Below are 72,089 nucleotides of genomic sequence, written 5' to 3' on the forward strand. Positions count from 1 at the left end.
TCCAGTTCCTTGAATGGAAAGTCCTTCATTAGTATCAGGACCTCCTGAAGGCTGGCAGTTCTTACAAATGCTAGTACCTATTTTTCAACTATGAAATTCACAAAAGTAAAAATAGTCAGATTTTGGGGGAGAAAATGGTAAGCTTATAGGAGTCTTATGGTGGAATGTGACATGATCAGAATCAAGGCACCCCTTCGTCTTGTTTTTTTTATTTGTGCACTTAAGGAGAAGAGATCTGGAAATATTAGCCACATTCAGGTGCTGGATGACCACTATGAGTTTAGAGCTTACCCAGGAAAATATGTAATATGTACAGTGAAATGATTATCACAAATGAGTGATAATGAATAAGCAGCAAAGCCATGGGACTGATTAATACATAGCTCAAGGCCTTTCTATTTCAGACTGTCACCAGGACCTGACACATGGAAGGAATCAGAAATAGATAATTGAGCTCTTGCTCTGTTTGAAGTGAACGTGCGGAGTAAATACATTATTGCTACCAAAATTATCCATTCCGATTCCCTTCGAAGTGCCAGCTCTTTATGACTGACTATTGAGACTGGAAAGACCTAGAGCTGTGATTAATCCTACCCATGGCTTTGTTGCTAATGAAATACAGCATAATATTTAACCATATCAAGGAATAAGGGTTTGGAAAATGCAAGTTAATGTTCTATATAAAATATCTGGTTTCTGAGCGAATCTGCTCCTTTCCTAATAGTAATGGCTTCATTGTGCTCGTGTTGAGAATGTCAAAAGTTTTTCAATTGTAATGTTCCTAATAAACAATTATAATTAGTTTTAATTTTTACTACCGCACTTGTTTTAGTAATAGAGAGAGATGTAGTTAAATACCAAATGACTGCTGACAACCTCAAGGAAATGGACACAAGTGCAGTCACTTAGGATATGTTTATTGAAAACATTTCAGTCCTTGGACTGTGATCTCTTCAAATACATGAGAAGTATGAAAGAAGACAGACTATATTTCTACACATATGCGGGAGAGAGGAGTAGTGGTATCATTAATGGTAACTGATAGTAGTTGGTGAGATGCTAGAAATAGAGAAGTTTCTCATAATGGTTGTCATGTGGAAGTATTGTAACTTCCAGCTTTCTGAGCAATGGTGCTGGAGGTGGCAATGAGTGAAGATTCAGGGCATCTTCATTGCCTTAAATATGGTTCCCAATAGATTAGTTTAGCATTTTGCCAATCCATGAAATGTACCTCAGTACGTCTGTGTACTGTATGACTGATGTTGCTAATGTTGTACCTGCTGTGGGCATTTTTATATGGTGACTTTGGACATTTCTTTTGGCAAGAGCTTGTAAGGTGTGTGTAGCTACATCACAACAAGGTAACACTAGAAATATTTTATTACCTCTGGTGGATTGTGTAGAATGGTTTGAGTTCTGCATCTCCAAAACATGGATAAAATGAGAGGGAAGTGAGACAAGAAAATGGCTGTAAAATGCGCCTACACTTAACAGATATTTACTTGTCTTCATTTACTCTCATTTAACCCTTTCAGAGTCCAGAGGCCAAATTTCAAAGTGCATACCAGTGTCCAAGAATTTTCAAAAAAAAATTTTTATTTTTTCTTATGAAATGGTAGAGAAAATTTTTGTGAAGGTAATAAAACAAGAAGTACAAAATTTGATGGAAAATTGACGAAATTATGCTCTCGCAAATTTTGATGTGTCAGTGATATTTACGAATTGGCGATTTTGCTAACTTTGACTCCCATTTTAGGCCAATTACATTATTCCAGTCGACCAAATTCTTAGCTATTTCACTAGTATTACTTCTATTCTATCGATTGAGCACAAGAAATCGCCAAGTCAACTGTTTCAACTAAAAAATAGTGATCGGAAATTGGTAATTTGGCCAATTTAACACAAAGTTCAAAATATTCCAATTTCAAAATAGGGTCCAGAATAAACAATGTAGGTATTCCTGGCACTAAACTAACATTTTCTCTGTTCATTAGTTACGTTTTGAGGCTTTACAAATGAATTCCATTTTGATTTTTTATTCACACCAAAAAATAGAAGATTTAATGTTATGCAATATTGTAATAATTGTATAAATATCATCACCACATTTGTGAATGTATATTAGACCCACCAGCTGGTGTGTATTAGAAGTGTGAGGTAGTTTGTTTACTCTTGAACATTAGCAAAAATTTAACATTTCTGCTACTTTGTGCTCAGTTTCAAGCCATTTCCAGTGCTAAAACCAATCAAAATCATCTCTATTTCTGTAATATGTCTTCCATTCTATCAAATGAGACCAAGAAATCGCAAATACAACTATAAAAAACATACGAAAAAACACTGCAAATTCGCTGTTTTAATCGAAAATCACGGTCTCCGTTTTTTTTCTCACTGTGTGCTGCAGGATGTTTTATATGGTGCACACATACCACACAGATGTATTCTCTCATATCTAGGCCCAAATTTACCACTCACAGCTTAGATCTACGGTTTGAACCCTGAACGTAAAGCCGTAGATCTACGGCACGGACCCTGAAAGGGTTAATCCAGGAGTTGCAGATGCAGAACTTAAATCATTCTACACAATCTACTGACCCCCAGAAATAATAAATGATTAGCATTACCTTGCCACATTCATTTACTGCCAGTTGCTATTAATATCATCACCAGTACTACTACTACTAGCCTGTCTCTTCTAAATACTCCTCATGTAATTGAAATGATAAAGGTGCAAGGACCGAAATGTTTTCTAAAAAGGTGTACTAAATGAATGCATTCAGGAATTCATGCATAAGTAAAAGTTACTCTTAATAATAATGATATATTCCACAAGAGTCAGTTTCTAAAGTAAATTTGCAGAGATGTACTTTATCAAAGCACCCCAGTACGTATATAGTTAGAGATACATCTCTGGAAAAAATCTTGCATGCTTTTTCTATTCAAACTACATTAGGATAAAAGAGCCACATATACACAAACTTCAGGTAGGCTGCATTACAATCGAGCAGCTTAATTTAAACCCAACCCCATCTAATTTCTCTTTAACCTAGCCTTGATGAACCTAACCCTTCATGACAGGACCTAAAACTACCCCCCCCCCCTCTAAACCTAACTTACTCCTCCTAACGTAACCTACTGTAAACCTACAGGATTATCCATAACCTCATCCACATCCCCCTCCAATAAGAAAATACAGCCTCTCCTCGCTTAATGACGGAGTTCCATTCCTATGAACACATCTGTAAACGAATGTCACTAAGTAAGGAGCATACTATAATGGTAGTGGGTTTGGGTCGTCAACCATCTTTTTGTTTTAATGTCACCTTTGCACCAATTATAATATTTTTGGTATATTTTTAAATGTTTATACAGTAGTGTACTGTATATTATAATAAGTAGAATAAAGGAAATCAGCTCTAATATACATTATTTAGGTATGCATACTGGTCAGAAAGCCCATCGTAAGTCCGAGTCATCAGCAAAACGAGTACATTGCTAAGTGAGAAGAGGATGTATTCTATCAAGTCCTCAGAGCTTTTTTATCCTCCAGTCACCCTGCCTCTGTGGGAAATGGCAAATGTGCTGTTAAAAAAAAGTGGTGATACAGCACACCCTCTATATAACAAATTAATAGGGAGGGGGTGTCCGAGAATACAGAATATTAAAAATAGCAAACACAAAACACTCCAGTACAGTACTCTACACATAATTTACAGATTTACTGTAATAAATATTGGAAATAAAGGAATTAAAAATACAATTTACCCAGCAGATTTTGCCCATTATTTGAAAAGTATTACACCAGAGTTTTTTTTGTATCTTGTCACCGATTTTTCTTTTACTTTCCCTTTAGTACTTCTCACCACCCTTACTGATTCTACCTCTGGTATACTCGTTACCTTCACTAGTCTCTGTCCTAGGACAGTTTATCTTTAGTACATCCCACCCTGCAGTTATGCATGACACTGGTGGGTTTAGCACCTAGTTCTGATTGAAATAATAATATCTCATATCTTGTACTCCCCAAAAATACTTTGTTTCAAGACCTGTTTTGCGATACATGTGACCAAGTTAGTTGATCAGGCACTGTTTGCACTGGGAATGCTTCACGGTCCTAAAAATTTTCCACCTGCTCTGATTCTTCATCCTTTCCTATAAACTCAGGCAACACTGTATGACTCTAGTGGGTTTAGTGCTTGATTTTGATTATAATAATAATGTACACTCAATGACTGATATAATCTGATGTTCATCCTTCCATCTATAGATCATTAGTGGTGTTCCTTTTCCTCCAGACTGCATCGTCTGTTGTCACCAATTCCAGTGTTGTCTACACTGTTGTCACCAGTTCCATTAGTGTCTGCATTGCCTGTTGTCACCAAATTCCATTGTAGTCTCCATTGCCTGTTGTCACCAGTTCCATTGCTGTCTGCATTGTCTGTTGTCAACAGTTCTATTGCTGTCTGCATTGTCTGTTGTTACCAGTTTCATTGCAGCTTATTACCACCTGTTTTTCTCAGAATATCTCTGCTAATGAATTTTCTCTCATTTCTTCCCGATTCCTCTGTTCCTACCTAATTACAGCTCCTTTTACCCTCCTTCTCATTTTACTCTCTAGAGCCTCCATTTATTTCATATTCTCTTCCCATCTTTGAGCTTTCTTTGTCATAACTGTCCTTTTCTCCTGACACCATTACTGCCATGGAAGGAGTCAGTGTAATTGTAAGCATGAATGAAGAAAAGTGTGAGAGTAAATGGGAAAGGATAGAAGACTCCTTGTCTTGTGCTCCTGTGGAATTATAAATAAACACCCAAGTATCTTTTACAGCATTATTATTATCCACCAGCTGAATTTGTTAGAAAGTCCTCTTAAAAAATCTAACAAATTAAAATATATGCAGCAGATACAATCACAGCCATTCATAATATTTAACTACATATGTTAGTGCCCAAGTTGATACTGAAGAACCTCACTTAAAAAATTCAGTAGGATACTACAGAATAAGATCTATGATGGAAATAATTTACAAGTTTAAAAGCCATGAAACTCAGTGCACTAAACAAATTTTCATACTTCAAAAAAATAAGTAAAGAGCCTTATACTGTACATTAAGATTTAAAATAAACTGTAAATATGTATGTTTTACTAGTAAGTTAAGTCCATCTTAATTTACTCTTAGTGATCCTTCCCTTCTACATGCATCTGTGCTGTATAGTCCTTGTGGCTTAGCGCTTCTTTTTGATTATAATAATAATAATACATGCATCTGAACAGCGCTGTATAGCCCTTGTGGCTTAGCGCTTCTTTTTGATTATAATAATAATAATACATGCATCTGGGACCATTATTCATATAGGTATTTTTTTCCTACAAATTTATTCATGAACAACACAGTACCATCTTGCTCTGCACCTCACTTCTTAAAAGTCCAAATACATTTCTGAAAAGAAAAAGTTACTGTTAGGTACTGGATGTAGTTTGTAGCAGCAGTAGGTGTGATATTTACAGAGTACCTAGACCCAGTGCTTATACAAATAAAAAAAAATAACAACATGCAACACACAGTTAAAAGAAAGATAAAATTAAACAATAAGCCACAAACATGAACAGCATTGTATGACCCTTTCAGGTTTAGTGCTTAATAATAATAATAATAATAATTATAATCATTATAAGCAAAATCCTACATGATTATGATAATAAATATTACAAAACATGAATAAAACACAGCACACACAAATACCAAGGTAAAATAACCAACACCTCAAACTTTACAGAAAATATTACTACAGTAGATACATGACTGAATTTGAAAAGCAATTATCCTTTTTACCATGCTGATGTGGTAGCAATAAATATTAAACAGCAAACTGCATTACATGAAAGTACATAATATTTTTAGTTCTTTTATTACTTTTAAAAAAAAAAAATTACCCTTGTCACCTATTAGGAGTTGACCCCTCAAGGAAGGTTCCTTGATGTTGGTGAGGGGCTCTTGATTTAGGGAATTGGATCTGTGCTCCAGTTCCCCGAATTAAGCCTGAATGCCTTCCACATATCCCCCCCCCAGGCGCTGTATAATCCTCCGGGTTTAGCGCTTCCCCCTTGATTATAATAATAATAATAATATTAGGAGTTGAGGAACTGAAAGATATACATGGATTTTCTTTTTTGGCTGCAGAGAGGATTATGATTATTATTGTAAGTAAACTTATGATTTAATGGATTTTGGAAATACATGGCAAAATCTGCTAGACTAATTGATTCCAGGACAGAGGACAAAATCCATTAGTTACAAAATTGTTTGTTATAGTTATGATCACAGAAAAAATCTCATTTTTCATCTATCAAACTTGCCATTACAAGCCATCTGTTCCTCTCTATCAGTCCATTAAATCAAGGGTTTACCAGGTATTTAAAAATGAGCACTAAACCCTACAAATCATATGGTGCTACAGACCAATTATATGCCTTTCCCCATTTAAAAGTAATATCTACAGAAAGAGTACTCGTGCCCCTTAAAGCAATTAAAGGAATACATTTTTATTTTTTTTTTGGGGGGGGGGATGGCAGGGAGGGAGAAGAGGCCAAAGAGAATACCATTTGGGAAAAAGAGAAACACACATATCATTAGGGCAAAGAAAAATACCATGGAATAACTATTATCCAAACTCTGTCCCTTGAAGCACACAAACATAACATAAATGATACAATCTAAGCTTACAGATATAACTCACGAAATCGTAATAACGTGATTGCAAATAGACCAGGGTACGGGTGGGGTCAGTGGCAAGTGAATCGTAAAACTCCAAGCCAGTGTGTAAGCCACTGGGCCACCTGGCCAGGTGGCTTACACCAAATTTTTTATTGCTAATACTACACAATAAATACCACACATCTATAATTTCTTATGATCACATTCTACATGTAATAACTTACCACTACGCTGTCTCCGAACAGAATTTTCCTTTGCTATGGCAGCCAAGAAGGACTCAAATAAAAGTACAGATTCTTTCATGGACGTTTTTTTGTACTCTGCGATAGCTCCTCGCTCTTCATCTGTCTTACCAGCGTCAAAACTGTTGATTTCTTCTACCAACTGACTGAAAATGCAATAAGAAACTGTTAGATCATCACTAGTGACTGCCTTGAAGAAACAAAAATGACCACAGAGGAAGCTCTTACTGGGGAAATGTCTTGCTCTAAGTGAAGTTTCATAAATAAAGCTTTACACAGTGAAGCATTACAATAAAAGCTTGTGTCTTTTCTTCATTATTGGCAGCAGTACGACATTTGGATTCAGTAACTGTCATCTTTAATAAGCATGGGGACGTCTAAGCGAGTACAAATAGAAAGTGTATCTGTCTCTCACTCAACTGATACAATCCACATGGGTTTAGCTCTTAACACAAATAATTAAATTATTTAATGGGCACGATTCAGACATGCAGTATACATCTTCCACCTACCTTAAATTTGGTACTGCCAGAGGATTAAATTGCTCTACTTTCTGTGGGTCAAAACAAACACACACACATCCAGTCTTTGGGTGGATGCAGAAGGGTGATTTCAGCAAGTGGTTTAGGCCCTTTGTGACATGGATATCCAGCCTTGGATACACCAGCTGAAGAATGATCTCCGTCAAAAGGTGTGGTCTCAAACCCTTTTTGTGATCAGCCTACAGAAAAATATACAAATACAAAAATACAATAATTTTTTTTTTTTTGCAGAATACAGATAATGTAGTTTACATGTAATAAAATATATTGTTGAGCACAAAAGAAAGCCACTAGCATGCGGTACATTTCAGTCAAAGTAATTCTAATGCTTAAAGACCTACTTAATAACCTATGTCGAGTTCTGAAGTACAGTTTTTAAATGTACAAAAACCGAGCAATAGCTAAATGAACAACAGTACAATTTTAAGTATGCATTAAAAACAGAAATAATGAGGCAGATACATATTACACTCATAAAAGAGATTATAGTAATAAATATGTTTTAAGATTTGGTAAGACGATTTTTACTGCAGTAAAATACATTTTTATTAGAAGTAGAATAAATCTACTAGGAGTAGAGGGTGGGACTTATGCTAGAAAAATGATGACTTGGAAAAGAATTCTGCTAGAAAGCAATAACTGCAGAGGAATTCTGCCATAAAAACTTTGAATACAAAGAACTGCATCAACACTTTCAACAAACAGCTTGCTTGAAATGCCCTGCATAACCATGGCATCCCATTTTTACTTTTAAATTATACTGAATTTTGTAAATAAAGTTTTGAAATGAAGTTTTTTTTTTAACACACCGGTCACATCCCACTGAGGCAGGTCAACCTAAAAAGAAAAAAGAAAGTTTTCTTTTTAAATTTAGTAATGTATACAGGAGAAAAGGTTACCAGCCCCTTGCTCCCAGCATTTTACTCACCTCTCACGACACATGGCTTACTGAGGAAGAATTTTGTTCCACTTCCCCATGGAGAAGGAAATAAAGTACAGGTAGTATTATTATTATTACTGTCACAATTATTATACCTTAAGTTAAATTACAGCCCTTTACTAAATACTTAAATCACTGTCACTTCACTGAAGGTGGCTAGTGTCACCATGCCTCAGAATTAAGAGTTTGACATTTATAATCTTTTACAAGATGCCAAGATTACCTTGTTGATAGCTTTCGTAATTTCTGTTTGGATAGTAGTCCATCGCTGTCTTGAGCTACTGCACTTTGGCATGGCTTTTCCCAAGGAGTCACGTAATGTTTGATCAGGGATTAGTGCAAGAATTTTATCCCAAAGCTCTGGAGTGCCTAACAGATCTTGGTCGTCTAAAATAAGGTCATGAAAATATTTCTTGGCAATTTCTTCAGCTCGTCTGCAAATTAAATATACCATTAAATTACTTGCTAATAGTACAAATTTACATGAGAATTTTTTTTCACCATAAAATTATTCATAGCAAATAAAAATTGTTAAAAATGGTAAACCCCATTAAGCACAAGAAGAGATGGAGGACCAATCCTCTGCCTCAAAGCACGAAGCAAAGAAAAAATAAAGCAACAAACATTATACAGATATATGGCACACTAGGCCTGGTCAAAGACTGGGCCGAGGGGGCACTGACCCTGGAATTCCCTCCAGGGAGACACTAGTCTTAAGAAGAGTATTCTTCAAGAACTTACTTGAGAGAAGGATGAATCTTTTGCGGAATGTTAACTTTCTTAGCTTGACTGTCACCTCCTCGAAGCAGTTGTAGATATTCAGCTAGAGCAGATCTTGCCGACTGTGACAACACACGGGCTTTTTCATCACACACCCAACAATGGATGCCACGACGACCAGAGTACACCCACAGAATGTGCTGATACCCAAAGTCCTCTAGTCACAAATTGAAGTGTGTTAATACATCAGGTAAATCTACCCAAATGATATAAGCCATCTAATGCTCATCTGAGGGTTTGCAAGTCTTCCCACATGTACAATTTTTTTTTCAACATGCTGGCCATATCCTACCAAGGCAGGGTGACCTTAAAAGAAAAAACAGACATTTTCCTTTTTAAATTTAGTAATTAATACAGGAAAAGGGGACACTAGCCCCTTGCTCCCGAGATTTTAGTAGCCTTCTATAACACGCATGGCTTACAGAGGAAGAATTCTTTTCCACTTCCCCATGGTGGCATGCAATATCCTTACTTAATTTTGATCATGATGTTGACACTTCCCTGAAATATATAAAGAAAAGGTGCAGACTAAGATTTTATTTTGACTTTCGTTCTGTGTAAAGCTTGATAGATTTCTATACATAGCAAAACTTTGCCACAATAAAAGAATCCTCTCTAGCTGTGTCTTCTCTTCAGTACCATCAGCAGTATGACCCAGTGCACAATACAAAAGATGGCCATGTTTCACAACACTGTACTGAGCTTGGCAGTTGTAAAACTGTAAGGCCCCATTCATACGGTTCTTAACCCTTTGACTGTTTCGGTCGTATATATACGTCTCATGAGCCACCGTGTTTGACGTATATATACTCAAAAATTCTAGCAGCTTCAAATCAAGCAGGAGAAAGCTGGTAGGCCCACATGTGAGAGAATGGGTCTGTGTGGTCAGTGTGCACCATATAAAAAAAAAAATCCTGCAGCACGCAGTGCACAATGAGAAAAAAAAACTCCGACCATGTTTTTGGATGAAAACACTGACTTTGTGGTGCATTTTCGTATAGTATTTATGGTTGCATTCTCATTTTCTTGGTCTCATTTGACAGAATGGAAAACATATTATAGAAATAGAGGTGATTTTGATTGGTTTTACTTTTACTATGAAAAGAACCTTGAAATGGAGCTCCAAGTAGGAGAAATGTTTGATTTTTCCCGATGTTCAAAAGTAAACAAATGATGTCATTGTCCAATAAATGTCCAACTAGCCATTCTAATATGCAGTCATGAATGGGTTGACATTATTTATACAATTGTTATAATATTGCAGTAGTCTGCATAACAGTGAATCTTCTATTTTTTGTTTGAATAAAAATCAGAATAGAAAGCAAGAGTAATATCAGAGGGGCCTGGAGATATGACTGATGAACAAAGATAATGTTATTTTAGAGCCAGGAATGTCTGCCTTGTTCATTCTGGACCCTATTTTGAAATTGGCATATTTTTTAATTTGCATGAAATTGGCCAAATTACAAATTTCTGACCGCATTACTGGGTAGTTGTAATCTGTAAATGGGCAGTTTTCTGTATTCAATCGATAGAACAAATGGAGTTCTAAAGAAATAGTTATGAGTTTGGTCGAATGGAACAATGGAATTAGCTAAAAATAGGGCTCAAAGTGGGCAAAATCGCCGATTCATAAATATCGCTGAGAGCATAATTCGCGAGAGCATAATTCCATAAGTTTTCCATCAAATTTTGTCCTTTTGGTGTCATTACCATCGGGAAAAGATTCTCTATCACTTCATAAGAACAAATAATTTTTTTTTTTTTTCAAAAATTTTTCGACACCAGGAGACACCTCAGGATTTGGGGTTGCAACAGTCAAGGGGTTAATAAGATGCCGGTGGTCCTTTTCTTATGTAACTGTTGTACAAAAATGGCAATAATGGTGGTGCAGCAGTATAAACACTGAACATGATGAATGATGGCTCAACTGAAAGCTAACAAAAAATGTGGAACACCGCAAATAAGTGCTGTATATGTGGGACCCTTCTGTAACTGGTTCCTCAGTGGCCAGTTTGTAAGTGTTGATGTGTGTAAGAACATCTGTAAGTTGCTGACCACCACCTCTCCCTATTTTCTCCCTAGCTCACTTTCAGCATCCTTCTCTATTTTGCCTTTACCTTCAATTCAATTCAATTCAATTCAAAGTTTATTCTCTATAAGGATTACAATGCTGAGTTTACAGAATTTGGTTATTGTGTGGTTTACATGTAGTAAAATAATAATTACAGAGTGTACCACTAGAACACCTAGCATGGCTAGGCATTTCGGGCAGACTTAAATCAAATCTTAAGTTTAAAATATTACAAAATTATGAGGCGAGTTGGTATTATGGCTAAGTGACTAAATACTAGTTTGTGAGTTTAGCAATGTGAATGCTTTTGTTTTGGCACTATACATAGTTTCAGTATTGGAGTATCACAGGCCAACTTATGACTAGTTAAGATACATTATTTTGAGCTTGAGATTGATATTTCTGTTTATGGTCAAATGGGTGAGTGAGTGTAAGTGTTAACCACCAGGTGGTATTCGTGTAATTAGTTGACAGGGTGTATCAGGGAGATAAGATGTTTTCTGATGGTAGTTTTGAAGGTGATGAATGTGTCTGCAGTTTTAGAATTTTCAGGTAGGGTGTTCCAGATTTTAGGGCCTTTGACATACACTGAATTTTTGTAAAGGTTTAGTCGGACACAGGGAATGTCATAGAGATGTTTGTGTCTGGTGTTGTGCCTGTGGGTTCTGTCACAACTATCAAGAAAGCATTTTAGGTCAAGGTTAATATTGGAATTTAAGGTCCTGTAGATGTAGATTGCACATAGATTACCCACATTCAACACAACCATTTCCTCAAATTCCACCATTCCATCAAATTCATAACCTTTACCATTTAGCTTGCCACATTATTAGCTAATTATAAATAAAATCTTATTTAACCCTAATTTTTGCCCACCTTAATGATTTTTTTATTAACACATCGGCCATTTCCCACCAAGGCAGGGTGACCCAAGAAAGAAGAAACATTTTCATCATCACTCACTCCATCACCTTAATGATACTGTGTACTATTAAAATCCTTAATGCTATTTTATAAAAAAAATTAAATCCTTAAAGCTATTCTATAAAAAAAATTAATCATAATTTGTTTCTGCACATTGAAAGGGATAATTTTAATATATCCTACATGGCAGCACTTCGAAAAGAAGCAACCAAATAAAATAAATACCAATAATAGCAGAAAACTATACAACAGCATTGACTATCTTACGTCTAAGAGCAGACTCCAAGATCTTGACAGCAATGGTCATGAATTTCCAGCACTTTCGACATATCGCGGCTCCAGAACAACAAGTTCGAACCTGCATAAGTCACAAATACAAAACGAATACAAATTATTGTGATATACATGAATAGAAAACAATGCAGAATCAAATTAAGCAAGATGATATACAGTGGACCCCCGGTTAACGATTTTAATCCGTGCAAGAGGGGTAATTGTTATGCGAAATAATCGTTATGCGAATGAATTTTCCCCATAAGAAATAATGGAAATAAAATTAATCCGTGCAAGACACCCAAAAGTATGAAAAAAAAAATTTTACCACATGAAATATACATTTTCCCACACACAAAGAGAAGGATACATGCACAATAGTAGAGTAGTACATGCACAGTATATATTGTGCATGTACTAGTCTACTAAATGAAGAATAAATGACACTTACCTTTATTGAAGATGCAGCAATGACTGATGAGACACTGTGTCCTGGGAGTGCCTTTTCCTCCTGAGTACTGTAGGTCCTGTTTGGCATTTTCTTCCCGAACAGGCCTTATCACACTGTGTATGCTACTACGATTCTTAAATCTCTCAAACCAACCTTTGCTGGCTTTAAATTCACCAATATGAGCACTAGTTCCAGGCATTTTTCCCTGTTCACCTGGGTGTTAGTCGACTTGTGTGGGTTGCATCCTGGGAGACAAGATTAAGGACCCCAATGGAAATAAGTTAGACAGTCTTCGATGACACTGACTTTTTTGGGTTATCCTGGGTGGCAAATCCTCTGGGGTTAATTGTTTCTTGGTATTCTCAATAAGCCACACCAACAACGGTGCTACAGCAGCAGCAGCAGCTGACAGTGCAGCAGCAGCAGCAGCTGACAGTGCAGCAGCAGCAGCAGCTGTACCACCAATAGTAGCGATGGTTGATTGGGGTTTATTATACAACCTGGCCAGCTCGGAGACATGCACTCCACTTTCATACTTATCAATGATCTTTTTCTTCATTATTATATTTTATTTTTTTATTATCACACTGGCCGATTCCCACCAAGGCAGGGTGGCCCGAAAAAGAAAAACTTTCACCATCATTCACTCCATCACTGTCTTGCCAGAAGGGTGCTTTACACTACAGTTTTTAAACTGCAACATTAACACCCCTCCTTCAGAGTGCAGGCACTGTACTTCCCATCTCCAGGACTCAAGTCCGGCCTGCCGGTTTCCCTGAATCCCTTCATAAATGTTACTTTGCTCACACTCCAACAGCACGTCAAGTATTAAAAACCATTTGTCTCCATTCACTCCTATCAAACACGCTCACGCATGCCTGCTGGAAGTCCAAGCCCCTCGCACACAAAACCTCCTTTACCCCCTCCCTCCAACCCTTCCTAGGCCGACCCCTACCCTGCCTTCCTTCCACTACAGACTGATACACTCTTGAAGTCATTCTGTTTCGCTCCATTCTCTCTACATGTCCGAACCACCTCAACAACCCTTCCTCAGCCCTCTGGACAACAGTTTTGGTAATCCCGCACCTCCTCCTAACTTCCAAACTACGAATTCTCTGCATTATATTCACACCACACATTGCCCTCAGACATGACATCTCCACTGCCTCCAGCCTTCTCCTCGCTGCAACATTCATCACCCACGCTTCACACCCATATAAGAGCGTTGGTAAAACTATACTCTCATACATTCCCCTCTTTGCCTCCAAGGACAAAGTTCTTTGTCTCCACAGACTCCTAAGTGCACCACTCACTCTTTTTCCCTCATCAATTCTATGATTCACCTCATCTTTCATAGACCCATCCGCTGACACGTCCACTCCCAAATATCTGAATACGTTCACCTCCTCCATACTCTCTCCCTCCAATCTGATATTCAATCTTTCATCACCTAATCTTTTTGTTATCCTCATAACCTTACTCTTTCCTGTATTCACCTTTAATTTTCTTCTTTTGCACACCCTACCAAATTCATCCACCAATCTCTGCAGCTTCTCTTCAGAATCTCCCAAAAGTACAGTGTCATCAGCAAAGAGCAGCTGTGACAACTCCCACTTTGTGTGTGATTCTTTATCTTTTAACTCCACACCTCTTGCCAAGACCCTCGCATTTACTTCTCTTACAACCCCATCTATAAATATATTAAACAACCATGGTGACATCACACATCCTTGTCTAAGGCCTACTTTTACTGGGAAAAAATTTCCCTCTTTCCTACATACTCTAACTTGAGCCTCACTATCCTCGTAAAAACTCTTCACTGCTTTCAGTAACCTACCTCCTACACCATACACTTGCAACATCTGCCACATTGCCCCCCTATCCACCCTGTCATACGCCTTTTCCAAATCCATAAATGCCACAAAGACCTCTTTAGCCTTATCCAAATACTGTTCACTTATATGTTTCACTGTAAACACCTGGTCCACACACCCCCTACCTTTCCTAAAGCCTCCTTGTTCATCTGCTATCCTATTCTCTGCCTTACTCTTAATTCTTTCAATTATAACTCTACCATACACTTTACCAGGTACACTCAACAGACTTATCCCCCTATAATTTTTGCACTCTCTTTTATCCCCTTTGCCTTTATACAAAGGAACTATGCATGCTCTCTGCCAATCACTAGGTACCTTACCCTCTTCCATACATTTATTAAATAATTGCACCAACCACTCCAAAACTATATCCCCACCTGCTTTTAACATTTCTATCTTTATCCCATCAATCCTGGCTGCCTTACCCCCTTTCATTTTACCTACTGCCTCACGAACTTCCCTCACACTCACAACTGGCTCTTCCTCACTCCTACAAGATGTTACTCCTCCTTGCCCTATACACGAAATCACAGCTTCCCTATCTTCATCAACATTTAACAATTCCTCAAAATATTCCCTCCATCTTCCCAATACCTCTATCTCTCCATTTAATAACTCTCCTCTCCTATTTTTAACTGACAAATCCATTTGTTCTCTAGGCTTTCTTAACTTGTTAATCTCACTCCAAAACTTTTTCTTATTTTCAACAAAATTTGTTGATAACATCTCACCCACTCTCTCATTTGCTCTCTTTTTACATTGCTTCACCACTCTCTTAACCTCTCTCTTTTTCTCCATATACTCTTCCCTCCTTGCATCACTTCTACTTTGTAAAAACTTCTCATATGCTAACTTTTTCTCCCTTACTACTCTCTTTACATCATCATTCCACCAATCGCTCCCCTTCCCTCCTGCACCCACTTTCCTGTAACCACAAACTTCTGCTGAACACTCTAACACTACATTTTTAAACCTACCCCATACCTCTTCGACCCCATTGCCTATGCTCTCGTTAGCCCATCTATCCTCCAATAGCTGTTTATATCTTACCCTAACTGCCTCCTCTTTTAGTTTATAAACCTTCACCTCTCTCTTCCCTGATGCTTCTATTCTCCTTGTATCCCATCTACCTTTTACTCTCAGTGTAGCTACAACTAGAAAGTGATCTGATATATCTGTGGCCCCTCTATAAACATGTACATCCTGAAGTCTACTCAACAGTCTTTTATCTACCAATACATAGTCCAACAAACTACTGTCATTTCGCCCTACATCATATCGTGTATACTTATTTATCCTCTTTTTCTTAAAATATGTATTACCTATAACTAAACCCCTTTCTATACAAAGTTCAATCAAAGGGCTCCCATTATCATTTACACCTGGCACCCCAAACTTACCTACCACACCCTCTCTAAAAGTTTCTCCTACTTTAGCATTCAGGTCCCCTACCACAATTACTCTCTCACTTGGTTCAAAGGCTCCTATACATTCACTTAACATCTCCCAAAATCTCTCTCTCTCCTCTGCATTCCTCTCTTCTCCAGGTGCATACACGCTTATTATGACCCACTTCTCGCATCCAACCTTTACTTTAATCCACATAATTCTTGAATTTACACATTCATATTCTCTTTTCTCCTTCCATAACTGATCATTTAACATTACTGCTACCCCTTCCTTTGCTCTAACTCTCTCAGATAATCCAGATTTAATCCCATTTATTTCCCCCCACTGAAACTTTCCTACCCCCTTCAGCTTTGTTTCGCTTAGAGCCAGGACATCCAACTTCTTTTCATTCATAACATCAGCAATCATCTGTTTCTTGTCATCCGCACTACATTCACGCACATTTAAGCATCCCAGTTTTATAAAGTTTTTCTTCTTCTCTTTTTTAGTAAATGTATACAGGAGAAGGGGTTACTAGCCCATTGCTCCCTTTTTCTTCATCTCTATTGTAATTCTCACCCTTATTGCTGTAGGGTTGGCACTAGAAGCTTTCTTGGGGCCCATGGTCACTTATTTTCCAGAAAAAGCACCGAAAACACTGTAATAATACGAAATATTTCGATTGTATGCTTGGATGTTACCGCGGAGGCTGGCTGGTAAACAATGCCACCGGCGGAACATGTGAGCGTGGCTCAGGCCGCACATTGGACGCGTCTCGGACGAAAATCGGTAAGCGGGTTTTTAAGCGGTATGTGAGGCAAAATTTTTGCAATTAAAGTAAGCGGTATGCGAAATAATCGCTATGTGATGCCATCGTTATGCGGGGGTCCACTGTACAGTGGACCCTCGACTAACGATATTAATTGGTACCCGAGAACGAATATTGTTAGTCGAGTTTTTTTTAGCATTAGTCGAGGTAAAATGTTAGCGTTAGTCAAGGCAAAATGTTAGCGTTAAAATGTATCGCTAGTCGGATTTAACGTTATACAATGCCATCGTTGGTCGAGGGTTCACTGTATATGGATATCATTTTAACGTGACCTACTCCCTTCAAGGAAGATGCTGTGAAATTACTTTTACCTTTGATATACCTTTCATGAGTTTCAAGTTTTACTACTCAGAGGTTGACGGGCTTTTAATCTGAATAACTACAACTACCCTCCCTAAGAGCAACAGCTAACCTTGTGATCCTTTATTGACAACGTTTCATCCACACATCGGGCTTTACCAAGTCACAAACAGATCTACCTGGGTGGAAGGTACGTGAGTATTTATAGGATGAGGTCAGGATGAGAATGCCGGGTCAGGTGGAAAATGCTGCATGTGACAATCTACTGAGTAGGGTTATAGAGTCTAATACCTTGGGTAGCTTGGAAGAGAAATTTGATTAGTATATGAGTAGACCTTCTGCAGTGTTCCTCCATTCTTATGTTCTTATGAGGGATAGCAACGAAGAACATAAGAATGGAGGAACACTGCAGAAGGTCTACTCATATACTTATCCTTCCAAGCTACCCAAGGTATTAGACTCTATAAACTTACTCAGTAGACTGTCACATGCAGCATTCTCGACCTGACCTCATCCTATATATACTCACGTACCTTCCACCCAGGTAGATCTGTTTGTGACTTGATAAAGCCCACTATGTGGGCGAAACATCGTCAATAAAGGATCACATTACACTGAATAAGTGTTCATATTTCCATTGTGTAAGTATTTTATACCATTTATTTCCAACAGTTAACCTCCTTCAAGAACTGTAGCTACCCTCCCTGAAAAACTACAACTACCCTCCTATTCTTCAAGTCAAACTTGACTAGCACAGTGTCCCATGGCTCAGCTGGCAACACTCTCGCCTCACATACTGAGTATCAGTGCTTCAATCTCCAGTATGGGTTGAAATGTTGGACATTTTCCTTACACCTGCCATCCCTGTTCACCTAGCAGTAAATAGGTACATACCTGGGTGTTAGTCGACTGGTGTGGGTTGCATCCTGTAGAGACAGACAGTCCTCAATAATGCACTGACTTTCTTGGGTTATCCTGGGTGGCTAACCCTCAAGGCTAAAAATTCAAATAAATCTGATCTTACTTCCCTATGAATATAATTATACAGTAATATTGTGACTTACCTCATCATAATCAGTCATATCAATATCAAACACAAGTTCTTTCTCTTGTGGTGTAAATATTGCGACTGCTCGATGATCCTTTGGCCTGAAATTGTAAAAAAATATGATAGAGATACATTAATAATATTGCAATAACCAATTTGTGGATTTGTGGCACACACACACACAAAGAAGGCTATGCCATGTATACTGGCCATGGGTTAGACAAATTTTTAAATGTCAAAAATAATCAAAATGACAAAATATGTACAATATTTTAAACTATGTGCATTTTAAATAATAATATTTGCTTATTAAATATGCAGGAAGTCATATACTTCCCAAAATGCAAATACAATGACTGTTCAATATCTGCTATCAAAGCAAAGACAGGCGCTATTTCACAGATTCTCTATTTTCAAAATAATACTGAATGAGTAACCGTTTCAGGGTCAAGACCCCTTGATCTGAGACTTCTTCTCTGGGTCACCAAAAAAAAAAAATCTTATGAAATGATAAAAGAATCTTTTTCTGAAAGCAATGACACCAAAAGTACCAAATTTGATGGAAAACTTATGGAATTACGCTTCACAAATTTTGCGGTCTCAGTAATATTTACACACCAGCAATTTCACCGATTTGAGTCCTATTTTAGACCAATTCCACTGTTCCAGTCGACCAAACAGTTACTTTGCTAGTATGCCTTCCATTCTATCAACTGAGCACAAGAAACTGCCCATTTAACTATTTCAACTACCAAATAAAGTGATCAGAAATTGGTAATTTGGCTAATTTCACACAAAATTAAAAAATGCCAATTTAAAAACAGGGTCCAGAATAAACAATATAAATATTTCTGGCACTAAACAATATTTCCCCTGTTCATTAGTTACATCCCCAGGCCTCTCTTATATTACATTTGCTGTCCATTTTGAATATTCACACAAAAAAAATTAGAAAATTTACTGTATTATTGTAATACTAGCACATTTGTGAATGCATATTAGACTGGCCAGTTGGACACTGCAAACTCACTAATTGAAACCATATACACAGCCAAAGTTTTGTTTTCCCATCATGCATTGCATGGGGCAGGATTTTTTTATATGATGCACACTCACTGCATAGACCCATTCTCTCATATCTAGGCCAAAATTTATCATTCACAGCTTTTCTGGATAAGCTGAGCTCAAAACTGTAGTACTAAATCACAGACCATGGGAGGGTTAAATATGTAGTTGTACATAAATGGTACAGCCTCTCCTCACTTAACAATGGAGTTCCATCCCTAAGACCATGTCGGTAAATGAATCTTTGCTAAGTGAGGAATATACTATAATGGTAGTGGGTTTGTGTCAACCATCTTTGATATTGTTTCAATGTCACCGTTGCACCATTTATAACATTTCTGGTATATTCTTAAATGTTTATGCAGCAGTGTACCATATATTGTAATAAATCTGTGTATCTTTATTTGTTGACATTTCACCAACCAGTGACTTTATCAATAAAACTGTATTGATAAAGCTACTGGTTGGTGAAACGTCTAGTAATAAAGATACCCAGATGTTGCACATGGGTAAAATATAAATGAAACATGCTAAGGAAACTGAGTTATTAGCAAACTAAACAATTAGATTTTAGAATCCAAGCATTCCAAAAATGTGCTGACATGGAATCCAAATAAACAATAGCAACAAGAATGTTGTGCAAAAGAAAGCAAAAGAAAGAGCAAAAGAAAACAAAACCTGAAGTTCAAAAATCCTCTTTTTAAAGACCGACAAAAATTTTGTCATTCGACTTTCAACACGATAAATAACAGCCTATATCAGTAATAATCATCACGGAATAAAAGGTCACGGGATAAAATGAATAAACAAGATAAGAAAGGATACTATAGTATAACAGAATAATTTTTTCCTACCACAGTGCAGTACCACAGTAGCCATTTCCTAACAATGAAGGGTGACCCAAAGAAGGGTACACATTCACTATTACTCTATTACTGTGACAATATTCATGTGAAAGCACTAAAGGAGAATAGAAGATATCCAGGTTTGATCCAAGAAAGCAAAAGACAGCTTCAATTCCTTGGATTAGGAGCTCCTCACAAGCATAAGGGCACCCTACTGAAGTGACACTAGTTCAAAAGCTGTCAATAATGCAATACACCCACATATAATTTTCATACCTAGATGAGTAGACAGCTCCAATATCAATTTTATATGGACAATGCTTCTTAATCTCCTTCTCCATATCCTCTTCATCCTTAAAGGACTGGTAGCGAATGTATATGTCATCAGCGAGGGTGAAGGAGAATTCTCGCTTCTGGAAATAGTTGAACGGAACTGCAAGAAAGTGAGAACTTTGTAAATAAACATGCCTCATTCAACAGGTATTTAAAAGGGCTGCTGTTCTGAACTTCAACAATGTTTGCATTAAGCACAGGATTATTACGTGATGCATAGGCACATAGATGAAATAAATTACATCAATGGAAATTACTCACTTCGACTTTTTTGGGGAGTTATCCTAGGTAATGTACACATATGCTGCTATGCATGATACTTTATATAACTGTATTTTTGTGTACCTGTACCTGAAAAAACTTACTGTGCTTAACCTAGGATACACTACTATTGATGGTATACAGTAATGATAAGTTGATGATTAAGACACATCTGCAACACTTGTTTTATTCATTAACCTACGATAAGATTTGTTTGGATTTCTAACCCGGAGGGTTAGTCACCCAGGATAACCCAAGAAAGACGGTGCATCATCATAGACTGTCTCGTATTTCCGTCGAGGTTCTTCAATCTTGTCCCCCAGGATGCAACCCAAACCAGTCTTCTAACACCCAGGTACCTACTTGCTTGCTAGGTGAACAGGACAGCAGGACTTGCTAATACGTCCCACCTCATCCAGGACTTGACCCAGGTACTTTCAGATGTTAGCTTAAAATGCTCTGAGGTATCAATTCTACAAAACTAATACTAGCAACTGTGCAGAGATCATGTTACCTCAAATTGTGTTAGAGTTAGAAACTAAAATCAATATTATACCAGGAGGAACTGAACATGCTTGTGAAATACCTTCTGTATGTGGCAGGGCATTAATTATATACCTTCTATACAGCAATAAAAGATTATAATGGGTTACCTAATCATGTTAGGGACAAGAATAGTGTAAATCAAGACAAGCAAAAAGAAATCTAATTCTCAAAGCTACAGAAAAGAGAGAGATATTTTTGTTGTATTGATAAAATACGTTATCCTAGGTAATTGACACATATGTTACTAGGTATTCTAATTGTACTTACGTGTACCTGTACCTAAATAAACATACTAATACTGTAGTATTTAACTGACATTGCTGGTAATGTAGACTATATGTAATCTTGTAATTTTAAGTTTCAATTTGTATTATCTGTATTATTGTTATTATAATCATGGGGGAGCACTAAACACATATGATTATACATCTGTATTATTTGTAGCATTATTATTTCTTAAGATAAGATAAGATAAGATTTCGTTCGGATTTTTAACCCTGGAGGGTTAGCCACCCAGGATAACCCAAGAAAGTCAGTGCGTCATCGAGGACTGTCTGACTTATTTCCATTGTGGTCCTTAATCTTGTCCCCCAGGATGCGACCCACACCAGTCGACTAACACCCAGGTACCTATTTGCTGCTAGGTGAACAGGACAATAGTGTAAGGAAACGTGTCGAAATGTTTCCACCCTCCGGGAATCGAACCCGGGCCCTCCGTGTGTGAGGCGGGAGCTTTAGCTGACTACTCTTGTTAAATCCTCATAATAAATCACCAATGTACAACTATAACATATATGTGCTTAATATAACATTGCTAAAAATTATATTTAAAATGATATTCATCGTGAAAAGGACTTATCTAAGATCTTTTTTTTTTCATAGTGGTAGGTAAGACCGTATTAAAGATATTTTACAAAAACGTCTCCTCACCTAGTCCATAACTAAGCCACTTGTAGTACTGTGAATATGGGAAGAGCCTTTTATAATAGACAGGCAGAAGATCAGGTAATAATTCTGCATTAAACTCCTGAGACGGCATCTTGTTGACAAACAATTTTGGCGCGCAATGTTTCTCTAAATCACCTGCTGTTAGTTAAGTCTTCCATCCAACACTCAAAATATGGATAATGTGGATGCATTGACTGCTATAAAATTAGTGAATTCGGAGAAATCTCACTCTGAAATGTTCAAGAAATTACAAAGTATATTGCCAACTATTCTGGAAAAATTCCTGATTGCCTAATGGAAATAAGTCACTTTATCTGACCAGGTTCTCTACACATATGCTGCTATGTATGATAATTCTATGTAACTGAATTTGTGTATACCTGAATAAACTTACTTACTTACACAACACTACACAACACTACACTGCACTACACTACACAACACTGCACTTCAATATCTGCACAACACTACACAACACTACACTGCACAACACTACACAACACTACACTGCACAACACTGCACAACACTACACAACACTACACAACACTACACTGCACAACACTGCACAACACTACACTGCACAACACTACACTGCACAACACTACACTGCACAACACTACACAACACTACACAACACTACACTGCACAACACTACACTGCACAACACTACACAACACTACACTGCACAACACTACACAACACTACACTGCACAACACTACACAACACTACACTGCACAACACTACACAACACTACACTCCACAACACTACACAACACTACACTGCACAACACTACACAACACTGCGCAACACTACACAACACAACACTGCACAACACTACACAACACTACACTGCACAACACTACACAACACTACACTGCACAACACTACACAACACTACACTGCACAACACTACACAACACTGCACAACACTACACAACACTACACTGCACAACACTACACAACACTACACTGCACAACACTACACAACACTACACTGCACAACACTACACAACACTACACTGCACAACACTACACAACACTACACTGCACAACACTACACAACACTACACTGCACAACACTACACAACACTACACTGCACAACACTACACAACACTGCACAACACTACACAACACTACACTGCACAACACTACACAACACTACACTGCACAACACTACACAACACTGCACAACACTACACAACACTACACTACACAACACTACACAATACTACACTACACAACACTACACAACACTACACTGCACAACACTACACAACACTACACTGCACAACACTACACAACACTACACTGCACAACAGTACACAACACTACACTGCACAACACTACACAACACTACACTGCACAACACTACACAACACTACACTGCACAACACTACACAACACTACACTGCACAACACTACACTGCACAACACTACACAACACTGCACTGCACAACACTACACAACACTGCACTGCACAACACTACACAACACTACACTGCACAACACTACACAACACTACACTGCACAACAGTACACAACACTACACTGCACAACACTACACAACACTACACTGCACAACACTACACAACACTACACTGCACAACACTACACAACACTACACTGCACAACACTACACTGCACAACACTACACAACACTGCACTGCACAACACTACACAACACTACACTGCACAACACTACACAACACTACACTGCACAACACTACACTGCACAACACTACACAACACTACACTGCGCAACACTACACAACACTGCACTGCACAACACTACACAACACTGCACTGCACAACACTACACAACACTACACTGCACAACACTACACTGCACAACACTACACAACACTACACTGCACAACACTACACAACACTACACTACACAACACTGCACTGCACAACACTACACAACACTACACTGCAAAACACTACACAACACTACACTGCACAACACTACACAACACTACACTGCAAAACACTACACAACACTACACTGCACAACACTACACAACACTACACTGCACAACACTACACAACACTGCACAACACTACACAACACTACACTGCAAAACACTACACAACACTACACTGCACAACACTACACAACACTACACAACACTGCACTGCACAACACTACACAACACTGCACTGCACAACACTACACAACACTACACTGCACAACACTACACAACACTACACTGCACAACACTACACAACACTACACTGCACAACACTACACAACACTACACTGCACAACACTACACAACACTACACTGCACAACACTACACAACACTACACAACACTACACTGCACAACACTACACTGCACAACACTACACAACACTACACTGCACAACACTACACAACACTACACTGCACAACACTACACAACACTGCACTGCACAACACTACACAACACTACACTGCACAACACTACACAACACTACACAACACTACACTGCACAACACTACACAACACTACACAACACTACACTGCACAACACTACACAACACTACACTGCACAACACTACACAACAATACACTGCACAACACTACACAACACTACACTGCACAACACTACACAACACTACACAACACTACACTGCACAACAGTACACAACACTACACTGCACAACACTACACAACACTACACTGCACAACACTACACAACACTGCACTACACAACACTACACAACACTACACTGCACAACACTACACAACACCGCACTGCACAACACTACACAACACTACACTGCACAACAGTACACAACACTACACTGCACAACATTACACAACACTACACTGCACAACACTACACAACACTACACTGCACAACACTACACAACACTACACAACACTACACTGCACAACACTACACAACACTACACTGCACAACACTACACAACACTACACTGCACAACACTACACAACACTACACTGCACATCACTACACAACACTACACTGCACAACACTACACAACACCGCACTGCACAACACTACACAACACTACACTGCACAACAGTACACAACACTACACTGCACAACATTACACAACACTACACTGACAACACTACACAACACTACACTGCACAACACAACACTACACAACACTACACTGCACAACACTACACAGCACTACACTGCACAACACTACACAACACTACACTGCACAACACTACACAACACTACACTGCACAACACTACACAACACTGCACTTCAGTATCTACACAACACTACACTTTCACTATTTAACACTAGACTATCACTATATAACTCACTGTACTATCTACACTATTATAACATTCCACTGTCACTATATAACTCAATACACTATGACTCACTATATTTACCTGGAGTTTGCCTGGAGAGAGTTTCGGGGGTCAACGCCCCCGCGGCCCGGTCTGTGACCAGGCCTCCTGGTGGATCAGCCCCTGATCAACCAGGCTGTTGCTGCTGGCTGCACGCAAACCAACGTACGAGCCACAGCCCGGCTGATCAGGAACTGACTTTAGGTACTTGTCCAGTGCCAGCTTGAAGACTGCCAGGGGTCTGTTGGTAATCCCCCTTATGTGTGCTGGGAGGCAGTTGAACAGTCTCGGGCCCCTGACACTTATTGTATGGTCTCTTAACGTGCTAGTGACACCCCTGCTTTTCATTGGGGGGAGGGTGCATCGTCTGCCAAGTCTTTTGCTTTCGTAGTGAGTGATTTTCGTGTGCAAGTTCGGTACTAGTCCCTCTAGGATTTTCCAGGTGTATATAATCATGTATCTCTCCCTCCTGCATTCCAGGGAATACAGGTTTAGAAACCTCAAGCGCTCCCAGTAATTCAGGTGTTTTATCTCCGTTATGCGCGCCGTGAAAGTTCTCTGTACATTTTCTAGGTCGGCAATTTCACCTGCCTTGAAAGGTGCTGTTAGAGTGCAGCAATATTCCAGCCTAGATAGAACAAGTGACCTGAAGAGTGTCATCATGGGCTTGGCCTCCCTAGTTTTGAAGGTTCTCATTATCCATCCTGTCATTTTTCTAGCAGATGCGATTGATACAATGTTATGGTCCTTGAAGGTGAGATCCTCCGACATAATCACTCCCAGGTCTTTGACGTTGGCGTTTCGCTCTATTTTGTGGCCAGAATTTGTTTTGTACTCTGATGAAGATTTAATTTCCTCATGTTTACCATATCTGAGTAATTGAAATTTCTCATCGTTGAACTTCATATTGTTTTCCGCAGCCCACTGAAAGATTTGGTTGATGTCCGCCTGGAGCCTTGCAGTGTCTGCAATGGAAGACACTGTCATGCAGATTCGGGTGTCATCTGCAAAGGAAGACACGGTGCTGTGGCTGACATCCTTGTCTATGTCGGATATGAGGATGAGGAACAAGATGGGAGCTAGTACTGTGCCTTGTGGAACAGAGCTTTTCACCGTAGCTGCCTCGGACTTTACTCTGTTGACGACTACTCTCTGTGTTCTGTTAGTGAGGAAATTATAGATCCATCGACCGACTTTTCCTGTTATTCCTTTAGCACGCATTTTGTGCGCTATTACGCCATGGTCACACTTGTCGAAGGCTTTTGCAAAGTCTGTATATATTACATCTGCATTCTTTTTGTCTTCTAGTGCATTTAGGACCTTGTCGTAGTGATCCAATAGTTGAGACAGACAGGAGCGACCTGTTCTAAACCCATGTTGCCCTGGGTTGTGTAACTGATGGGTTTCTAGATGGGTGGTGATCTTGCTTCTTAGGACCCTTTCAAAGATTTTTATGATATGGGATGTTAGTGCTATTGGTCTGTAGTTCTTTGCTGTTGCTTTACTGCCCCCTTTGTGGAGTGGGGCTATGTCTGTTGTTTTTTTTATTTATTTATTTATTTATTTCCAATTTGTGCACACATAGAGAGGTACAAAAAAATACAGACAAGAGCAGTATGCCAAAGCCACTTATACTATGCATAGCATTACGGGCTGGCTTAAAATTAACTTAAGATTAACTAAGCAATGATTATTATTATTATTATAATCAAAAAGAAGCGCTAAGCCACAAGGACTATACAGCGCTGCTACTAAGCAATGATGAAATCAGTGATAAAACATTAATGTAAACAGATAACTATAAAGCACAAGTGAGTATTACAAAGACAGGTCATATGGTTGCATTCAGTTAGGTAGTGATTCTGTTAGGTAGTGTATTTAAAAAATAATAAAGTTAGATTGGGTTTTAGGTTTAACATTTATGTGATATAATTGTGAGAAACATTTAAGATATACAATTTATAATGTTCAGTTATTCAGTATTTATTTGGTTTTGGGTGAGTAAGTAATCTTTGAGAAGAGACTTGAATTTATAAACAGGTAGTGTTTCTTTTATATTTACAGGTAATGAATTCCAGATTTTAGGGCCTTTTATGTGCATTGAGTTTTTGCATAGTGTGAGATGGACACGAGGAACATCAAAGAGTGATCTGTGCCTTGTGTTATGGTCATGTGTTCTGTTGAGGTTGGCAAGATGATGTTTGAGGGGAGGGTTAATATCAGAGTTAAGTGTTCTATGTATGTAATAGGTGCAGTAATAAGTATGGATGTTTTGTATGGTGAGTAGGTTTAGTGTATTGAATATTGGTGGAGTGTGCTGCCTGTAGTGAGAATTTGTTATCATTCTAACTGCAGCCTTTTGTTGGGTAATTAGTGGTCTGAGATGGTTAATTGTTGTTGAGCCCCATGCACAAATTCCATAGGTGAGATAGGGGTAAATAAGAGAGTGATATAGGGCCAGGAGGGCTGACTGTGGAACATAGTACCGTATCTTCGATAGTATGCCTACAGTCTTGGAAATTTTCTTAGAAATTTGATGTATATGTGTATGAAATTTGAGTCTATTATCAAGGTGGATTCCTAAGAATTTTCCCTCTGTTAGTTTTGTGATAGGTGATCCATTTATCATTATGTTAAGAGGGACATCTGTAGCTCTGTTACCAAACTGAATGAAGTAGGTTTTGTCAATGTTTAGTGTAAGTTTGTTAGTCCTCATCCAGGTAGATATTTTCTGTAATTCGGTATTTACAGTATTGGCTAGCGTGACTGGGCTCGGGTGAGAGAAGACGTATGTAGTGTCATCTGCAAATAGTGTGGGTTTGAGTAATTGCGAAGCATTTGGAAGGTCATTTATGTATGAGGGACGACTCCCGTGTCCATGCTCCCTCTCCATAGGATGGAAAAGGCTCGTGATAGGGGCTTCTTGCAGTTCTTGATGAACACAGAGTTCCATGAGTCTGGCCCTGGGGCAGAGTGCCTGGGCATGTCATTTATCGCCTGTTCGAAGTCATTTGGCGTCAGGATAACATCGGATAGGCTTGTGTTAATCAAATTTTGTGGCTCTCTCATAAAAAATTCATTTTGATCTTCGACTCTCAGTCTGGTTAGCGGCTTGCTAAAAACTGGTACTGGTACTATGTTAACATTCTTATGGTGTATAAATACATTTTTTTGAAAATATTTACTTGTACCCCGCTGGCCCAGTGGTTAGCGAAGAACTCTCGAGTTGAAAAACTCAAGCATCGTGGGTTTGAACCCCGCAAGTATCCTTGTGACTTATCAGATTGATAAGTGAATGGAAGAGAATGGATGTTCAGTACATAGGTGTTTATCACCCACTCATGGAGTCCACCACATCATTAAGCATTAAGGATATACGTACCATACTTTGTAACACGACTCGGTCATTCGATAAAGTGTGCAAAATACTAGATGACAAGGACCTACTCTCCTGCCAGACTCCTCTACCCAAAGGCCATGGTTGTATTGTATACCTGGCTAGTGGGCATCCTCACGTTGTTTCAATATATGCCTGCCAAGATGGGACCTTGCTATACTACAACGGTGGTGGTTCTTAGAAGCTCGGCTTGGAAATAGTAACAGAGTATGTGACAAAGCACTCCTGTTTCACAAAAGTAAGGTCTGTTCTCTGTGTACGACAGGGCGGTGGTACCTGCTCGTACCATGCCCTGGCATTCATGGACATAGTTGTCAGCTCCGGGCTCACCGACTCCGTTGATATCATCTACTGGTTTCGCATTAGAATGAGATATTTCCCGGATATTAAGGCAATCAACATGGTCAGGTCAATGCTGACCGAATTCAAGAATAATATAGATACTTCCTGCGATGATTTCCAAAATAGTGTATTGGGGAAAGCGATTAAAAGTCATCTGGTTGAATTAAGGAAGACTAATACGTCTGGTAAACGTCAACTGGACAGCGAGACGCCCTCAGGACCACCACAAAAACTGATAAAGGAGTGAATTAGCAGCGTACGCCAAGAAGTTGATTGTCAGGAACGATATGCTGAGTCCCCGTGTATGTGTGTGTGTGTGTGTGTGTGTGTGTGTGTGTGTGTGTGTGTGCGTGTGTGTGTGTGTGTTAAGTCCCTGTGTGTGTGTATGTATGTGTGTTAAGTCCCTGTGTGTGTGTATGTGTGTGTTAAGTCCCTGTGTGTGTATGTATGTATGTGTGTGTTAAGTAACTGTGTGTATGTGTGTGTGTGTATGTGTGTGTGTATGTATATTTCAACCAATAACTCATTACAGTTGTGACCGGGTGTGGACGTTATAACTGCTCATTACTTTATAATTTGTTCATGATTGTAGACATGTATAAACCTAAGTAAATTTACTTACATGATTCATTACCTTTGTACTTAGTTCAGCTATCAAAACTTTGGGGGCCCAGTCCCTGGACCCATTATGTTCCTATGTAACATTTTGACTACTGTACTGTAATACAATATAATACAATTACAATTTCTTCTGAATACTACCGTTTAATTTCCTTGGTTAGTTCAGTCATAACGGAGATAAAACACCTCAATTATTGGGAGCGCTTGAGGTTCCTAAACCTGTATTCCCTGGAACGCAGGCGGGAGAGATACATGATTATATACACCTGGAAAATCCTAGAGGGACTAGTACCGAACTTGCACACGAAAATCACTCACTACGAAAGCAAAAGACTTGGCAGACGATGCACCATCCCCCCAATGAAAAGCAGGGGTGTCACTAGCACGTTAAGAGACCATACAATAAGTGTCAGGGGCCCGAGACTGTTCAACTGCCTCCCAGCACACATAAGGGGGATTACCAACAGACCCCTGGCAGTCTTCAAGCTGGCACTGGACAAGCACCTAAAGTCAGTTCCGGATCAGCCGGGCTGTGGCTCGTACGTTGGTTTGCGTGCAGCCAGCAGCAACAGCCTGGTTGATCAGGCTCTGATCCACCAGGAGGCCTGGTCACAGACCGGGCCGCGGGGGCGTTGACCCCCGGAACTCTCTCCAGGTAAACTCCAGTCGGTAGAGCGTCGGACTGTAAATATGAGGACGGCGGTTCGATCCCCGCCTGAGCCTTTCTGTTTATTAATGGACAGTTGTTAATTAAACTTAATTTGAGTAAATATACATAACTAAGTATGAAAGTGAGTCAGGATGACTTAGTCATCATTGTTTGTGTGTAAGATCATAATAAAGTGAAGAAATAAAATCTTCCATAAGACAACCTTCACTTGCAAGATCATCATCTTGTTGTGGTTCGTACGTCAGCTTGCGTGTGGCCAGCAGTAACAGCCTGGTTGATCAAACCCTGATCCACCATGAGGCCTGGTCTCAGACAGGGCAGCGGGGGCGTTGACCCCCGAAACCCTCTCCAGGTAAACTCCAGGTAAACCAGTTGCAGATGATGGATGAGTAGTGAGGGGCATATAAACGAGAATTGTTCGACATTCTTATTTGTCAACCGATTTCGTTCAGTTTTGGTGTACTAATAGAAGCTTATATCGACCATGATTTGATGAAGTGCCAGAAAGATCGGCTGAAAGCAAATGAAAAAGCAAACAAAATTTACGAAAAATTACATTTGGCAGAGCACAGGGCCAAAGTGGTACTTGGAAAAGTGGTTTTGACACTGCTGATAGAACACTTCTAATTCCATCCTCCCTCGTTCCTATTTTTGTAATAAATCTTATCTTCGTTCTAAACAAAATACAGTTTCTATGTTTCATGACATTTAGGAAGATATCGCCCTTGTTCGCTCACACAAATCTGAAAATATTTGGGATACGTCAAAAATCGCAACGAGAGCTTCTAGACAGAGCAATCATTCTTCTATGTTTGTTGTGAAAATCAGGTCAATTCGTTCATAAATATTGGCCTATACGCGCGGCAGCCCAGGTATGCGGAGAAATATTTTTTTTGTCTGAAAAATTCGCTTTATTTACACTTTTTCCGTAACCTACGAGTGTTTATTACAGCTAACCATCGTAAATATCCGTTTTCTCTCATAATAGTAACTAGAGAATGGGTATATGATCTTGAGATGTGAAACCAAACCATACCCCTGCCGGGATTGAACCCGCGGTGAGAGTCTCAAAACTCCAGCCCGTCGCGTTTGCCACTAGACCAGCTAGCTATATATTATTTGTTCTGGTGTACTTTTTATGTTTCTATGCTATTATTATATCGCCTTATGTCATATTAGATCAATCAGTACCTACGTAGGCTTAAAATGAGTGAGGAATGTTTGGCCTGCTGGGTGACCTTGAAAATGGCACTATAAGACCCGCATGCCACTTACACCCATACTGCGTGTGTCTAGTGAGGTGAATGTCCCTTCCTCGACTTTCCTATTCACCGGTATCCCTTAACTTGTCGCCATTATCTACATATGGGATAAGGGCGAGTTTAGCTGATCCAGGCTAAACAGCGCTCCAAGCCAGCCAGTGAAGGCCAAGTTACACTGCAGCTACATCTGTTCTGAATCCCAGAATGCCTTTGTGAACGTTCTACAGTGTTCCGGCCGTACCTTCGGTGTTGTGAGAACTAGTTCTTATGTAGTGAAAATTTGTCTGTCATTCCAAGACACGTGTGCTAGATGTGTTAAGTGCTGCGGGTTTGGAGTAATTAACAAGTAGTACAGTGTTGGTAATTCTCGAGACGACTGTGGGCCCAGTGAATGACCTTGAAAATCGCACTGCGGCCCGCAGGCCACTACACCCATATTGCCTGTGTCTAGCGAGGTGAATATCCCTTCCTTGTCCCTTCTCTCTTATGGAATAAAGGCGGTTTCGCAGACCCAAAAGTAACAGACTAACTCTTCCACCTCAAGCAGCTGAACTAGAAGTGACCTATGGATGTGAACGAAGTAAATGATGGTGAAGGCGAATTCGTACGTTTTAGAAGTAAGGGAGCTTTGAAAAAAGAAAGAGGATTTCAAAGGAGGCTTGCTGCAAGAAACAACGAGAGCAACAACAACCATCGCAGAACGGTTAGGCTTGATTTCCCTGCTAACACTGAGTTTGAGGTCAAGTTTAAATGGTTTTACGAAGCTTCATTAGACAACCCAGAGGAAAACCTTCGGATTCGCTTGCGTCATGACGAGGATAATTACGTTTTTGTTACTAACGACCCAACATTCATAGAAAAACTTCTTACTCATAAATATGCTAACATCCAACTCCAAGCTGCCCCACCAAGATCACCTAAAGTGCTTATTGTTATCCACAATGTCAATAAATACATGGATCCTAAATTCCTGTTGTCAGATCAAGTTGCAAACCCTCGTCGACTTCCAAATGATCTGATATTGGCTGAGTGGATTGGACAAGGGACTCCACCATCATATATCTACTCTCGTGCTGCGCTTAACAGGAGTTACAAAATAGCTTTGTACAAACCACCTCACCGTAGATAAGATAAGATTTCGTTCGGATTTTTAACCCCGGAGGGTTAGCCACCCAGGATAACCCAAGAAAGTCAGTGCGTCATCGAGGACTGTCTAACTTATTTCCATTGGGGTCCTTAATCTTGTCCCCCAGGATGCGACCCACACCAGTCGACTAACACCCAGGTACTTATTTGCTGCTAGGTGAACAGGACAACAGGTGTAAGGAAACGTGTCGAAATGTTTCCACCCGCCGGGAATCGAACCCGGGCCCTCCGTGTGTGAAGCGGGAGCTTTAGCCACCAGGCCACCGGCTACAAGTGTCAGCGCTGGGGTCACATTGGTTGGAAATGCCCATCTAAGTCACACTGGTGTGCAGTGTGTGCCAAGGCCCATCCTTCTCACCAGTGCTATGATATGATCAAGAAACACCAGACCGTTGCATTACAATGTATCAATTGTGATACTCCAGGAGTCACAGCTGCTCATGCTGATTGCAGAGCGAAAGCTGCTCACATCGCCAGCCGCAGGGCTCCCGCCTCGCCCATCACCCCCCATGATGAGGCAGTAGGCCTACCAGATACTTCATGTCTGAATACTGATCCATGCCTGATTTCAGACAATATGGTTGAGCGAGTCACTCTGGGAGTACATCAACAGAGCACGATCACGTCTGCTATCAACACTAGTAATGCTGCTTGTGTTGACACCACCTGTCTGGCTGAGTCAGCTGTCAGTCAGCCACCTGGCTCAGCTGATTGGGACTTCATACTTCCAGATGACGCTAGTCTTGCTGGGGTGGTACACAACATGCAACTGCGCATAACAGTACTGAAGAAGCAACAATGGTGTTTGAAACAACAACTTGAGCACCACGAGGAAAAACTTACAGAGGTTGCAAATGAGTACATCAACCCACAGATAGTCAGCCATTATGAAAATGAGTGTGGTGATGATGAACAAACTGATGAATATAGTGGTGCTAATAATTACAAAAATGATGAATCTGATAGTGGTGTTTACAATCACAGTGAAGATGATAAGGGCAGTGAAGACCATCATGATAGTCAAACTGATGAGTGTAATATATTGATAGATACTGAGTGTGGAGATGCAACCATAATAGACCACATATGGACCAATATACTAGCCCCACTTAAATCAGGGATAATCACAGATAGCACTACAGACCACTACCCTATCTTCCTCCTGACAAACATTAGTAAACCACCACTTGAATACAACAAAGTCTCATTTAGACTCCACGACGAGGCCTCAGTAAGGAAGTTCACAGCTGACCTAGAGACTGTTGACTGGCCTACAGAATTCTCCAAAGCCAATGGTAATGATGACTGGACAGACATTTTTCTTAACAAATTACTTAGACTATACGTGGAGTTTACCTGGAGAGAGTTTCGGGGGTCAACGCCCCCGCGGCCCGGTCTGTGACCAGGCCTCCTGGTGGATCAGCGCCTGATCAACCAGGCTGTTGCTGCTGGCTGCACGCAAACCAACGTACGAGCCACAGCCCGGCTGATCAGGAACTGACTTTAGGTGCTTGTCCAGTGCCAGCTTGAAGACTGCCAGGGGTCTGTTGGTAATCCCCCTTATGTGTGCTGGGAGGCAGTTGAACAGTCTCGGGCCCCTGACACTTATTGTATGGTCTCTTAACGTGCTAGTGACACCCCTGCTTTTCATTGGGGGGATGGTGCATCGTCTGCCAAGTCTTTTGCTTTCGTAGTGAGTGATTTTCGTGTGCAAGTTCGGTACTAGTCCCTCTAGGATTTTCCAGGTGTATATAATCATGTATCTCTCCCTCCTGCGTTCCAGGGAATACAGGTTTAGAAACCTCAAGCGCTCCCAGTAATTGAGGTGTTTTATCTCCGTTATGCGCGCCGTGAAAGTTCTCTGTACATTTTCTAGGTCGGCAATTTCACCTGCCTTGAAAGGTGCTGTTAGAGTGCAGCAATATTCCAGCCTAGATAGAACAAGTGACCTGAAGAGTGTCATCATGGGCTTGGCCTCCCTAGTTTTGAAGGTTCTCATTATCCATCCTGTCATTTTTCTAGCAGATGCGATTGATACAATGTTATGGTCCTTGAAGGTGAGATCCTCCGACATAATCACTCCCAGGTCTTTGACGTTGGTGTTTCGCTCTATTTCGTGGCCAGAATTTGTTTTGTACTCTGATGAAGATTTAATTTCCTCATGTTTACCATATCTGAGTAATTGAAATTTCTCATCGTTGAACTTCATATTGTTTTCTGCAGCCCACTGAAAGATTTGGTTGATGTCCGCCTGGAGCCTTGCAGTGTCTGCAATGGAAGACACTGTCATGCAGATTCGGGTGTCATCTGCAAAGGAAGACACGGTGCTGTGGCTGACATCCTTGTCTATGTCGGATATGAGGATGAGGAACAAGATGGGAGCTAGTACTGTGCCTTGTGGAACAGAGCTTTTCACCGTAGCTGCCTCGGACTTTACTCTGTTGACGACTACTCTCTGTGTTCTGTTAGTGAGGAAATTATAGATCCATCGACCGACTTTTCCTGTTATTCCTTTAGCGCGCATTTTGTGCGCTATTACGCCATGGTCACACTTGTCGAAGGCTTTTGCAAAGTCTGTATATATTACATCTGCATTCTTTTTGTCTTCTAGTGCATTTAGGACCTTGTCGTAGTGATCCAGTAGCTGAGACAGACAGGAGCGACCTGTTCTAAACCCATGTTGCCCTGGGTTGTGTAACTGATGGGTTTCTAGATGGGTGGTGATCTTGCTTCTTAGGACCCTTTCAAAGATTTTTATGATATGGGATGTTAGTGCTATTGGTCTGTAGTTCTTTGCTGTTGCTTTACTGCCCCCTTTGTGGAGTGGGGCTATGTCTGTTGTTTTTAGTAACTGAGGGACGACCCCCGTGTCCATGCTCCCTCTCCATAGGATGGAAAAGGCTCGTGATAGGGGCTTATTGCAGTTCTTGATGAACACAGAGTTCCATGAGTCTGGCCCTGGGGCAGAGTGCATGGGCATGTCATTTATCGCCTGTTCGAAGTCATTTGGCGTCAGGATAACATCGGATAGGCTTGTGTTAATCAAATTTTGTGGCTCTCTCATAAAAAATTCATTTTGATCTTCGACTCTCAGTCTGGTTAGCGGCTTGCTAAAAACTGAGTCATATTGGGACTTGAGTAGCTCACTCATTTCCTTGCTGTCATCTGTGTAGGACCCATCTTGTTTAAGTAGGGGCCCAATACTGGGCGTTGTTCTCGATTTTGATTTGGCATAGGAGAAGAAATACTTTGGGTTTCTTTCGATTTCATTTATAGCTTTTAGTTCTTCCCGCGATTCCTGACTCCTAAAGGATTCTTTTAGCTTAAGTTCGATGCTTGCTATTTCTCTGACCAGTGTCTCCCTGCGCATTTCAGATATATTGACCTCTTTTAGCCGCTCTGTTATTCTTTTCCGTCGCCTGTAAAGGGAGCGCCTGTCTCTTTCTATTTTACATCTACTCCTCCTTTTTCTTAGAGGAATAAGCCTTGTGCATACATCGAGTGCCACCGAGTTAATCTGTTCTAGGCATAAGTTTGGGTCTGTGTTGCTTAGTATATCTTCCCAGCTTATATCGGTTAGGACTTGGTTTACTTGGTCCCACTTTATGTTTTTGTTATTGAAGTTGAATTTGGTGAATGCTCCCTCGTGACTAGTCTCATTTTGTCGGTCTGGGGCTCCTCGCATACATGTCTGAACCTCAATTATGTTGTGATCTGAGTATATTGTTTTTGATATGGTGACATTTCTTATCAGATCATCATTGTTAGTGAATATGAGGTCTAGTGTATTCTCCAGTCTAGTAGGCTCTATTATTTGCTGGTTTAAATTGAATTTTGTGCAGAGATTTAAAAGCTCGTGTGAGTGTGACTTTTCATCAGAGCTGCCTCCTGGTGTTATTACTGCAACAATATTATTTGCTATATTCCTCCATTTTAGGTGCCTTAAGTTGAAATCCCCCAGGAGCAAGATGTTGGGTGCAGGAGCTGGAAGATTTTCCAGACCGTGGTCAATTTTTAACAGCTGTTCCTGGAATTGCTGGGATGTTGCATCCGGAGGCTTGTAGACTACCACAATGACTAGGTTTTGGTTCTCGACCTTTACTGCTAAAACTTCCACTACGTCATTTGAAACATTGTCCTATAAAAACAAAACAGATCACAAACAAACAGCTTGGCTGCCCATGGCTAACCAGCACCATTCTGAAATCCATTGACAAGAAACACCAATATGAAAAGCAATAAAGACAGGGCTTAATACACAAAGATATTCTTAAACACTATTCATCAGCTCTCACCAAAGTAATAAAGAAAGCCAAACAACTATACTACTCCAGTAGATTCACAGACACTAGAGGAGATATAAAAAAGACCTGGAAAACACTCTCTCAGATTCTAGGGACCCACAAACTGAGAAAAACCAAGAATATTGTCCTAACTAAACCTAACGAAACACCACTACATCCCACTGACACAGCTAACAAGATAAACGACTTCTTCTCAACCATAGGATCTAATCTCGCCAGTAAAATCTCACATACCAATGCCCATGCCAGGGACTACCTAGATGGGAATTTCCCAAATTCCTTCTATCTCGCACCAACTGAGCCCACGGAAGTCACCGAGATTATAAAGTTACTTAAAAATAACTCGGGGAATCTGTCTCATGTCCCACCTTTACTGTACAAGCGAGCGGCCCATGCCCTTTCGCATGCTATTTCATTACTTTTTAACAAGTCACTAGAGACTAGCACCTTCCCGAAACTACTCAAGATGGCAAGGGTTACACCAGTACATAAAGGTGGTGACCCTACAGACTTAAACAACTATAGGCCAATATCTAACTTACCATTTCTATCCAAAATCTTTGAGAAACTCGTGCACAGGAGACTGTATTCATTTATAACAGCTCAAAACATACTCAACCCCTGCCAATTTGGATTCAGGAAAAATAAAAGCACTAATGATGCAATCATAAAAATGCTAGATCTGCTTTACACAGCATTGGAAAATAAGGAATATCCACTAGGAATTTTTATTGACCTAAGAAAAGCTTTTGACACAGTAGACCACGACATCCTACTCCACAAACTTGATCATTATGGTATAAGAGGCCATGCGCTTGCTTATTTCAAATCTTACATTACTAATAGGTATCAGTATGTCACCATTAAAGACACAGCATCAGCAACACGGCCACTTGATATTGGAGTTCCGCAGGGAAGTGTCCTTGGTCCCCTGCTCTTCCTCATATACATCATATACATACCTCACATATGCTATTTGTGCTTGGGGATCAGCTGCAGCAACACACCTAAAGCCAATAATAACCCAACAAAAAGCTGCAGTAAGAATAATCACTAAATGCCATCCCTGGCAGCACACCCCCCCACTCTTCAAAGATCTAAACTTACTCCCAGTTCAGTACATCCACACTTACTACTGTGCAATCTATATCTACAGGGCCTTAAACTCTAATATCAACCTTGACCTAAAACGCTTTCTTGATAGTTGTGACAGAACCCACAGGCATAACACCAGACACAAATATCTCTACGACATTCCCCGTGTCCGACTAAACCTTTACAAAAATTCAATGTATGTCAAAGGCCCTAAAATCTGGAACACCCTACCTGAGAACTCTAGAACTGCAGACACATTCATCACCTTCAAAATTACCATTAGAAAACATCTTATCTCCCTGATACACCCCGTCAACTAACTACACGAATACCACCTGGTTGTTCACACTTACACTCGCTCACTCATTTGACCATAAACAGAAATATTAATCTCAGTCTTAAAATAATGAATCCTGTGATACTCCAATACTGAAACTATATACTGTGCCAAAACAAAAGCATTCACATTGCTAAACTCACAAACTAGTATTTAGTCACTTAGCCATAATACCAACTTACCTCATAATTTGTAATATTTTACAATTAAGAATAAAACTAAGTATGCCCGAAATGCCTAGCCATGCTAAGCGTTCTAGTGGTACACTCTGTAATTACAATTTTACTACATATAAACCAAACAATAACCAAATTTCTGTAAACTCAGCATTGTAATCCTTATAGAGAATAAACTTTGAATTAAACTTTGAATGACCTTCCAAACGTATCCCAACACCTGAAACCCATTCTCTTTGCTGACGACACGACTTATGTCATCTCTCACCCTAATCTTGCCACCCTCAACACCATTGTGAATGAGGAGCTGATCAAAATATCGACTTGGATGACAGTCAATAAACTTACGCTTAACACTGACAAAACCTACTATATTATGTTTGGTAGCAGAGTAGGAGATGCACAAATTAACATTAAGATTGACAACACTCTAATTACCAGAAATAATGGGGGCAAATTCCTAGGCAACAACCTGAATTTCAGCACCCATATCCAGCATATAACCAAAAAAGTATCCAAAACGGTTGGGATCCTCTCCAAGATACGATACTACGTGCCGCAAAATGCCCTTCTCACACTATACCACTCACTTATTTATCCATACCTCACCTATGCTATTTGTGCTTGGGGATCAACTGCAGCAACACACCTAAAGCCAATAATAATCCAACAAAAAGCTGCAGTAAGAATAATCACTAAATCCCATCCCTGGCAACACCCCCCCCCACTCTTCATAGACCTAAACTTACTCCCTGTTCAGTACATCCACACTTACTACTGTGCAATCTACATCTACAGGGCCTTAAACTCTAATATCAACCTTGACCTAAAACGCTTTCTTGATAGTTGTGACAGAACCCACAGGCGTAACACCAGACACAAACATCTCTACGACATTCCCCTGTCTGACTAAACCTTTACAAAAATTCAATGTATGTCAAAGGCCCTAAAATCTGGAATACCCTACCTGAGAACTCTAGAACTGCAGACACATTCATCACCTTCAAAACTACCATTAGAAAACATCTTATCTCCCTGATACACCCCGTCAACCAACTACACAAATACCACCTGGTGGTTCACACTTACACTCACTCACCCATTTGACCATAAACAGAAATATTAATCTCAATCTTAAAATAATGAATCCTGTGATACTCCAATACTGAAACTATGTACTGTGCCAAAACAAAAGCATTCACATTGCTAAACTCACAAACTAGTATTTAGTCACTTAGCCATAATACCAACTTACCTGGAGTTTACCTGGAGAGAGTTTCGGGGGTCAACGCCCCCGCAGCCCGGTCTGTGACCAGGCCTCCTGGTGGATCAGCGCCTGATCAACCAGGCTGTTGCTGCTGGCTGCACGCAAACCAACGTACGAGCCACAGCCCGGCTGATCAGGAACTGACTTTAGGTGCTTGTCCAGTGCCTGCTTGAAGACTGCCAGGGGTCTGTTGGTAATCCCCCTTATGTGTGCTGGGAGGCAGTTGAACAGTCTCGGGCCCCTGACACTTATTGTATGGTCTCTTAACGTGCTAGTGACACCCCTGCTTTTCATTGGGGGGATGGTGCATCGTCTGCCAAGTCTTTTGCTTTCGTAGTGAGTGATTTTCGTGTGCAAGTTCGGTACTAGTCCCTCTAGGATTTTCCAGGTGTATATAATCATGTATCTCTCCCTCCTGCGTTCCAGGGAATACAGGTTTAGAAACCTCAAGCGCTCCCAGTAATTGAGGTGTTTTATCTCCGTTATGCGTGCCGTGAAAGTTCTCTGTACATTTTCTAGGTCGGCAATTTCACCTGCCTTGAAAGGTGCTGTTAGAGTGCAGCAATATTCCAGCCTAGATAGAACAAGTGACCTGAAGAGTGTCATCATGGGCTTGGCCTCCCTAGTTTTGAAGGTTCTCATTATCCATCCTGTCATTTTTCTAGCAGATGTGATTGATACAATGTTATGGTCCTTGAAGGTGAGATCCTCCGACATAATCACTCCCAGGTCTTTGACGTTGGTGTTTCGCTCTATTTCGTGGCCAGAATTTGTTTTGTACTCTGATGAAGATTTAATTTCCTCATGTTTACCATATCTGAGTAATTGAAATTTCTCATCGTTGAACTTCATATTGTTTTCTGCAGCCCACTGAAAGATTTGGTTGATGTCCGCCTGGAGCCTTGCAGTGTCTGCAATGGAAGACACTGTCATGCAGATTCGGGTGTCATCTGCAAAGGAAGACACGGTGTTGTGGCTGACATCCTTGTCTATGTCGGATATGAGGATGAGGAACAAGATGGGAGCTAGTACTGTGCCTTGTGGAACAGAGCTTTTCACCGTAGCTGCCTCGGACTTTACTCTGTTGACGACTACTCTCTGTGTTCTGTTAGTGAGGAAATTATAGATCCATCGACCGACTTTTCCTGTTATTCCTTTAGCGCGCATTTTGTGCGCAATTACGCCATGGTCACACTTGTCGAAGGCTTTTGCAAAGTCTGTATATATTACATCTGCATTCTTTTTGTCTTCTAGTGCATTTAGGACCTTGTCGTAGTGATCCAGTAGCTGAGACAGACAGGAGCGACCTGTTCTAAACCCATGTTGCCCTGGGTTGTGTAACTGATGGGTTTCTAGATGGGTGGTGATCTTGCTTCTTAGGACCCTTTCAAAGATTTTTATGATATGGGATGTTAGTGCTATTGGTCTGTAGTTCTTTGCTGTTGCTTTACTGCCCCCTTTGTGGAGTGGGGCTATGTCTGTTGTTTTTAGTAACTGAGGGACGACCCCCGTGTCCATGCTCCCTCTCCATAGGATGGAAAAGGCTCGTGATAGGGGCTTCTTGCAGTTCTTGATGAACACAGAGTTCCATGAGTCTGGCCCTGGGGCAGAGTGCATGGGCATGTCATTTATCGCCTGTTCGAAGTCATTTGGCGTCAGGATAACATCGGATAGGCTTGTGTTAATCAAATTTTGTGGCTCTCTCATAAAAAATTCATTTTGATCTTCGACTCTCAGTCTGGTTAGCGGCTTGCTAAAAACTGAGTCATATTGGGACTTGAGTAGCTCACTCATTTCCTTGCTGTCATCTGTGTAGGATCCATCTTGTTTAAGTAGGGGCCCAATACTGGGCGTTGTTCTCGATTTTGATTTGGCATAGGAGAAGAAATACTTTGGGTTTCTTTCGATTTCATTTATAGCTTTTAGTTCTTCCCGCGATTCCTGACTCCTAAAGGATTCTTTTAGCTTAAGTTCGATGCTTGCTATTTCTCTGACCAGTGTCTCCCTGCGCATTTCAGATATATTGACCTCTTTTAGCCGCTCTGTTATTCTTTTCCGTCGCCTGTAAAGGGAGCGCCTGTCTCTTTCTATTTTACATCTACTCCTCCTTTTTCTTAGAGGAATAAGCCTTGTGCATACATCGAGTGCCACCGAGTTAATCTGTTCTAGGCATAAGTTTGGGTCTGTGTTGCTTAGTATATCTTCCCAGCTTATATCGGTTAGGACTTGGTTTACTTGGTCCCACTTTATGTTTTTGTTATTGAAGTTGAATTTGGTGAATGCTCCCTCGTGACTAGTCTCATTTTGTCGGTCTGGGGCTCCTCGCATACATGTCTGAACCTCAATTATGTTGTGATCTGAGTATATTGTTTTTGATATGGTGACATTTCTTACCAGATCATCATTGTTAGTGAATATGAGGTCTAGTGTATTCTCCAGTCTAGTAGGCTCTATTATTTGCTGGTTTAAATTGAATTTTGTGCAGAGATTTAAAAGCTCGTGTGAGTGTGAGTTTTCATCAGAGCTGCCTCCTGGTGTTATTACTGCAACAATATTATTTGCTATATTCCTCCATTTTAGGTGCCTTAAGTTGAAATCCCCCAGGAGCAAGATGTTGGGTGCAGGAGCTGGAAGATTTTCCAGACAGTGGTCAATTTTTAACAGCTGTTCCTGGAATTGCTGGGATGTTGCATCCGGAGGCTTGTAGACTACCACAATGACTAGGTTTTGGTTCTCGACCTTTACTGCTAAAACTTCCACTACGTCATTTGAGGCATTAAGCAGTTCTGTGCAAACAAGTGACTCTGCAATGTACAGGCCAACCCCCCCCTTTTGCCTGTTCACTCTGTCACATCTGTATAGGTTGTAACCTGGGATCCATATTTCATTGTCCAAGTGATCCTTTATGTGGGTCTCAGTGAAAGCCGCGAACATTGCCTTTGCCTCTGCAAGCAGTCCACGGATGAAAGGTATTTTGTTGTTTGTTGCTGGCTTTAGACCCTGTATATTTGCAAAGAAGAATGTTATCGGACTGGTGGTATTGTTGGTACTGGGGGGGGATTTTTTTTCCGGCATTAGTATCTGTATCTGTATAATTTGTAATATTTTACAATTAAGAATAAAACTAAGTCTGCCCGAAATGCCTAGCCATGCTAAGCGTTCTAGTGGTACACTCTGTAATCGTTATTTTACTACATGTAAACCACACAATAACCAAATTTCTGTAAACTCAGCATTGTAATCCTTATAGAGAATAAACTTTGAATTTGAATTTGAATTTGAATTTGAATGACCCGGTTGTTGATAATGGTGTATGTATCACTGGTCATAATGATGAGGGAAGTGATACATGTGATGATAGTGATGAGTGTAATAAAAGCGGAGAGGTGAGTGCTAGGGATAGTGTCACCTTCCATACATTCACAGACAAAGAGCGCTGTGCCCTCTGTGTACAAAGACTCCCAAGAGGTCTCGCTAATGGAAGTGCACTTAGGAGACTCATGGATAAGGATAATACTGATGATATTGATATTGATTACGTCTGTTTGTTATTTAGTAAGTTTTTTCATTTTGCTGAGAAATTTAAATCTATCCCTGGACTTTTATAATGGAACCAAACTCGTATAAACTATCCATTTTAAGTTGGAATATTGCGTCACTTAGAAAAAGATTTTCTGACCTGCATCATAAAGTAACCACTGAATCCATTGATATTGTGTGTCTGCAAGAGTGCAGAGTCCCTGAAAAATCCCAACCCCCTAAATTGCCATCATTTGTTGCATATAATCTCAAATCTACTAATTCTTGTGTTCTATATATTAAAAAATCATTCCCCCATCAACTTCTTGCACATAAGAAAACAGAGGGGCTACAGTATCACGGTGTTAGGATTTATATTGGGAACTCTGCTCTCAACATATTTAACTTGTACGCTCCTGCTGATAAGTTTAATTACTTGGAGCTTCCAACTTGTGCTCATTCTGAGCCTACTCTCATTATTGGTGATTATAATGCAAGACACAAAAGCATTGGAAACTCTCAGTTTGGTAATCGTAATGGCAATCAACTGTTGTCACTCTTAAATAGTCATGATAATGTGCAAATTGTAGGTGACCTTGAACCCACACATATCTATGGAGGTGTCCTTGATCTGTGTCTTGGCTTCAACATTACTTCTGCCAGCTGTGAGTCTTCCATTGTAACAGATATAGCGTCTGATCATTTCCCAAGGCTAACCTCTCTAGATATTGGTAATACTATCCTCCCTGGTGGGATATTCAAACGGAAACGTCTTAATGTTTCCCCTGATCAACATGATGACTTTGTTGCACATGTGACTGACTGGTATAATTCCTATGAGTGTACCTCTGTCGAGACTTTTAACAATGACCTCGTGAGCAATATTCAGAACTTCTTAGACCCGCCTCTGAAACCTCCTACTACTCTAAATCCAAATGACTTCCATAATAATCATAAGTCTTATAAAAACCATACCTATTACAATGATTCTAAACTTCGAACATTGAAACGTACTGCTCGCAGACTAGGCCTAGCCTATAGAAACCATCGTACCCCTGAAATGCTGAGCCTCTTCCAAACTGCCCTTGCTGCTGCCAGAGAGCGTATGACAGAGCTGCGGCAAACAGACTGGGAACAATTTGTCAATGGTCTCAATGCTCACACCCCACTTAGCCGGGCATGGAGGGACATAAATAGAATTAAGGGTAACAGAACTGGGCAGATCGCGCACCCTCATCCCTTGCATAGGGCGAATGAGTTAGTCAGTGCTTGGGCTGCTACATCTAGCTATGACAGTCTTCCCAGTACCACACAGGCGAAATTAATGGACAAATATGATGCAAGGGAGAGACTTGTTTGCTTTATGCTCAGCAAGGCAGATGACTGCAATATTCCTTTCACTAATTATGAACTTGATGCAGCACTAACTAAGGTGTGTGTGTGTGTGTGTGTGTGTGTGTGTGTGTGTGTGTGTGTGTGTGTGTGTGTGTGTGTGTGTGTGTGACTCAACAATCAATATTTGCACCAATAACTCATTACAGTTGTGACCGGGTGTGGAAGTGTGAATTGCTCATTACACTATAATTTGTTCATGATTGTAGCCATGTATAAACGTAAGTAACCATTCTTACAGTATTCATTACCTTTGTAACTTGTGAGTTCATTACCTTGTACCTAGTTCAGCCATCCAAACTTTGGGGCCCAGTCCCTGGATCCATTACGTACCTCTGTAATCTGTAAATACCTTTGTAACTTGTCATGATTGTGACTAGACCTACCCGGAGTTCATTACCTTTGTAATTTGTGAGTTCATTACCTTTGTAAATTGTGAATTCATTACCTCTGTAATTTGCTCAGCTATCAAAACTTTGGAGTCTAGTCCCTGGACCAATTATGTACCTCTGTAATCTTTTGACTACCGCCCACAGGATGGGTATGGGGTGCATAATAAACATATTAAACTAAACTAACTAAGGTAAACTCCACGTCGCCTGGTGAGGATGGTATTACTTACAACATACTCAGATTGCTCTGTCGAGTACCAGGTAATCCTTTACTTGAATTATATAACATGAGTTATGTCACTGGGGAGCTCCCTAAATCATGGACCAATAGCCTCATTATTCCCATTCCGAAGCCCAATCAACAAAACTCATCTCGCCCAATATCCCTTACTAGCTGCTTGTGTAAAACATTCGAAAGGATGATTCTTAATCGTCTTATGCACAGAATTAAGCAATTCTTGTCTCCCCGGTTGCATGGCTTCATGCATGGAAGAAGTGTGCATCATTGCATTACCACCTTTCTCACTCTGCACACTGACAGCTCATACACTACCTTCCTTGACCTTAAATCCGCTTTTGATGTAGCCAACCGACATGTAATCATTAGTGAACTTGCCAGAATGGATGTTGGAGGATGGCTTCTCCGCTGGATTAAAGGTTACCTGTCCAACAGAAAGTCGTCTGTGTTGTTCCAGGGACATAGAAGTGTAACTAAAGATTTTGAATTAGGAACCCCACAGGGAGGTGTGCTTAGTCCCACCCTTTTCAACATTTTGATTAATGCCTTACTTAATGCTATGCCTAGCCAGCTCCATCATTATATGGTTAGTTTTGCTGATGACATAATGATTCACGCCACCGGATTCTCCAACACCCAAAACATTCTTAATCATGTACTAGCCTCTCAGACCTGGGTTTAATAATCTCAGGGGATAAAACAAAGATACTCAACAGACGTCCTCCTCGGCAGAGAGGCACAGTTCGTCAGATCCAGTTGCATGATGGGTCTCTTCTAGAATATGTAAGCAGATACAGGTATCTAGGCTTTGAGGTTCCACTACTTGGACCTGTTGTAACGAGACTTTGTCGCCAATACAAAGAAAGGCTGAGAGCACTTAGAGTTGTGGCTGGGTTTCACCCCAGGTATGGTGCTAATGTTAAAATTGTGAAAATGATGTATCTTGCTTATGTAAGATCATTGGTTGATTATGCGGCGCCACTACTTGCATTCGTGTCTGACTGGAAGCTTGGAGGGCTGGAAAAACTGCAAAACGAAGCAATGAGGATCATCCTAGGATGCCCTCGTACTGCCAAAATTTTAAATATGCGGAAAGAACTTAATATTCCAAGCATTAGAGATCGTGTTACTGAAAGAAATATCCTTATTGGGGTCAATATGCTTAGGCTAGCCCATTCAAACCCCTGCACAGAAGCCCTCCAAACTTTCCTCAGCACTGGTGAACATCCTTCCAGATGGATCGAAAAAACTGGAACCGACCTCCGCATGAACCAGCTACATGATCTATATCAAGTTAGACAACAGAGACATTTCCCTGCTGCATGGGATATTACCCCATTCCAAACTACCATTCCTCCATTTCCCCCCAAAACTCTTCTTAAATCACAACCAAAGCTTCGTCTTGAAGCCAAACATGATGCCTTAAGCTGTATTGATAACTTAGTCACACAGAACAATCTTTCACAAATTATTTACGTTGATGGTTCTGTTCACCAGTCCACTGGTGCAGCTGGTAGAGTTGCTGTTGTCACACAGAGTGATGGCTCTCGTAAAGAAATTGGATCACGCATCAATAACTGGGCCTCTACCCTTCAAACAGAACTGTTTGCCATACTCCTTGCACTCAAATGTGTCCATGTATCTAAGGTTGACACTTTAATTGTAACTGATTCTCTGTCATCCATAAATGCTCTCAACTCATTAAGTATAAATTGTGGCATGCTTGTGTCAGAAGCCAGACACTGGTATGGTAAGATTGTGGACAGTGGAGTCAGAGTGCACATGCTGTGGATTCCATCTCACATTGGTCTTCAGATGCATGATAGAACTGATAAATTGGCTAAGCTGTATGCTTTCAAAGAGGGGGTAGATTACAATCTTGGGTTGTCAGTTTAGGAGTTTGAGAACAATAATACGAAAAGAACTTCAAATGAACTTTATTGACTTAAGACTTAGGGAGATTGGCACAAGTCAGTCCATCTATCATTATTCCATCATGCAGGAGGAGCCACATGTCTATGGTGCATCCAACAAGATAAGCAGACTCTTGGATGTCACTACCGCCCGGCTCCGGCTGGGTTACAAGTATCTTTGGCAGGTTAAATCACCACCACCAGATGTAGACCAAACGAAATGTAAACTTTGCCAGATGGACTATTGTCACACCTTGCATCATTATGTACTGGAGTGTGACCAAATTAATGAATTTAGAAACAACTCACTCAGAAATGTTCAAGAAATGGCAAAGTATTTTATCCACAGTGGTATATTACAGACCATTCCGGAGAAATGCCCTGACTTTGCTAGCTGTAAATAATGCATTACCAGGTGTATTCACCTAGTTGAGGTTGCGGGGGTCGAGTCCGAGCTCCTGGCCCCGCCTCTTCACTGATCGCTACTAGGTCACTCTCCCTGAGCCGTGAGCTTTATCATACCTCTGCTTAAAGCTATGTATGGATCCTGCCTCCACTACATCGCTTCCCAAACTATTCCACTTACTGACTACTCTATGGCTGAAGAAATACTTCCTAACATCCCTGTGATTCATCTGTGTCTTCAGCTTCCAAATGTGTCCCCTTGTTACTGTGTCCAATCTCTGGAACATCCTGTCTTTGTCCACCTTGTCAATTCCTCTCAGTATTTTGTATGTCGTTATCATGTCCCCCCTATCTCTCCTGTCCTCCAGTGTCGTGTGTCCGCCAGTGTGTGTGTGTGTGTGTGTGTGTGTGTGTGTGTGTGTGTGTGTGTGTGTGTGTGTCTCAACAATCAATATTTGCACCAATAACTCATTACAGTTGTGACCGGGTGTGGAAATGTGAATTGCTCATTACTCTATAATTTGTTCATGATTGTAGCCATGTATAAACGTAAGTAACCATTCTTACAGAATTCATTACCTTTGTAACTTGTGAGTTCATTACCTTTGTACCTAGTTCAGCTATCAAAACTTTGGGGGCCCAGTCCCTGGACCCATTACGTACCTCTGTAATCTGTAAATACCTATGTAACTTGTCATGATTGTGACCAGACCTACCTGGAGTTCATTACCTTTGTAAATTGTGAGTTCATTACCTTTGTAAATTGTGAGTTCATTACCTTTGTAAATTGTGAGTTCATTACCTCTGTAACTTGCTCAGCTATCAAAACTTTGGAGTCCAGTCCCTGGACCAATTATGTACCTCTGTAATCTTTTGACTACCGCCCACAGGATGGGTATGGGGTGCATAATAAACATATTAAACTAAATTATCTGATCTTTTTTTGGGTTATCCTATGTAATTTACACAATATATGATAACTATACTTATGTGTACCTGTACCTAAATAAACTTAATTGTCCATTGTAAATAACTTATAACCATTTAAACTTGTTAAATTCAAGCCTATTTTACTGGTACTCCAGGAGTATACCTGAAGAGGGTTTCCGGGGGTCAACGCCCCCGCGGCCCAGTCTGTGACCACGCCTTGTGCTGCATCACGGCCTGATCAACCAGACTGTTACTGTTGGCCGCACGAAATCCGACGTACGAGCCACAGCCCAGCTGGTCAGGTAATGACTTTAGGTGCCTGTCCAGTGCCTTCTTAAAGACAGCCAGGGGTCTTGGTAATCCCCCTTACATATGCTAGCAGGCAGTTGAAGAGTCTTGGGCCCCTGACACTTACTGTGTTATCTCTTAACGTGCTAGTGGTATCCTTGCTTTTCATTGGGGAAATGTTGCATTATCTGCTGAGTCTTTTGCTTTCATAGGGAGTGATTTTCGTGTGCAAGTTTGGTACCAATCCCTCTAGGATTTTCCAAGTGTATATAATCATGTAATTGAGGTGTTTTATCTCCGTTATGTGTGCCATGAAGGTTCTCTGTACATTTTCTAGGTCAGCAATTTCACCTGCCTTGAAAGGTGCTGTTAGTGTGCAGCAATATTCCAACCTAGATAGAGCAAGCGACCTGAGGAGTGTCATCATGGGTTGGCATCCCTGATTTTGAAGGTTCTCATTATCCATCCTGTCATTTTTCTAGCAGATGCGATTGATACAATGTTATGGTCCATGAAGGTGAGATCCTCCGACATGATCACTCCCAGGTCTTTGACGTTGGTTTTTCGTTCTATTGTGGCTGGAATTTGTTTGATACTCCGATATAGTTTTAATTTCCTCACGTTTTCCATATCGGAGTAATTGAAATCTCACTGAACTTCATATTGTTTTCTGCAGCCCATTTAAAGATTTGATTGATGTCCGCCTGAAGTCTTGCAGTGTCTGCAATGAAAGACACTGTCATGCAGATTCGGGTGTCATCTGCAAAGGAAGACACGGTGCTGTGGCTGACATCCTTGTCTATGTCAGATATGAGGATGAGGAACAGGATGGGAGTGTGTACTGTGCCTTGTGGAACAGAGTTATTCGCAGTAGCCGCCTCAGATTTTACTGTTTACTACTGTTCTTTGCGTTATGTTTGTTAGGAAATTATAGATCAATCTACCAACTTTTCCTGTTATTCTTTTATCACGCATTTTGTGCGCTATTACACCATGGTCACATTCGTCAAAGGCTTTTGCAAAATCTGTGTATACTACATCTGCGTTTTGTTTGTCTTCTAGAGCATCCAGGACCTTGTCATAGTGGTCCAGTAGTTGGGACAGGTAGGAACGACCTGTTTTAAACCCGTGTTGCCCTGGGTTGTGTAACTGATGGCTGTCTAGATGAGAGAGAGGGCCAGACAGCTATGCAATCTCTCGGAGGAGGGGCATTGTACTAAATGTAACATAAAAAAAAAATTCTCGAACTCAAGGTTGCCATTAGTTTTTAGAACCAATTTTGGCCTAATTCTAATTATACTTAACACAATTTATCACAAATAATTAAATAAGTATTATTATCGCATGCAGTTGTTTTACCACCAGACAACAAACTCAAATGAAAAACTCTAAGGAGGGAAGATACGAAGTAACTTTTCCAGGGACTGCTTAACCAGGAAGTGACCTACTGCATTTGTATTCGATAATAATTAGATAATTAGTGTCCAGGTGTTAAGTTGGCGGGCCGGACAGGCCGGATGTGGCTCACAGGCCGGGGGTTGCCGACCCCTGTAACCTAGTCTATACCTACTTTCACGTCTTCTTACTCCTTCCCCGATCTTTATGACCTTGCATTTACCGGGGGTGAATTCAAACAACTACTTGTAGCTTGTCCGGATCCGTTAGAAGCCTTTCTTTGTCCTCACTTGTTTTTATTTTCCTAATATGTTTTACATTATCAGCAAACAGGTATGCATCTGAATGAACATTAAAATGGTATAAAATACCGACAGGTTGTTAGGTAAGACACATATGCAACAGTTAGGTATCTTTATTTCGAAACGTTTCGCCTACACAGTAGGCTTCTTCAGTCGAGTACAGAAAAGTTGATAGAAGCAGAAGAGACTTGAAGACGATGTAATCAGTCCATCACCCTTAAAGTTTTGAGGTGGTCAGTCCCTCAGTCTGGAGAAGAGCATTGTTCCGTAGTCTGAAACAATATGGAGTTGAAGTGCGAGGATGGAGCCTTATATAGCGCCAGGAGGTGAGACGTAGGTCACTTTGGGAGGTCAGGTCCCTCTCAAATCCAGCCGTTTTCACTAGTAGAGGTTGTCGAAGTTGATTTCAGGTCTGTACCAAGATACCCTTGTGTTGCAGTGTCTGACAGATTGAACATTAAAATGGTATAAAATACCGACAGGTTGTTAGGTAAGACACATATGCAACAGTTAGGTATCTTATACCATTTTATACCATTTTAATGTTCAATCTGTCAGACACTGCAACACAAGGGTATCTTGGTACAGACCTGAAATCAACTTCGACAACCTCTACTAGTGAGAACGGCTGGATTTGAGAGGGATCTGACCTCCCAAAGTGACCTACGTCTCACCTCCTGGCGCTATATAAGGCTCCATCCTCGCACTTCAACTCCATATTGTTTCAGACTACGGAACAACGCTCTTCTCCAGACTGAGGGACTGACCACCTCAAAACTTTAAGGGTGATGGACTGATTACATCGTCTTCAAGTCTCTTCTGCTTCTATCAACTTTTCTGTACTCGACTGAAGAAGCCTACTGTGTAGGCGAAACGTTTCGAAATAAAGATGCCTAACTGTTGCATATGTGTCTTACCTAACAACCTGTCGGTATTTTATACCATTTTAATGTTCAATCTGTCAGACACTGCAACACAAGGGTATCTTGGTACAGACCTGAAATCAACTTCGACAACCTCTACTAGTGAGAACGGCTGGATTTGAGAGGGGCCTGACCTCCCAATGGAAATAAGTCACTCTGTCTGACTTTTTTGGGTTATCCTAGGTTCTCTACACATATGCTGCTATGTATGATAATTCTATGTAACTGTATTGTGTATACCTGAATAAATTTACTTACTTACTTACTTACTTACTTACAAAGTGACCTACGTCTCACCTCCTGGCGCTATATAAGGCTCCATCCTCGCACTTCAACTCCATATTGTTTCAGACTACGGAACAATGCTCTTATCCAGACTGAGGGACTGACCACCTCAAAACTTTAAGGGTGATGGACTGATTACATTGTCTTCAAGTCTCTTCTGCTTCTATCAACTTTTCTGTACTCGACTGAAGAAGCCTACTGTGTAGGCGAAACGTTTCGAAATAAAGATACCTAACTGTTGCATATGTGTCTTACCTAACAACCTGTCGGTATTTTATACCATTTTAATGTTCAATCTGTCAGACACTGCAACACAAGGGTATCTTGGTACAGACCTGAAATCAACTTCGACAACCTCTACTAGTGAGAACGGCTGGATTTGAGAGGGACCTGACCTCCCAAAGTGACCTACGTCTCACCTTCTGGCGCTATTTAAGGCTCCATCCTCGCACTTCAACTCCATATTGTTTCAGACTACGGAACAATGCTCTTCTCCAGACTGAGGGACTGACCACCTCAAAACTTTAAGGGTGATGGACTGATTACATCGTCTTCAAGTCTCTTCTGCTTCTATCAACTTTTCTGTACTCGACTGAAGAAGCCTACTGTGTAGGCGAAACATTTCGAAATGAAGATAACTAACTGTTGCATATGTGTCTTACCTAACATGCATCTGAATAAATCTCATAGGTGTATGTCTCTCACCGTATATAAGCTAAGGGTTTATTTTGCTCCCTATTCAAAAATATATACACATCAGAGATGAATGTCTCTTAGTGCATTAAAGTATTCTTGACTGGTGAACATGCAGCCTTAATGGCCCAAGTGTAGTTCATGTCTTACATCCAATTAACCTACCAGTAGTCCACACTTCCAATTAATAGTCCGCATGTCCAACTAATAGCTCACATGACCAGATACTACTGTAATTGTAGGATGCTGCAGATAATCGCTGATGAAGCTAGTATATGAGTCGTTCATCCTGATATCTTAGTTCCAGTGAAACAGTGACGACACATATGCTGCTATGCATGATAATCTATGTAACTGTATTTGTGTATACCTGAATAAACTTACTGTTGCAATATGGAGTGTGCAAAATTAGGATACTGATCCTTGATGGGGTATCAGTTGCTAGGTTGGCCATTGTCTAGGGAAAAACTCCATAGCAACAAGGTTTTGGTGCTGCAAATATAGCCAAAACTCAAGTAAAATCTGTGTCTTTAATAACAATAAAACTTACATAGGACTAGAAGTCAGAGTGCTAGTCAGAGTGGGTGTTGTGAAGGCACTCTGAGCGAATGTGGTGAAGCTATTCAGAGGGAGTGTGAGAACCTACTCAAAGCATGTGCGGTTAATCTACTTGCTCTGAGTAGGTTCCCACACTCACTCTGAGTAGCTTCACCACACTCACTCAGAGTGCCTTCACAACACCCACTCTGACTAGCACTCTCACTTCTAGTCTGAGCTATGATTTCTAAGAGTTCTCTGGTCATATACATATCCCTTCCATGGGATTACTGATAAATCCTTGTCTGGATAATTACTTCATGTCACAGTTTGATTGCCTAACTCTACTACTGAGAATTATGTTTTCCCAGTAAACTCTTGTGTCGTAACAATAGCTGTATGTATATAATAGTATCTTTTATGTGTAAATTCAAATTCAAATTCAAATTCAAAGTTTATTCTCTATAAAGATTACAATGTTGAATTTACAGAATTTGGTTGTTGTGTGGTTTACATGTAGTTAAATAATGATTACAGAGTGTACCACTAGAACGCCTATCATGGCTAGGCATTTCGGGCAGACTTAGTTTAATTCTTTATTTTAAAATATTACAAATTATGAGGTAAGTTGGTATTATGGCTAAGTGACTAAATACTAGTTTGTGAGTTTAGCAATGTGAATGCTTTTGTTTTGGCACAGTACATAGTTTCAGTATTGGAGTATCATAGGATTCATTATTTTAAGATTGAGATTAATATTTCCGTTTATGGTCAAATGGGTGAGTGAGTGTAAGTGTGAACCACCAGGTGGTATTCATGTAGTTAGTTGATGGGGTTTATCAGGGAGATAAGATGTTTTCTAATGGTAGTTTTGAAGGTGATGAATGTGTCTGCAGTTCTAGAGTTCTCAGGTAGGGTGTTCCAGATTTTAGGGCCTTTGACATACATTGAATTTTTGTAAAGGTTTAGTCGGACATGGGGAATGTCGTAGAGATGTTTGTGTCTGGTGTTATGCCTGTAGGTTCTGTCACAACTATCAAGAAAGCGTTTTAGGTCAAGATTGATATTGGAGTTTAAGGTCCTGTAGATGTAAATTGCACAGTAGTAAGTGAAAAGATAAGTAAGGGAAAAGATAAGTAATTTTATTGCTCTATTTTATTAAAGATATAATTCATAGGTATATGAAGATCCTATGTAAGTTTTATTGTTATTAAAGGCACAGATTTTACTTGAGTTTTGGCCATCCTACAGAAAGAAGGTTAACAAAGAAAGTCTGTTTAAAAAGGCTATATTTGCAGCACCAAAACCTTGTTGCTATGGAGTTCTCCCCTAGACAATGGCCAACCTAGCATTTGATACCCCATCAAGTATCAGTAGCCTATTGTTACACGTGCCATATCACAACAAATGGGGGCCTGTCTGGGAGCTGAACCCAGGACCTCCTGGACAGGCCCCCACTTTGTTACGAACATAACCAGTTGGTCCCTGGGTTATAGTGTTTATCGTAACAAATGAACAAACCTATCACATCTAGGGGTCATCACTTATAACATCTGTATAACACCTTACACCCAACTTTTTTCTCCAACAATCTCTTTAATTTACCAACACCACAACACTACTGTTGATATAGAAAAGTTATTAAACATGAGAAAATTAGAGATTGTTTTATATAAAGACTACTTATTTAAGATTTATTTAAAATTTTTGTATTTAGTAGCCAATTCATTTATCTATATATTTTCTCATGTTTAATAACTTTTGTATATCAATAGTAGTGTTGTGGTGTTAGTAAATTAAGGAGATTTTTGGAGAAAGAAGTTGGGTGTAAGGTGTTACACAGATGTTATAAGTGATGACCCCTAGATGTGATAGGTTTGTTCATTTGTTAGAAGAAGCACTATAACCCAGGGACCAACCGGCTATGTTCGTAACAATTACTTATAAGCTGGGTATATATACATAACTATGGGCTTTCTTCATGCACTGTTGTTATTATTATTATTATTATTATTATTATTATTATTATTATTATTATTATTATTATTATTATTATTATTATTATTGTGGTGCATGTGTCTCAGTATATAAGCTGTACAGAGACCCAAATGTCACAATGAAAGCTTCGTATTCACTCAGAATATATTTTATTCCTTGTTTTTGGGATTAATGTATTCTTGAAAGACCTGAAAGACCATTTACCAGGATAAATACAGGTTTCAAACCTAATAAACCATCGGAAATGTTTACTTGAAGTGCTTCTCAAACCCCAAAATTAAATTGCAAAAAAGCATGTATATCAGATTTTAAATGGCTTAATTTTATTATTAATATGTAGATGGCATACATGTGAAGCATTTCATTGGGTGACGTTTTGGACAAGCAGGACACGGCCCTAAATACGTCTCTGCCTCCCTTTTTGCACATTATTGAAATAAGTCACTTTGTCTTATTTTTTCTGGATTATCCTAGATAATTTACACTTATGTTACTATGTATGATAATTGTACATATATGGAACTGTACTTAAATAAAGTTACTGTCCCACAGGCGTTTGTCACTCTTCTTGAATACGCTGTTGGTATCTTTCAGGTAGAGATTTCGTTCGGATTTTTAACCCCGGAGGGTTAGCCACCCAGGATAACCCAAGAAAGTCAGTGCGTCATCGAGGACTGTCTAACTTATTTCCATTGGGGTCCTTAATCTTGTCCCCCAGGATGCGACCCACACCAGTCGACTAACACCCAGGTACCTATTTGCTGCTAGGTGAACAGGACAACATGTGTAAGGAAACGTGTCGAAATGTTTCCACCCGCCGGGAATCGAACCCGGGCCCTCCGTGTGTGAAGCGGGAGCTTTAGCCACCAGGCCACCGGGCTGGTGAATACTGTGGAAGTGTCTTCCAGGTGTCTGTTGCGCTTCTTGAATAGTGTGTCAGTATCTTCCAAGAGTCTGGAGCACTATGATAATATCTTCCAAGTGTTTGTAGGACTTCTTGAATACTCTAGTAGTATCTTCCAGGTGTCTGGACCATTCTTGAATACTATATTAGTATCTTCCAGATGTCTGGAGCACTTCTTGAATACCATAGGAGTATCTTCAAGGTGTCTGGAGAACTTGTTGAATACTGGAATTATGTTAGCGCAAGGGTGGCAAGGGTGTCTGCCACCCTTCTTAATTACTGGAATTACGTGTAACCGCCTTGCAGGTGACTGGTGCACCTCTCTTGTAGTGTTGTACTGATAATCAATACAAGCTGTCTGCTCACTATTTCACTATTAACACTCCTCCCTCTCATTATACAACTCAGTAAGTTTAAGCGTTGATGCATCTTAGGGCCAGGATAGTACCCAGTAAGTTTAAGCGTTGATGCATCTTAGAACTAGGATAGTACCCAATAAGTTTCGTTTGCGTACAGGCAGAGTTTTTTGATATAGTAAAATAGTAATAAAACTTGAAATCGTTGGAATTCGTGTCCTAACTGGATCGACTTCAGATTTCACCACTGATGTGGTTTTGCTGAACACAAGTCTCAGCTGCTACTGAGTGCCAACTTGCTGGATAAACAGTGATATTATTTTTTTATTCAATAACTAATGAAGAATTCTTAAATACATAATGTTCTCCGTGAACATTAAGGCGTCCTTCCTTGAAGGATCTACAGGACTTCTGCAGTAGGGGGTCAGGATTAACATATGTGCACGAATCTTCAGTCTGTGCCCGAAATGCTGTTGTATACTTTTAGTTGAATGCTACTCAGTTAGTTTAATATATTTATTGTGCACCTCATACCCATGGTGTGGGTGGTAGTCAAAACATTACAGAGGTACATAATGGGTCCAGAGACTGGGTGGCAAAGTTTTGATAGCTGAACAGGTTACAGTGGTAATGAATTATTTACACGTTTATATCTAGTTACAATCGTAATTTTTATGCAGACATGAATTATGCCACAAAACACAGTGTACATATTGTTTGTGCAGGGACAAAATATGCCTATACGGAATCAGATTCGATTGTGGGCCTTCTGATTACACTGGTCTAAATTTTTTTAACAATTTTGTTTTTTTCGGAGAAAACAGATATTTCACTGTTTTTTTTTGGGGGGGGGGAGAAGGGGGAGGTGCTGAAAATGAATATGACCATAACAATCGATTGGCTAAAGTTTCCAAGAAAATTTATTTGCACATTTTGTGTATATGTATAAAATATATTAGTAACATACCTGCATATTGAATTTACATATATTAATTCAACCCGAGGCTTATTTGCTTGTCTCTTGTTTTCCACTTCTGAAGCAGCTTTCATTATTGTTCAGTAGTAATGTGCTAACAATGGCTGACTCTTATTTTCCCCTGGTAGTGTTTCTCCGTGACCGAAATCTTCTAGTGGAAATTTTCAACATATTCATAGCTGGCTGCTCCGAAGTTGGCCGATAAAAAATCTGAGTAAGAGAGTAGGAAATGTATCTTTAAAGACACTTGTCAGTGTAGAGGTTCCACTGCTGCAGTCTGACACCCAGCTGCTCGGCTTTACTCCTTGGCAATTTTAAAGAATAATAATAATTGTGGAAAATTGCATTTATCTGAATGTAACTAATTATGTACATAACAGTAAATGATAACAAAGATAATTATTATTTATCAATGTTACATAGACAAGTAGGAATTTGGGACACCTAGGTCGCAAAAAATGTCCCCCTTCGACACCTACCACTGTCATAACCACAAGTTGCTCTGGACCTATTAATTAAATGAAATATACATACACCAGGAATACTGGTAAATATATAAATTTGTGGACTATATTAAAAAATGATTATATATAAATTCACATATACATAACAGAAGGAAAATATATCTTAATATCACTCACCAATTTGACTGGATATTAAGTTGTATCATACTCAGAAAAACCTCACTAACTAAATTTATGAAAACACTGGCCAGAATTATACACAAATCTAGAGAGCTTATCTGAGGTTCATGGAGCTGTCTTGTCCAGTCGTCTGATATCTCAAGTTATGCAGGAATGCACATCCAACAATTTCTCCTCCTATTTGAGAGGTGTCAATCCAATTTTAACCTCTAGAGCACGAAAAATTCTTCCCATTATATTAACGTTGTATCCAATTCAAAACCAAGATAGCGAGTCTCGTCTGCGCAGACGCAGGCTTTCCGTTTTCTATGACAAATATTATTAAATACAGTATGGCCATCTATTTACATATAAATACTGTATTTCTGGAAAATATATACAGTATTTTCCACACTGCGGCCGGCCGGAGTTCGTTGCTAAACGATTCAAATTACTCCTTCCTTTAGGAGACGATTCCAGCCAGTTCTGGCTTGAGTGGCTGTTCTCCTAGTAGGTCTTACTACGATTTCATCTTCCGGCATCACTTGGTCTGCATTATCTTCCATATCACTCGTGTCACTTTCCCTCAGATTTTCATTTACATTTGGTTGAACACCTAATTCCAAGGGAATCAATTTATTAATTGTGCGTAAACTTTCCTGGCCACGACACAACACTTTGACATTCCTGACAACACCTTGTGCATCTGGGTACAATGTCAATACTTTGCCCAGAGGCCACAATGTTCGATGTTGTTCAGTGTCAATTAACACTATGTCACCTGATTGAATGGTCTGTCGATTTACTGCTTCTGTCACACCATAAAAGTGTTCACGTAGTGTAAGAAGTTATTCCTTATGCCACACATTAGACCAATGATCAATTACTTTATTTAACATTTTAAATTTATTACACAACACTGCTGCATCATTGTAATCTTCATCACTTTCTTCCGGATTATCTCTATAGACAGGGGCAGCTTCCAATTTCCTTCCACACATTAGGTGAGAAGGTGTTAATACATCTGCATCAGGTGTATCACTCATGTACGAGAGAGGCCTATTATTTATACGATTTTCTGCCTCCACTAACACTGCACGGAATTCTTCCAAATTAATTCTCTTCCAGTGTAGTACTTTGCGGAGACACCTCTTCACTGTGCCTATCAGTCTTTCGTACAGCCCCCCCTGCCAAGGGGCTCTAGGAGTAATAAATTTCCAGGTACACCCTCGCTGGGTTAGCAGAGATTGAACATCGTTACTATTATTTAATTCTATCAACTGTTGAGCACCTGCTACAAAATTTGTGGCATTATCCGAAATCATCAACCTCGGACAGGATCTCCTAGCTGCAAATTTTCGAAACAGCTGTATAAACTGTTCTGCAGACAAGTCCTGTGCCACTTCTAAATGAACTGCCCTAGTAGCAGTACAGGTGAACAAACAAACATACACTTTCAGTGGAACACCATTTAATGTACCTGTTAAAATTATTGGACCACTATAGTCTACACCTGTTACATCAAATGGTTTCACCAATTGTACACGCTCCTTTGGCAATGGCGGAGGACCTGGGTACATATAGGATCTGGCATCCACACGGCGACATATTACACAAGATTTAATCACCCTTTTTACACTTTACCGTCCTTGTGGAATCCAGAAAGTTTCCCTAATACAATTTAAGGTATCTTGTACCCCACCATGCATTACATTTTTATGGGCATTTAGAACAATCAAATTTGTTAGATGATGAGTTTTGGGCAGTAAGATAGGATGTTTAGCATAATCACCCAATTCAGCATTTTGTAACCTTCCTCTGCACCTAATTACATTGTTCTCTATATAAAGCCCCAATTTCTCTATTATAGAACCTTTCATAATTTTTCTTTCCATCATCAATTTAATTTCATTTCCATAGATTTCCTCCTGTATCCTCTTTATCCAATATTCAAGAGGATGTGAAAACTTATATGAAATATTTATCTTGTTTAGAAATTCAAACACCAACTTAGTTACATTGATCAGTTTGGGTAAAGAAGAATACCTATTTATATCAATGGATAAAGAAGGACAAACTATTGGAGCGGTGGTCACAGTAATTTCAACAGGAGCAATATACGCCTTTTGTACAGGCCAATTAGCTTTATTTACCAACCAGCTCGGTCCTTTAAACCATAACCTTCAAGGACCATAACATTGTATCAATCGCATCTGCTAGAAAAATGACAGGATGGATAATGAGAACCTTCAAAACTAGGGAGGCCAAGCCCATGATGACACTCTTCAGGTCACTTGTTCTATCTAGGCTGGAATATTGCTGCACTCTAACAGCACCTTTCAAGGCAGGTGAAATTGCCGACCTAGAAAATGTACAGAGAACTTTCACGGCGCGCATAACGGAGATAAAACACCTCAATTACTGGGAGCGCTTGAGGCTTCTAAACCTGTATTCCCTGGAACGCAGGAGGGAGAGATACATGATTATATACACCTGGAAAATCCTAGAGGGACTACTACCGAACTTGCACACGAAAATCACTCACTACGAAAGCAAAAGACTTGGCAGACGATGCACCATCCCCCCAATGAAAAGCAGGGGTGTCACTAGCACGTTAAGAGACCATACAATAAGTGTCAGGGGCCCGAGACTGTTCAACTGCCTCCCAGCACACATAAGGGGGATTACCAACAGACCCCTGGCAGTCTTCAAGCTGGCACTGGACAAGCACCTAAAGTCAGTTCCTGATCAGCCGGGCTGTGGCTCGTACGTTGGTTTGCGTGCAGCCAGCAGCAACAGCCTGGTTGATCAGGGGCTGATCCACCAGGAGGCCTGGTCACAGACCGGGCCGCGGGGGCGTTGACCCCCGAAACTCTCTCCAGGTAAACTCCAGGTCCAGGTAATGATACAGCATTTACAAATTTAGCATAAGGTAAACCTCGAGACAAGAAATCAGCTGGATTCTCCTCACCAGGTATATGATTAAATGTTAACATATGCTGACCCAAACTATTATACTTCTCTTGCATCTGATTAATTTCAGCGACTCTGTTTTGTACGTACACAATTTTACTGTTTCCATTACGAATCCATTGTAAGGATACCTCATTATCAGACCAAATTACAGTGTCGCTAATATTTATCTCCTGCAACTTATTTCTTATATAATTAGCTAATTTGACACCTACATAAATGACTGTTAATTCCAACTGAGGTAAGGTACGTGATTTAATTGGAGACACTTTAGCCTTAGAAATAACAAGAGAGATAACACTATTACATTGAAGGTAAGCACCTGCTCCATATGCCAATTTTGAAGCATCACAAAAAAATGTGGAGTACATTTTTCCCATATGGATTGGCCACCTGGCGTGGAAACTCCAATATTGGAATTTTCCCATAATCACCAAGTAATTCATCCCACCTGTTAATGAATTCCTCAGGTAGAATTTCATCCCAAGCACATTTAAGTTTCCATGCTTCCTGAATTAATAATTTCCCTCTTATAGTAAGGGGTGACACTAAACCTAGTGGATCAAAACATTTGGAAACTTCAGCAAGCAAGAATCTCTTAGTTAATTTATTGGTCATACTGTAATTATTAGGTTTTAACATTAACAAATCTCTCTCAGTATCCCAAGTTAATCCCAATACATTACTACATTTTGGTACTTCATCTCCAGGGTAATCTTTACTTATTTGGTCCTTTAATTTGGATGAATTACTATTCCATTCCCTCAGAGGCATATTTGCACCTTGCATTATTCTATTACCCTCTTCGAAGTCATTAACAGTTCCTCTTCAGTTGACGTCACACCCAGGAAATTGTCCACATAAAATTGTTTGCTCATTACTTTACTCAATGGACTTCCCGTACATTTAAGGTGTGCATTTATCGTCGCTTGAAGTAGGAACGGACTGGATGTAGCACCAAATAATACGCTCCTAAAGCGAAAGGTTTTCAGAGGGCTAAGTGGGTCAATAGGATTCTCAGGCCATAAGAAGCGGGTACAGTCCTGGCCAGCCTCTTGTAAACCCACTCTTAGGAAAGCTTTACTTATGTCAGCCGTAAAGGCATAATTTTTCATCCTGAAATTTAATAAGATATCTCCTAATTTTTCCGTCAACGACGGACCTGTCATCAAACAGTCATTTAAACTAGGTACATTTTTGTTACTCCTGGCACTACAATTAAACACAATCCTCAAAGGAGTGGTCTTAGAATCCTTCTTCACTCCGTGATGTTGCAAATAGTGACCATAAATTTTGGCTTGCTCAGGAGGTACCTCTTCTATAAATTTATTAATTAACTGCTCAGCAATTATATCATTATAGGCAGTTAACAATTCTGGTGTCTTACTCAGTTCGCGGAGTTGAGCCTTTAATTGTCCATATGCCATTCTGTAATTAGTGGGCAATTCTGGATGGTTCAGTCTCCACGGAAGTTGTACCCAGTATTGTCCAGATTCAAATTTTACATCTCTCAGGTATTGTTCTTGAGTAAAAGAATCGTCTGGACTTTCTTCATTTACATTTATTCCAATGCTGTCTAATTCCCACAATTTATGCACTGGCTCAACACCATCCTCTATGAAAGAATTATACTGGGGCACGACTTCATGAGTAAGACACACAGTTATGGTATTTGTAGTTTCCTCTAGTCATGAATTATTATTACGAGGAATCCTACCATACATTACATGGCCTCCTGCAGTCTTCAAAAGGGTGACACCACATTTCTTTACCATACCCTTTACAAAGGAGGCATAATAGTCACTACCTATCAAAATATTTATTGGGCCTACAGAATCATCACTTACACCAGAAGGTGCTAAATTTACATTATGTGAGAGTCTTTCTGTAGTTTTACTAAGCCCTACTGTAGATATTTTCTCTGGAAGTCTATCTACAATCACTGCATTAACACGTTTTTTCTCATTGCCCAACCTGACAGTTACATAAACAGTGTCATACAATTGAGCTCTTTTATCTGAGAGAAAACCAGATAATTTTAAAGTTGTGGGATCTCCCATCTGTACTTTCATACCATCAAGACATTTACGTTTTATGAAAGTACGCTGGGATCCCTGGTCCAATAATGCAGTTACATTTTTTGATTTATGCCTTTTATCATCAATTTTTACCTGTAACACAGGTAAGGCTACTTCAGCAAAACCATCATTATTAACATTAGCAGCAATTTTTACATTAGCTACTGTTGTGTCACGATTGTCAACATTATCATATAGACCTTTACACATGACTATATGGTGTCTTCCTTTGTGACATTGATAACAAAAGTTTAATTTGGCATAACAATCCTTTACATTGTGATTACCTAAACACCTGATACATCTGTCAAGTTCCTCCAATCTTTCAACTTTATCATTCCATGAATTGTATGCATTGCAATTCTTAGAAAAATGAGTACCCTTGCAGAAAAGACAATCTCTCCTTTCTTTGACTGGTTTCTTATTAACTGTGCTACTCTTAGGAGGGTACTTATTCTTCTTACCTTGTGGAGAATCATTATTTCTGATTCCTGCTAATTGATATGCATCTATGCAACTCTTTTTATGAAATGAAATTTGATTATTACCACTGGGATAATTTTTCACTTAGTGAAACTTGACAGATACCTCAGAGTTATCATGTGTTGCATCTTTAAAATGAGTTAGTTGGCTGGTCTGCAACTGAACAATTAATTCTTGTAGACCTAGTCTTATTTCCTCCAGACCAAAATAACCCTTGTGATATTTATTCGAGATCATTCAAGTGTTTTACAGCTTAATTTATTCTGTACCATGGCACTCAATAACCAGTCTGATTCCTTCAGATTATATTTATTACTTAAAGTTTTGAGAGCGCTCTCCAGTTTAACTCTAAACTGCTGTAAACCTTTGTAAGTGTGATCTGGGGATTTTAAATTAACAATGATATTCACTAGATCCAACCTACTTTGTTCTATATTACCATAAGTGACCTTCAACAAGTCAACTGCTTCCTTGTAAGAGTCATCTACATTGGGAAAGGCTTGTATGAGTATGTGAGCATCTCCTCTTACCTGTCATTTGAGGTAAAATAATTTAGTCACACAGGCTAGGTCACTCCTGTCATGCACAGCTGCTTTAAAAATTGACCAAAATTCCTCCCAATTTTCTCCAGGTTTAAACACAGGCAAACACAATTCTGGGAGTTTTGGCAAAGATATTATTTGTTGGAGCAGACTGACCAACTGCCTGGTTTACACATTTTAATTTATTCAAGGCCTGACTTTTACAAGAAAGAATCTTTTCCTCTAATTCATAATACTGATTAATCATGAGATCTATTTCAGTCTCATCTACACAGTTTACTAGTAAATCTCCTTCATATTTGTTGTAATATAATTTGTATGAATCATATCTATTACCTCGAGTTTACCTGGAGAGAGTTCCGGGGGTCAACGCCCCCGCGGCCCGGTCTGTGACAAGGCCTCCCTAAAGCATCTAAATACAATTTTAAATCATCAGTATTCACAGTTTCTTAATTCATTAATTCCAAGCACTTACTATATGCCTTGGTTACATGAACTTTTCTAGCCTGTATTGATGCTTTCTTTACTCTATATTACATATGTTTGTCTTCTATATTAATTTCCTCATTTTCAGCCATGATGCAATGTATTAAATTCAACTTAATAACACTGATTATGTACTAAATTATGCACTTTATAAAGGTAAATAGTACAACTTACCTTTAAATAAATTTTAGCTACTTGAGCTTAGCAATTACACATGTAAGAAATTTATATAAAAATTTTAAATGTACATTAATACAAACTTTTAGCCAGCCTTGGCTTATCAAAATTATTATACAAATTAATATAAATCCTTGCCAGAATTTGGCATAGCAAAATTAATATTATACACATTAATATAATTAGCAACACTTGCCTTATCAATTACACATACATTGATATAAATCTTGGCCAGAATTGTCTTATCAAATTAATATTGTAATAATTATAATCCACTACACATTAAGTACCTGGAGTTTACCTGGAGAGTTCCGGGGGTCAACGCCCCCGCGGCCCGGTCTGTGACCAGGCCTCCTGGTGGATCAGAACCTGATCAACCAGGCTGTTATCGCTGGCTGCACGCAAACCAACGTACGAGCCACAGCCCGGCTGATCAGGAACCGACTTTAGGTGCTTGTCCAGTGCCAGCTTGAAGACTGCCAGGGGTCTGTTGGTAATCCCCCTTATGTATGCTGGGAGGCAGTTGAACAGTCTTGGGCCCCTGACACTTATTGTATGGTCTCTTAACGTGCTAGTGACACCCCTGCTTTTCATTGGGGGGATGTTGCATCGTCTGCCAAGTCTTTTGCTTTCGTAGTGAGTGATTTTCGTGTGCAAGTTCGGTACTAGTCCCTCTAGGATTTTCCAGGTGTATATAATCATGTATCTCTCCCGCCTGCGTTCCAGGGAATACAGGTTCAGGAACCTCAAGCGCTCCCAGTAATTGAGGTGTTTTATCTCCGTTATGCGTGCCGTGAAGGTTCTCTGTACATTTTCTAGGTCAGCAATTTCACCTGCCTTGAAAGGTGCTGTTAGTGTGCAGCAATATTCCAGCCTAGATAGAACAAGTGACCTGAAGAGTGTCATCATGGGCTTGGCATCCCTCGTTTTGAAGGTTCTCATTATCCATCCTGTCATTTTTCTAGCAGATGCGATCGATACAATGTTATGGTCCTTGAAGGTGAGATCCTCCGACATGATCACTCCCAGGTCTTTGACGTTGGTGTTTCGCTCTATTTTGTAGCCAGAATTTGTTTTGTACTCTGATGAAGATTTAATTTCCTCGTGTTTACCATATCTGAGTAATTGAAATTTCACATCGTTGAACTTCATATTGTTTTCTGCAGCCCACTGAAAGATTTGGTTGATGTCCGCCTGGAGCCTTGCAATGTCTGCAATGGAAGACACTGTCATGCAGATTCGGGTGTCATCTGCAAAGGAAGACATGGTGCTTGGCTGACATCCTTGTCTATGTCAGATATGAGGATGAGGAACAAGATGGGAGCGAGTACTGTGCCTTGTGGAACAGAGCTTTTCACCGTGCCTGCCTCGGACTTTACTCTGTTGACTACTACTCTCTGTGTTCTGTTAGTGAGGAAATTATAGATCCATCGACCGACTTTTCCTGTTATTCCTTTAGCACGCATTTTGTGCGCTATTACGCCATGGTCACACTTGTCGAAGGCTTTTGCAAAGTCTGTATATATTACATCTGCATTCTTTTTGTCTTCTAGTGCATCTAGGACCTTGTCGTAGTGATCCAATAGTTGAGACAGACAGGAGCGACCTGTTCTAAACCCATGTTGCCCTGGGTTGTGTAACTGATGGGTTTCTAGATGGGTGGTGATCTTGCTTCTTAACATTAATATAATTAGCAACACCTGGCTTATCAATTACACATACACTGATATAAATCTTGGCCAGAATTGTCTTATCAAATTAATATTATATAAATTAATATAAACTTAGCCAGACTTGACTTATCAAAATTAATATTGTAATAATTATAATCCACTACACATTAAATAAATTTGTGAATTTAACATCCACTTCCTTCTGTTATTTCACATATAATTATTAAGTAATTAACTAATTAATGACTTCACTAATTACCTCCGGTTCAAGAAGGACCAACGGGCAAATTAAATTTGGAAAATTGCATTTATCTGAATGTAACTAATTATGTACATAACAGTAAATGATAACAAAGATAATTGTTATTTATCAATGTTACATAGACAAGTAGGAATTTGGGACACCTAGGTCGCAAAAAATGTCCCCCTTCGATACCTACCACTGTCATAACCACAAGTTGCTCTGGACCTATTAATTAAATGAAATATACATACACCAGGAATGCTGGTAAATATATAAATTTGTGGACTATATTAAAAAATTATTATATATAAATTCACATATACATAACAGAAGGAAAATATATCTTAATATCACTCACCAATTTGACTGGATATTAAGTTGTATCATACTCAGAAAAACCTCACTAACTAAATTTATGAAAACACTGGCCAGAATTATACACAAATCTAGAGAGCTTATCTGAGGTTCATGGAGCTGTCTTGTCCAGTCGTCTGATATCTCAAGTTATGCAGGAATGCACATCCAACAATTTCGCCTCCTATTTGAGAGGTGTCAATCCAATTTTAACCTCTAGAGCACGAAAAATTCTTCCCATTATATTAACGTTGTATCCAATTCAAAACCAAGATGGCGAGTCTCGTCTGCGCAGACGCAGGGTTTCCGTTTTCTATGACAAATATTGTTAAATACAGTATGGCCATCTATTTACATATAAATACTGTATTTCCGGAAAATATATACAGTATTTTCCACAATAATATTATTATTATGTCTTTATTGTTTACTACAGGTACATGTACAAGGTATACAGGTCTAGCTTGACATCAATGACATACTACTATATGGAAAGCCGCTTGCTATGCAGAGCATTTCGGGCAAATTAGGTCAATTTTGCCTCAGGTCGCGACCCACATCAGTCGACTAACACTCAGGTACCCATTTTACTGGTGGGTGAACATGGGCAACCGGTGTAAGTAAACACGTCCCATGTTTCCACCCCTTCGCCGGGAACTCCAGGGAATCGAACCCGGACCCTCACCGTGTGAAGCGAGAGCTTTTGCCACCAGGTCGTCTAGTTCATTTTGAGTTATCATGTCCGGTTTAGCTGTGAAGTTATGAACACATTCCAAGCGTTGTAAAGTTGAAGACTCACAAGTTTAACAGGTTACATCCTCCTTCTCCTCCTCTGATTCAAGGGGAGCCAGGAATGAGTAGTCCTTCGTCATGAGATACTGGTCATATACAAGAGGAAATTTTATGGTACTGGATAGTCTACTTTTTTCAAATCTAAATACCATTCCTGACAGAAGACACCATGAAGAATTAACAATAGCCTACATCCTCTATTGACGCCCTCCACATTACTGGCACTGGAAAAAGCGTAGATTTCCAATTCCAATTACAAGAGCATTTCACCCCTCCATGGAAGATGTGTTCATTTAATATCACATACCTGCAAGTCCCTCCCAAGAAGCTCATTGCTAGTAATCCCTTCATTAAATCACTTGTTAAAGCAACTGCTCAAGAAGAAATTTCTTGCCTAGCTGGCAGTAATAAGTTATAAGTTATATACTCTGATGGATCTGAACAGGAGTCTTCTGCTCTTGTTGCCACCTCCTTAGTTAAGAACGATAATAAACTTGTTGAACTAGGCATAAGAATTAACAACTGGTTATCTACATTGCAAACTGAACTGTTTGCAATCCTAATGACGCTAAAGTTAACTTATAACACTGAGCTTGACTATCATCGTTACTGAGTCTATGTCATCACTGAAGGCTCTTGACTCATATAATGACTCCAACAACATGCTCATTGGAGAAGCCAGGTATAAATACTCAAAAATCAGGGACAAAGGAATTAATGTACAATTGGTATGGATCCCATCACACATTGGATTATTTCTTCATGATAAAGTTTATATGTTAGCCAAGAAGAGTACTCAGAAGGAGAATGTAGAATATAACTTTGGTATAACTGTGTCTAGCATTAGGAATAATATTAGGAGAAAAGTAAATAATGAAAATGATTGTTATAGGAATGCAGTTAGAAGTCTGAGTAGATCTATAACCCACTATGACAACATGAACATAGTTAAGTATGTTTATGGAGCAACTTGCAATGTGAACAGACTGACTGATGTTGTAGTGGCCAGACTTAGGCTTGGTTACAAGTACTTCTGGCAGTTTGGCAGACACACAGATGATGATCAAACTAAATGTAAATTATATGCTTAATTGTCCACTTATTGAGGAATACAGAGATAGACATGTCAAGATATCTTATTAATGAAAATAAGATACCAGATATACTAAGCAAATTTCCTAAATTTGCTTGTAACAGATAAGTGAACTATAGATATGTAGATATAAATCCATATGTATTCATGTTAACCCTTTTGGGGCCTAGTTCCTGGGCCTTTTGTGTATCCATATGCTCTTGCGCTACCGTCCACAGGATGGATATGGGGTGCACAATAAACTAGCCACTTCGGTGGCAAAATCTAACCTAATCGATCGGAGCTACTGGCAAAGGTTTGTTGCATAAGTACTGGAGTATGTGTGGGGGTCCAGCTCTTGGCCTGATCTCTAATTTTACAGCCAAAGTAAAGGTGAAATGAAAACGAATGCCCAAATCAAATTAAGTTGCAAAATAAGTAGTCTATTTAGTACAAGTCTGTCCCCATCCCCCCCCCCCCTTCAAAAAAAAAAAAAGAGAAATCTGGAAAAAAGGATCTACTGATGAGAAATATGGGAAATACCATGTATTTTTTTTAATTAGGCAGTTACTGATTCACTTAAGAGCCTTTTCCCTGCACAACGTATTTACCATTTTGTTTTAACAAGTCAAGAGCAACAGCATCCGATCTGACTTCATATCTATATAAAGCCTATATACAATTCTGAGCATCATTTACGTATTCAGCAACCAGAAATTAGTGCGGCCTAACTAGTTCTATTTCCAGAGCAATATGGCTCTGTCAGCCACAGCACCGTGTCTTCCTTTGGAGATGACACCCGAATCTGCATGACAGTGTCTTCCATTGCAGACACTGCAAGGCTCCAGGCGGACATCAACCAAATCTTTCAATGGGCTGCAGAAAACAATATGAAGTTAAACGATGAGAAATTTCAATTACTCAGATATGGTAAACACAAGGAAATTAAATCTTCATCAGAGTACAAAACAAATTCTGGCCACAAAATAGAGCGAAACACCAACGTCAAAGACCTGGGAGTGATCATGTCGGAGGATCTCACCTTCAAGGACCATAACATTGTATCAATCGCATCTGCTAGAAAAATGACAGGATGGATAATGAGAACCTTCAAAACTAGGGAGACCAAGCCCATGATGACACTCTTCAGGTCACTTGTTCTACCTAGGCTGGAATGTTGCTGCACACTAACAGCACCTTTCAAGGCACGTTGGTTTGCGTACGCTGGTTTGTGTGCAGCCAGCAGCAACAGCCTGGTTGATCAGGCTCTGATCCACCAGGCCTGGTCACAGACCGGGCCGTGGGGGCGTTGACCCCCGGAACTCTCTCCAGGTAAACTCCAGGTAATACCTGGAGAGTTTCGGTGGTCAATGTCCCCGGGTTAGACCAGTGTTATTATATATTTCATATTATATATTTTATGTATATATATATTATATTTTTATGTATAAATACATATTATACCTGTGACGCTGTAAACCCATGTTGGTCATTCAGTGCTACGAGTGGTTGAGGCTCGATCCTCCATTCGCTAAGTTAGTTTAATATCTTTATTATGCACCCCATACACATCCTGTGGGCGGTAGTCAGTAGATTACAGAGGTACATAATGGGTCCAGGGACTGGACTCCAAAGTTATGATAGTTGAGCTAGTTACAAAGGTAATGAACTCCAGGTAGATCTGGTCACAATCATGGCAAGTTACAAAGGTAATGAATCAGCCTCACTCCTATACATGGTTACAGTCATGAACAAATTACAAAGTAATGAACCACTGATACGTCCACACCTACAGTACATAATGCCTCAGTGATGTGGGAGGGGGTAGAGAGGATGAAAGATGTCTGCTGTTGATGACTATGCTTGATGGAGGACGATACCAAAAAAAAAAAAAAGGAAATTCTAGATGTAACATTAGCCAGACAGACATCCTACTTAGGCAAAAAGACATGTATGCACTGATCAAGGTGAAACGTTTCCTTAATCATTATTTTGATCAGTACATATGTGTATTTTCCTTACAACTCGTCGGTATAACCATAGCACTTCTACGAGACATCCTTCTTAGTTTACCTCGACTCACTAGATGGCACTGCTGTCCCTGCTAGCTCTTATGTCAATATTCTCTTCCTAACAACAACAAAAAAATTAGCTCACTTAACAAATATAACACTAATCATTAAATTCTAAGTCTACAGTGAGAGTAATTAATCTCTGGACAGATCCTTCACATACCTGGCGAAATATTTAAATGTTGTAGGTCTTTAGCCCTAATTTTTGACTGTCCGCTGTGTCATGGTAAGTCTCATGGCTGGAGTGAGAACTGGGTGAATTTCAGGGGGGGAAATGATCATATTATCTTAATATATCACAGAGGGAGACACCACTTTCCTGATGAATTACAATCACAACATGTTTGTATCCAGATAGGTAATAATGATAAATTTGATTATCGAGAGGTACAAAGACGTCACAGTGTTTCATTAGGGCATTTTATATATACAACTGAAAAAAGGCATATGTTTAAGCTCGGTATCTCAGGAAGATAATTTAATCTTGATTTTAATCCCACAATCAATACCACTCACAATTTATTTTTCCACATCAGGGGTTAATACAAAAACATGAGTATCTAGAACAACCATTAATTTGGATGTTAACCCTTTGGGGCCTAGTTCCTAGGCCTTTTATGTATCCATATGCTCTTGCGCTACCGTCCACAGGTTGGATATGGGGTGCACAATAGCCACTTCGGTGGCAAAATCTAAAATCTATTAATTTGGATTATCTTACACTCAAAGTACAGCCTTCTAGAA

At 39.8% G+C, this 72,089-nt stretch overlaps 1 protein-coding gene across 1 annotated transcript; it reads right to left on the reverse strand.

Moving 5' to 3' along the window:
• Positions 1-4,816: 4,816 nt before the first annotated feature.
• Positions 4,817-22,540, reverse strand: Prim1 (DNA primase small subunit). The gene is made up of 9 exons (XM_053789649.2): positions 22,366-22,540; positions 20,572-20,728; positions 18,402-18,486; positions 12,486-12,576; positions 9,182-9,377; positions 8,664-8,874; positions 7,471-7,679; positions 6,941-7,104; positions 4,817-5,441 (listed from the first exon to the last, which is right to left on the reverse strand). The coding sequence occupies exons 1-9, from the start codon at positions 22,472-22,474 to the stop codon at positions 5,422-5,424; spliced, it is 1,242 nt and encodes a 413-aa protein (XP_053645624.2). The 5' UTR covers positions 22,475-22,540; the 3' UTR covers positions 4,817-5,421.
• Positions 22,541-72,089: the final 49,549 nt, after the last annotated feature.

This window comes from Cherax quadricarinatus, chromosome 68, assembly GCF_038502225.1.
Source record: "Cherax quadricarinatus isolate ZL_2023a chromosome 68, ASM3850222v1, whole genome shotgun sequence".
NCBI lineage: Eukaryota > Metazoa > Arthropoda > Malacostraca > Decapoda > Parastacidae > Cherax > Cherax quadricarinatus.

Bases quoted from the DNA above. Each gene is read 5' to 3' on its own strand.
- Prim1 (XM_053789649.2), bottom strand. From the start codon at position 22,474: ATGCCGTCTCAGGAGTTTAATGCAGAATTATTACCTGATCTTCTGCCT. The intron at 8,875-9,181 runs GTAAGTTCTTGA...TTTAATTTGCAG, and splicing joins AAGATTCATCCTTCTCTCAA to ACGAGCTGAAGAAATTGCCA. The intron at 7,680-8,663 runs GTAATCTTGGCA...ATTTTTCTGTAG, and splicing joins TTACGAAAGCTATCAACAAG to GCTGATCACAAAAAGGGTTT.